Source organism: Neoarius graeffei, chromosome 7 (genome assembly GCF_027579695.1).
Source record: "Neoarius graeffei isolate fNeoGra1 chromosome 7, fNeoGra1.pri, whole genome shotgun sequence".
NCBI lineage: Eukaryota > Metazoa > Chordata > Actinopteri > Siluriformes > Ariidae > Neoarius > Neoarius graeffei.
In genome coordinates, this window is record NC_083575.1 from 74,868,576 (window position 1) to 74,940,664 (window position 72,089).

The 72,089-nt window shown below is 42.4% G+C and overlaps 1 long non-coding RNA gene across 2 annotated transcripts; it reads left to right on the plus strand.

Annotated features, from left to right (window-relative positions):
* The first annotated feature begins 17,878 nt into the window (after positions 1-17,878).
* Positions 17,879-31,896, plus strand: LOC132888766 (uncharacterized). 2 transcript variants are annotated; one of them, XR_009654967.1, is made up of 3 exons: positions 17,879-17,911; positions 30,804-30,921; positions 31,027-31,896. It is a non-coding gene; the product is annotated as an uncharacterized LOC132888766 (long non-coding RNA). The 2 variants fall into 2 exon arrangements; XR_009654966.1 differs by lacking the exon at positions 17,879-17,911 and adding an exon at positions 17,949-18,142.
* The last annotated feature ends 40,193 nt before the right edge of the window (positions 31,897-72,089 follow it).

The following is a 72,089-nucleotide window of genomic DNA, read 5'->3' on the forward strand; positions in this document are numbered from 1 at the left end:
TATAAAAGAAGGAAAAATGTTTTTATATAAAATTGTTGTAAATGTCAAATCTCTGTCTAGCAGGCTATACAAAAGTCAATTGATGTGAACAAAAATGTTTTGGGGTTTACAGTGCCTGTCTGGATGCATTTAACTTTTTTTTCTAAACATAGCCCATTTTTTTTTTACAGTGGGCTTGTTTCATGTTTACATATTAGTAGTTTGCGGTTTATAAAAGTTAAGTGATTTGAACAAAAATACGTTTAGGAGTACAAAGCTTATGCATTTAACATAATTTGAATATAAATTTCAGTCACCTTTTTGTATGCATGTTTGCATACACTCTAAAAAATAAAGGTGCTTCAGTGGTTCTTCAAATCTCTGGATGGTTCCATGGAGAGTCAAAACTCTGTGATGAACCATTACATTATGCGAAAGGTTCTTCACATTGGAAATGGTTCTTCAGAGCCTGGCATTCTCTTACCATTTGCTGGTCAATGCACATAGGCTATGTTTACATAAATCTGTCTTCACTGCTCAAACAAATGGTTTAAATGGTTCTTTAAAGAACTGTTGCATGAACGGTTCTTTGAAGCCCTGAAAAAGGTTCTTCTATGGCATCACCCTGAAGAACCGGTACTGGCCCCATTATTTTTTAGAGTGTATTATTAAACAAATTGCATATGAATGTTTATAAATCAAAACAAGTGTCATTATTATTATTATTATTATTATTATTAGTAGTAGTAGTAGTAGTAGCAGTACTAGTAGTCATAGTAGGCCTAGTAGTGGTAACAACCTAGTCCGAGTAGATCATATTAACATGGTCATTTTAAAAGTAGCTCGCGAATCAAAATATTGTGGGCACCCCTGTCTTAGAGCAATCGCCTTTGTTACATGGTAATATTATCACCCACACACATTCAAAGGTTATGACATCTTTATAACTGATTTTTGCACTGCTCTTTTTAAATTCATGTAGTTCACTTCAGTTCCTATCTCCTTACTAAGTTTTTATCAACACCCATTGTCTTTGGAAACTGAGGCATGTGTCACTTGGCTGTTAAATATCACTAGAAAAATTTATCATCAGTTTCATAAAAATATATCATTTCTCACTCACATATCTCTCCTTTAGGACCACAAAAACAAATTCGCAGCTACATTATTACATTACAACATTCAAAAGATGACATCCCATCTCACAAGACTGTGATCATATCGATGTGTCTTTCAGGCTTTTCTCTCTGTCTCTCTCTCGTACACACACACACACACAAGTTGTAGTCTGACTAACATTTTTATTTTTTCACATGTACTTAACTGGGATGGCATGGTGGTGTAGTGGTTAGCATTGTCGCCTCACAGCAAGATGGTTCTGGGTTCGAGCCCAGTGGCCGAAGAGGGCCTTTCATTATGTAGTTTGCATGTTCTCCCCATGTCTGCATGGGTTTCCTCTGGGTGCTCTGGTTTCCCTATGTGGCAGTGGGGGCGTGGCCGAGCGTCAATTTGTGAATGGAGGGCGGAGTCAGGGAAGGTGAGTGATCGTATCGCTACACGTGTTGTCAATTAATGTGTGTTTGTGCATGTCTTACAGTGATGGCGCCCTATAAAAGGAGAGACAGGAGGGGACATTGGGGCTGAGAACTGGATAATAGTCTGTGTATGAGTGTGTGTTTGAGCTGAAAAGCAAAAATAAAGAAAATAACTCAGAAGCAAACAACCGCCTGCCGTACTTCTGTGCTCCACCCACATCCAGAAATTGTCTACAGTGGTGCTGAAACCCGGGAGTGCAGAAGTGAACAGCCCCATGGAGTCCTCGCCGTTCAAAGACCTTATCCATGCCCTCGCCACAGCACAGCATAACCAGCATCAAGAGCTGATCACCCTCTGAAAGGAGCAAGAACAACGGTTCGAAGCCTTGGTGCTGGCCCAGCAAGAAGACCGCCAGGCGTTCCGGCATCTGGTCGCATTGGCAGGGTCCATGACCGCCACCGGAGTGGACCCTCCCCACCTCACCCTAACAAAGATGGGTCCACACGACGATCCGGAAGCCTTTGAGCAAGCAGCAGAGGTGTGGGGTTGGCTGGTTGAACAGCACACAGCATGCCTCCTCCCCCTGCTGACGGGTGAGGTGCAGCTTGCCGCACTGCAGCTCCCCGCCGACAGCCAGCTCGTGTATGTGGACCTCCGAAGAGCCATCCTCCAGCGTGTCGGCTGCTCCCCAGAGCAACAGCGGCAGTGCTTCCGCTCGCTGCTCTTGGAGGAGGTCAGCCGGCCGTTCGTGTTCGGGCAACATCTCCGGTACCCCTGCCGGCAGTGGCTGAGGGCAGACGACCGCAATGCCAAGGGAGTTATTGACCTGGTGACACTGGAGCAATTCATCACGCGACTTCCAAAAGGAATGGCAGAGTGGGTCCAGTGTCATTGCCTGGCATCACTGGATCAAGCGATCAAGCTGGCAGAGGACCACATGGTGGCAGTTCAGATGGCAGAAAGACATGTTTCCTCTTCTCCTCTTTCCTCTCTCTCTCCATCTGCTTCCCATCCTTGCCCCATTCCCCCACCGCCGAGGCGGGGGCCGGCTCCCCCTCAGCCAGCCCGGCACACCCGTGGTGTCCTCATGTTTTCCCTTTCCTTGTCTGTGTCTTCTCCCCCCCAGGTGAGTGATGTCAGTAACACCGGTTCAGAGGGAGAGCCTGGGCCAGTGTGCTGGCGCTGTGGGGAGCTGAGACATCTCCAAAATCAGTGCTCCACGATGGAGGTGGGCACGGTGGTCCAGGTTCCTGACGTGCCAGAAACCGCCCTTGATCAGGCCAGAGCATATCGTATACTGGTAAGTGTCCAAGGGGATATGTAACAGGCTTTGGTGGATTCTGGCTGTAACCAGACCTCAAGCCACCAAAGCCTGGTGCAAGGTGAGGCACTGGGGAGAGCATGAATGGTGAAGGTGTTGTGTGTGCATGGGGATGTTCACAACTACCCTTTAGTGTCCATCCACATTCTATTTTGGGGTGAAAAGCATAGTGTAAAGGCGGCGGTTAACCCTCATCTCACCCACTCGCTGATTTTGGGGACTGATTGGCTGGGTTTTAAGGAGTTAATGACACACATAGTGAGGAGTGGGTCCTGCAGTAATCCATCTGGGGAAGACCCCGGACTAACATTGGTGGGAGAAGCTGTCACAGAGCCATCTACATCAGCACCGTGTCAGGGCAATACGCGGAGTGAGGAACACCCCGCCCCTCCTCCCTCTCTCAGGGATTCCCTTGGGGATTTCCTGTTAGAGCAGTCGTGAGACAGGACTCTGCAGCATGCATTTGACCAAGTGAGAGTAATTGATGGTCAAATTCTCCAGCCAAATGCGACGCCGGCCTTCCCCTACTTTTCTATTATTAAGGATAGGTTATACCAGGGGTGTCCAAACTGATCCATAAAGGGCCGTGTGGCTGCAGGTTTTCATTCTAGCCATTATTGATTGAATAAGCCAAATCAGGTGTGCTGCTGCATGGCTGAAATGAAAACCTGCAGCCACAAGGCCCTTTATGGATCAGTTTGGACACCCCTGGGTTATACCAAGTGATGCAGGACACTCAAACTGGTGAAAAGATAACACAGTTGTTAATCCCAAAGAGCCATCGGGAACTCATATTCCAGGCGGCTCACTTTAATCCCATGGCCGGACACTTGGGGCAGGATAAAACACTAGCCCAAATAATAGCCTGGTTCTATTGGCCAGGGATTCGCGGGGATGTCTGTCAGTGGTGTGTGGTGTGCCGTGAATGCCAATTAGTCAATCCCACGGCCACTCCAAAAGCACCTTTGTGCCCTCTCCCTTTAATCGAGACCCCTTTTGAAAGAACTGGGATGGATCTCGTCAGGTCATTAGATTGGTCAGCATGGGGATATCGCCTTATTTTAGTTCTGGTGGACTATGCAATGTGATATCCGGAAGCAGTGCCTCTCTGCAATATCTCAGCACTCAGTATTGCGGAAGCGCTCTTCCGCTTTATCTCCCAGGTCGGGATTTCGAAAGAAATCCTGACAGACCAAGGCATTACATTTATGTCATGCACACTGCGAGAGCTGTCTGGGTTACTGGGGACTAAGCCTATCCGCACCAGTGTCTATCACCCACAAACTGATGGCTTAGTGGAATGTTTTAATCGAACTCTCACAAACATAATTCGGAAGTTCGTAAGTGAAGATGCATGTAATTGGGATAAGTGGCTCGAGCCCCTGTTATTTGCAGTACGAGAGGTCCCACGAGCCTCCACAGGTTTTTCACCATTTGAATTATTATATGGGCGTAAGCCGTGTGGCATTTTGGATGTGCTATGTGAAAATTGGGAGGAGGGACCTTCATCTAGTAAGAATGAAATTCAGTATGTTCTTGACCTGTGCGCCAAACTCAACACACTCATGCACTTAACCCAGGAGAATTTGCGGCAGGCACAAGAACGTCAAATCCAACTGTACGACAGGGGCACGCACCTTAGAGAGTTCACACCGGGAGACAAAGTACCCATATTATTGCCCACGTCGAGCTCCAAATTGATCGCCAAGTGGCAAGGGCCCTTCGAGGTCACATGGTGAGTCGGGGACGTCAACTATGAGGTGAGGCAAACGGACAGGGGTTGGGCATTACAAATTTACCACCTCAATCTATTAAAACATTGGAATGAGGAGGTCCCCGTGGCATTGGTGTCAGTAATCCCGGAGAAGGCGGAGCTGGGGTCAGAGGTTGAAAAAAGAAAATTGACATCGCCAACCCTTGTGGAGACCACTTCTCCCCGGCCCAACTCACGGAGGTAGCCCAGTTGCAGAAAGAATTTTCTGACATGTTTCCAGTCCCACAGTGACTGGAGCAGCCCAGTGGGCCTGGTCCCCAAGACCGATGGGTCAGTCCGGTTCTGTGTGGACTATAGAAAAGTCATCACGGTGTCTAAATTTGACGTGTATCCAATGCCTTGCATTGACGAGCTGCTCGATTGATTAGGCACTGCTCATTTTTATTCGACACTGGATTTAACGAAGGGATATTGGCAGATCCCCTTGACTCCTCTGTCCCAAGAGAAAACGGCCTTTTCCACACCATTTGGCTTACACCAATTCATCACACTTCCTTTTGGGTTATTTGGGGCTTCCCCGGCATTCCAGTGGCTCATGGACAGGGTTCTCCGCCTCCATACCACCTATGCAGCTGCGTATCTCGATGATCTCACCTATAGCAATGACTGGTCGTGGCACCTTGAACACGTTAGGGCCATCCTAAAGTCACTGAGGCATGTGGGTCTCACAGCTAACCCAAAGAAGTGTGCAATTGGGCGGGTGGAAGTATGGCATCTGGGCTTCCACTTAGGCCATGGGCAGGTGCATCCCCAAATTAATAAGATGGCAGCGATTGCGGCCTGCCCAAGGCCCAAGACCAAAAAGGGGGTGAGACAGTTCCTGGGGCTGGCTGGCTACTATTGTAGGTTCATACCTAATTATTCGGACGTCACCAGCCTGCTGACTGATCTCACTAAAAAGAGAGCACCAGATCCGGTCCAGTGGATGGAGCAATGCCAACAGGCTTTCTCTACGGTAAAGGCTGCACTATGTGGGGGGCCACTATTACACTCCCCTGACTTTTTTCTCCCCTTTATTTTACAGACAGATGCATGGGACAGAGGGCTGGGGGCTGTTCTGTCCCAGAAGGTGGAGGGGGAGGAGCGTCCTGTGCTGTACATTAGCCGGAAGCTGTCAATGTGGGAAGGCAGGTACAGCACGATAGAGAAAGAGTGCCTAGCCATCAAGTGGGTGGTCCTCGCCCTCCGGTACTACCTACTGGGATGCCCTTTCACACTCTGTTCAGACCACGTGCCCCTCTAGTGGCTCCACCGCATGAAGGATGCCAATGCGTGGATCACCCGTTGGTATCTTGCCCTCCAGCCATTCAAATTCGAGGTGGTCCACAGGCAGGGGGTGCAGATGGTGGTGGCAGACTTCCTGTCCTGTTGGGGGAGGGGAGTCCGCTGCAGGCCAGACAGCTCCCTGGCCCGAGTCGGGTGGTGGGGGTATGTGGCAGCGGGGGCGTGGCTGAGCATCAATCTGTGAATGGAGGGTGGAGTCAGGAAAGGTGAGTGGTCGTATCACTACACCTGTTGTCAATTAACGTGTGTTTGTGTGTCTCTTACAGGGATGGCGCCCTATAAAAGGAGAGAAAGGAGGGGCGATCGGGGCTGAGAACTGGATAATAGTCTGTGTGTATGAGTGTGTGTTTGAGCTGAAAAGCAAAAATAATGAAAATAACTCGGAAGCAAACAACTGCCTGCCATACTTCCGTGCTCCACCCACATCCGGAAATTGTCTACACCCTCACAATCCAAAGACATGCAGGTTAGGCTAACTGGAGGCTCTAAATTGACTGTAGGTGTGAATGTGAGTGTGAATGGTTGTTTGTCTCTATGTGTCAGCCATGTGATGAGCTGGCGACTTGTCCAGGGTGTACCCCGCCTCTCACCCATAGTCAGCTGGGATAGGCTCCAGCTTGCCTGTGACCCTGCACAGGATAAGTGGTTACGGATAATGGATGGAATGTACTTAACTGCAAGGTGATTGTGTGCTGTGCTGGTAAGAAAGTGATATGCCAGCTTTACATTGGATTTTAGTTTGTTTCGAAACAAATACTATATAGCCAAATGTATGTGATCACCTGAATATCACACCTAATTTAGCCATGTGGTTCTTCCCCAAACTGTTGAAGCACACAATCTTCTCGGATGTCTCTGTATGCTGTCACTTTAAGCTTTCCATCCAGTGGAACAAAGGGGCTCAAACCTGTTCAATCATGACATTGCCCCTGTGCACAAAGCAAAGTTTATCAAGGCATGGCTTGCCAAGCATGGTGTGAAAGAACTCAGGTGGCCTGCATTGAGCCCTGACCTCAACACCATTGCACAACTTTAGATAAATTGGAATGCTGACTGCCCCCTGGGCCTCCTCTCCTGACATCCATGCCTGACTTCACTAGGGTTCTTGTGGCTAAATGAGCACAAATCCCCACAGCCATGCTCCCAAATCTAGTGGAAAGCCTTCCTAGAATAGTGGAGGTTATTATAATATAACAGCAAAATGGAGATAAATCTGTAATGGTATGTTCAAAAAGCACATATGGGTGTGATGGTCAGGTGTCACTAACTTTTGGCCATATAGTGTAAATAAATTATCATATTATTAATCTCTAAGGAATGAAACAACACAGGCCATTAGGAAAGTCATAGGAAAGTAATCAACTCCAAATTGATTATTTTCTTATAACAGCATGCCTCATCATGTTTTATTCCACTTATACCACATCAATTAGCTAATTATTCCAATTATTTATTTCATTAAAAAAAGACACATCGTACATTTTATCCATTTATACAGTATTTGCACTTGCTGAATCTTTGAATAGAGCTGAATATCTACCCTCATATATCTATTTGAAATACCTGAACAGTTAAATTTGACTGTTAAACTAAATCAAAATATCAAAATGCACAAACAATATATACATAGCTATAACACCACCTGCCTAATATTGTGTAGTTCCCCTTTTGCCACTAAAACAGCTCTGTCCCATTGAGGCATGGTATCCACGAAACCTCTGATGATCTGCTATGGTATCTGGCACCAAAACATTACCAGCAGGTCCTGTAATCCCTGTAGGTTGCAAGGTGGGGTCTCCATGGATTGAACTTGTTTGTCTTGCACATCCCACAGATGCTCGATCAGACTGAGATCTGGAGGATTTGAAGGCCAAGTCAACACCTTAAAGTGCATATCACAGATAAATTCAGGAGCAAGATCAATGTAATTCTCCTATTTTATATTAAACTTTGGTCAAATATCTGTCACATTTTGCATTTTGTGCAATTTTTTTACCTTGCGCAATACCAGAAAAATTCAGTTGAAATCAAGCCATTTGAGGCGAATTCGTCCACCTCTGAAAAAACTTGGCATTTGGATTTCCCGGCAAACATTGATTTTCATGACACCACATGCGGGACGCATCCTTCTGAATCCTACATCAGCGCTTCTTTATAAGAAAATGACCTAGTGGTTTTCTGCAAATTTCTTCAACGTTATCACGTAATTATTAAAATGGTTAACAGATGGGGCGGCACGGTGGTGTAGTGGTTAGCGCTGTCGCCTCACAGCAAGAAGGTCCTGGGTTCGAGCCCCGGGGCCGGCGAGGGCCTTTCTGTGTGGAGTTTGCATGTTCTCCCCGTGTCCGCGTGGGTTTCCTCCGGGTGCTCCGGTTTCCCCCACAGTCCAAAGACATGCAGGTTAGGTTAACTGGTGACTCTAAATTGACCGTAGGTGTGAATGTGAGTGTGAATGGTTGTCTGTGTCTATGTGTCAGCCCTGTGATGACCTGGCGACTTGTCCAGGGTGTACCCCGCCTTTCGCCCGTAGTCAGTTGGGATGGGCTCCAGCTTGCCTGCGACCCTGTAGAAGGATAAAGCGGCTAGAGATAATGAGATGAGATGAGAGGTTAACAGATGTATTGTAGGAGGGTGTAGCAACACCAATCTTAATGGGATTAGTACTCATCGTTTTCCAAAAGACCGGACAATGAGAGAGAAATGGGAGCGCTTCAAGCGAGGCACCCGGAAGCCGAGGACCAAAGCAGAACCGAGAAAAAGACCAAGAAAATCGGCGATTCACAAGTTGACTGTTGCTAGGGTAAGAAATAAGAGAGACTATACTCTAAATTAGGTGTTCTTGTGTTTGTGTAGTACATGGATAATGTTATTTATTGACATGCACAAAAGTAAGCAACACGAAAGTGCTGGGCGATAATACACTTACTTCACATGTATCAAGGGATATGCGTATCAGGGCTTGAGGTCTTGGGACCTGTCAAACACATTAAATGTATATACAACCCTGCTTAGCCGATTCCATGTGTGTAGCTTATGAAATCTTTCTCCTACAGTAGCCGGTACTCTTCTAAATGAAGAAATATATAAATACATAATAGTAATTAGAAAAAATATGATTTATGTAACAATAGATAGATGAGCATTGATACATGAATCCATGGGTTTAGAAGCTCAGGTGACAATTCCATATTTCAATGCAAAATCTCTAGCTGCTAAACTTGGTCTGCATAGACTGTGCACTGAATCCATGCAAGCTCTCTCAGCCTGCTGGAGGATCCGCACGTGAAATCACAAATCTGGCTCCAGACTCCCTTGGGATTTTTCCAGACGCGTTGAGTTATTTTATTTTTTTCTGCTGTAGACAGATGGCCTTGTGCAAAATTAGCCTTCTGGATGAGTGTGTAAAGGGACATACTTTCATATAAAAAAACATGAAATTGGTCCAGGATATGCACTTTAAATTCATTGTCCTGTTCCTCAAACCATTCCTGAACAATTTTTGCAGGGCACACTATCCTTCTGAAATGGGCCACTGTCATTCTGAAATACTGTTGAATTCTGCTGGATGTTGAAATTATGTACAAACAATTGGGAACCAGATCCCTGGAATGCTGGATTGAGGAGAGACATCACTGTATCATATGCAAGTACTGTGCCTGAGAGAAATGTTTTCCCCCATATAGATAGTGAAATCCACTGTGTAGCCAAACAGTCTGAACCCCACTACTTAGTTGGCTTACCCTTCATATACTAGCTTACTAGTAGTTATTGCCTGTGAACCTGATTTCCTCTGAATGGTGCTCTTCACAAGGGCTAAATCGCTCCCTGCGTCTCCTCAGTGACATAGACTCAGCCATAGTGGAAGTCTCTGGCGAGGAGCGCTGATTGCGAGGTCCTGTACAATCGAAGCTCTCGGACAAGTAGGGGAGGGGAATTCCCACTGAGGCTGCATGCAGTGTGTTAGCACGAGCATGTACTGTAGCCTACAGGAAATTAATAGTGTGTTGGATTAACATTAATCCCATGTTTTGGAAAATTGAAAATGTTGTCTTGAGCCCCTCTGAGGTGTCACCAATCCATGTGCAATGTATGGATTATGTGCGTCCAGCTGTGTTGATTTGCATAGGTGAACAGACAGAGACAGACAGCCTTCCTTTAGTAATATAGATTTAAGTGTACCTGCATGCAGTCAGTATTAGGACTGTACAGTCACTGACATATTGCAGCCTAGCCCTAGGCAGTAATTATACCTCTTCCGTTCGAACAAATGAACATTAAACTGGTCCTTCTGGTTGTTCTCTTGCTGATATTAAGTCATATCTTTCAATATATATCATGCTGTCACTCATTTTTATATTTGTACATAGTAAATTCTTTGCTATACTGCACTAGTACTTCTACTTCCACACTCTAAATTCTAGTGAAAAACCTTCCCAGAAGAGTCAAGGCTAACTCCATATTAATGCCCATGGTTTTAGAATGGAATGTTCAAAAAGCACGTATGGGTGTGATGATCAATTGTCCACATTTGTTTGTCCATATAGTGTATGTTTGTGCAGTGATTGTTGCCAACCACAAGTAGGTTTTAAGCTTCTTGGCAAATACCACTTTAGTCCATGAAGGACTTTAAAGGAAAATGGTCCATGCCTTGAAAATCTGAACGCAATAGGTACAATTGGTAAAAGTTTATAACTCTTGATTCACTGGAAACAAAAACTTAAAATTTTGGGAAAAAAATGTTTATCAAGGCTGCAGGTAGGTAGGGTTTCATAAAAGTTTAGTGTGAGGTTCCTTAGTTGATACCTTGGCAGATGAATCACAGCCATACCATCCATCCATTATCCATAACCGTTTATCCTGTGCAGGGTTGCAGGCAAGTTGGAGGCTATCCCAGCTGACTATGGGTGAGAGGCGGTGTACACCCCAGACAAGTCACCAGACCATCACAGGGCTGACACATAGAGACAAACAACCATTCACATTCACACCTATAGATAGTTTTTCACTGACGTCACGGCATTCCGGGGAACGCCCCCCCAGCCGCCATCTTGCGGGGCAAACAAAACGGACCATCGCCACTACCGGCTACATTATCTTGGATGAATTTATGAAGTTATATAGTCAGTTTTCTAAAATAAAGATCAATGTCGACAAAATCAAGCAAATGGAAGTATATGGATACATTGGACGACATCTCACGACAATGGTATGCAGCCAAACTGGCCTTGATTGGGGGAATTGACCCCTACGAAGTGGACAAAGAAGCATTTTCAAGTTACTATGCAGGGCTGCCATCCATATCATACCCTGATATTGTGAACTATTTCGTGAATACTAAAAGCGCCTACACACTTGACGACCTCAAAGCATACTGGAGTCATACAATTGTTTTGTCTGTGGCTGGGTCCATGAAGTCCACCATATAAAAACAAGTGACAGTCGTGTCCTAATTACAGCCAAGGTATGTAAACATTGGAATTTTAGAGCTCTCAACACTGCATATAAATATATGTGTGTGTATAATATCGAGTTGATTTAAGACAAATTTTACATCCATTAGTGGTATTACAGTACCATGTCAGTATAAACTTAGAAACGTGACAAACGAGCGATATTAAGTGTACATTACAATGTAAATGTACACTCAGCGGTTCCAGTTAGGCATTCTCTAGAGATTGTTTACACGATGTTTTGGTTTCCAAAAACAAACTTAAACACAATTGATTGTTTATTTAAACAACTTACCACTTATAAAATGATCGGAGCAGACTTTGCTGTGTCTGGAAGGCTGAAAATCCTTGCGGTTGATTCTCGCAAGCCATAGGTTTCTCCTTTGTATGCTGAGCTTCTTTGTTTGCTCGCCTTTGTGCTCCCGTACAGTGGGAATTCCATAAAAGCTCCACTTGACTTCATCATTTGACCTATTACGACAGCCGTGAATACAACAGGTGTGCATCATTGCTAGCTTTAAATAGTAATAATGTAACTATAAATGTAAATAATATATAAATAAATGTAACTCGCGCGTTACAATGTGTGCTCAGTGACCCGTACGGTAAGCTTGCCCTGCAAGATGGCTGCCACCAGGGAATCCCCGACTCTGTGACGTCATGTGAAAACTATCTATAGTCAATTTAGAGCTGCCAGTTAGCCTAACCTGCATGTCTTTGGACTGTGGGGGAAACCGAAGCACCCGGAGGAAACCCACACAGACACTGGGAGAACATGAAAACTCCACACAGAAAGGCCCCTGTCAGCCACTGGGCTTGAACCCGGACCTTCTTGCTGTGAGGTGTAGTGGTTAGCACTGTCACCACCATGCCGCCCCACAGCCATACCTAACTCTTTAAAACATTAGCTTCTACAAGGATTTTTACTGGGGAATGGTATCAGTTTTTACACGTGACAAACAGTTTTGGAGAATTGTTCCTTTCTAATAGTAAATATTGCAGAGAAAATGTACTAGCCAAAGATGATGAGGCTCTTTGAACTGTAATATAACTATTATACAACCCTAAATCAGAAATTTTTTGGATGGTGTGTTGAAATTAAAACCAAAAATGATGATTTGTAAATACTTTTTGACCTGTCTTGTACTCAAAACAATACAACAGCACATTATTCGATGTTTTACCTCATTAATTTTAATGTGGCTTTTTTTTGATTGATTGATTTGATTTTGATTCTTGCAACACATTTCATAAAAAGTTGGAATGGTAAATCATTTATCACTTTATAATGTTGCCATTCCTTCTCACAACACTTAAAAGGTATTTAGGGACTGAAGACGTCAAGGGATGAAATGTTTCAGGTGTTATTTATTTTGTCCCATTCTTTCTGCAAACAGGTGTGGGTGCATTTGGGTAATTGAGTGATCAATCTCATTAAATCTGAAGGTTAATAATTAAAATTGAATCAGTCTCATTTGAATCGTTTTCAGTGAATCATTTTCATTGAATCAGTCTCATATCATTAAATCACTCATGGAATCCGTCTCATTAATCAGTCTCATTTATTGATACCATTAATTTTGGTGCTTAATAATAAATTACCAAACAGCTAAATTATGGTATATTCCAAATTATTATGATCACTTACCATATTACATAAATCATATGCACCTTTTAGAATTCTTTGGAGATTGGGGACTTCAAAGATATTGGAACACAAATAAACACACAGTTTCAATAATAAATGAATTTATTATAAAAAATATTAAAAAAATGGATAATGGCAGTTGAAATATATACAAACAGTGAGGTGTGTGTGTGAAGACAAAAGATTAGCTTTGTGTGTGTGTGTGTGTGTGTGTGTGTGTGTGTGTGTGTGTGTGTGAAAGGCCCTATGTGTGTGTGGTCTACACAAAAGAATTAGCTCTGGTAGCTAACTCCACGTGTGTTTATGGGGGAGGAGTTGACCATGTGGTAAGGCCTATGGCCTAGCAAAAGAAAGAAGCTAGCGTGGGATGCTAACTGAGGTGTGTGAGAGGCCAGGTGAGGCCTCTGACCACGTGTTCGTGTAGGCCTAGATTAACCTCGTGTGGCTAAGCTAAGACAAAGGAATGATAGATAAGGTGTGTTTGTGAGAGGCCACGTGTTCGTGTAGGCCTAGATCAGCCTTGTGTTTAGCTAAGGCAAAGGAAAGCTAGCTAAGGTATGTTTGTGAGAGGCCACGTGTTTGTGTAGGCCTAGATTAGCCTTGTGTTTAGCTAAGGCAAAGGAAAGCTAGCTAAGGTGTGTTTGTGTGTGTGTGTGAGGACCGCCACATGTTTCTAAGACAATACACTTAGCTTTGGATGCTAATGGGACAAAAGAAATTAGCCGTAGGCTAATTTCACTAGCTTATAACAGTACTGAATCCACTGAAACCTTGATAAGGTCAAAATGTGTGATAAGGAAATTAAAGTGTTAGTCAGGAATAAAGAGAAGCATGCACAGCCTATCTATTAAACAATTGCGAGATTAAAACAAAACAGAACAATCAACAATTCAACACGCTGCATGTCGAACAGTGTAAACAATTAAACCGTTCGAGTTTAAATTCACACTACTTCAATAAAACCTAATTCCTAAGACTAGGTTTATCTGCCCAAATGCCAGTCTTACTCAGTAACTTGCCTTTAGCAAAATTATGAAGAGATGTTCCGAGACTTTGGAGTTTCACCATTGTGGAGGTCATGAGTCGCTTCCGTGAGGCGCAGAGAACTTCTCGGTCCGACGCGTGGTCGCTCGTAATGAAAAGAAAGTCTCTGATCAAACAATGTGCACAGCTTTTGAGTTAAAAAGGATCCAGCCGCTTCTTAACTTTAAAATAACTGCCTGGACTGCAGTAGTACATACTTATAAGGAACAAATGAAAAACCAGTTGTAAACTCAAGCTGAGTTTAAAATTGCGCGATCTTAGAGTCTACCGTGGCCAAAGGTAAACAAAGAAAAGCGCGAAACTCTGATTCTTGCAAGAAAGAAAAGAAAAGACGTCTTTTTGGGTTTGCTCGCGGAGCGAGCGATTCCTCCCTGTGTCCGTGTTGAAATCACGGTGCCAAAAGAGGAGGAGCTAGGAGTTTCTGGGTGGTTTATGCCTTCCTGGAGGATGTGACGTAGATGATCCCGCCCACGCGTGACGTAGGTCAATGCGGAAGTTGGCTGATGGGAAATGTAGTTTCTTAAAGAGACGGACTGAATGTACCTACACAGGTCTTAAGGTGTGCAACAGTATGAGGTCGTCATTGTTATATTCTTTGTTTCAAAATTCACCACACATTCTCTATAAGGGACAGACACCCTCTTCTTCCACAGCCATGCCTTTGTAATATATACAGAATGTGCAGTCTTTTTGCATTTGTCTTGTTGAAATATCCCTGGAAAAGATATCATCTTTAAGGCAGCGTATGTTACTCCAAAATCTCAATTTAAAAAATTTTTTTTTTGCATTAATGCTGCCATCACAGAAGTGGAAGTTACCTTTGCCAAGGGCACTGACACAACCCCATACCATGACAGACCCTGGCTTTTGGACTTGTTGCTGGTAACAGTCTGTATGGTCCTTTTCATCTTTGGTCCAGAGCACATGGTGTCCATTTCTTCCAAAAATGACCTGGAATACTGATTCCTCTGACCACAATGTACATTCCCACTGTGTGATGGATCCCAGATGCCTCTGAGCCCAGAGAAGTTGACAGCACTTCTGGACACAGTTAACATAAGGTTTCATTTTTGCACAGTAAAGTTTTAACTGGTATTTGTGGATGTAACTTCGTACTGTAGTGCTTGACAAAGGTTTGCTAAAGTAATCCCAAGCCCATGTGGTTATATCAGCTATAGATGAATGACGGTTCTTGATGCACTGCTGTCTGAGGGATCAGAGATCACAGGTGTTCAGCTTAGGCTTGTGCCCTTTCCCTTTACATACTGAAATTCCTCCAGGTTGCTTGAATCACTTAATGATATTATGCATCGTAGAGGGTAAGATATCCAAATCAATCCCTTCATATCTTTCTTTGAGGAAAATTGCTTTTAAACATTTAAATAATTTTCTCATGCATTTGTTGACATCCTTGACCCATCTTTGCTCCTCAAAAGACTAGGCCTTTCCTGGATACTAATTTTGAACCAAAACATAACAGTCACCTGTTTCAAATCATATCATTATTGAATTCTTTTACTTCATTACTAGCCCTAAATTGCTTTCATCCCAATGTCTTTTTTTGGAATTTGTTTCAGGCTTGAACTACAGGAATTTGTTTATTAACAAATGAAATGAAGTTGACCAGACAAAACATGGAATATCTTGGGTTCATACTGTCTTCAAAGAAATACAAGTCAAAGTAAATTTGCATTTTCCATACCATTCCAACTTTTTCTAATTTGGGGTTGTAGTATAGTATTTGGAACAAAGCCAATCTATCATTTGTTTAAGTTGTTGTAATTAATAGTATTAACACAGTACTGATATATTATTTGTTACAAGGAAGGTGTACTGGTGGAGTTACAATAAGGATATTCTCAGCGGCATGAGCTCAATGCTTTTCTGAAATTATTTCATGACATGTTTTCATGCCTTCGGGCAACTCTGTGTATGAGGGAACCAAAGCCTAAAGAAACCTCCTGAATTTTGGAAAAATGTATTTAGAAAAGGCAGGATTATCATATTAAAAATCCTCAAATGTCACAAACTGTCACCTTGTAACAGATATTGAGTTGCTAAAGGACGCATTTAGATGCAGTTTATTGTGTCAAGTAGTTCAGCTCTCAGGATCATTGTGTTTGACCTTTCAAAAAGCATTTATTAGGTAAAACAAAATGTGTGCTTTTCAAAGAGATGACCTTTGGTGTACTTGAACAGTGAGGAACTTTTCACCTCCAATTCACTTTATAAGTCATAGCAATTTTCATTTGAGTTTAAATCGGTGGATTTCTCCCCCCCACCTCAGTCTTACAAGATCCCATAATTCTCTCACTCTCCAGGTTGTCGTTGCTCTTTTAGAAGCACAGTATGAGATTAGAAGGATTGCATACTTATGTACTCCTATCTTCTCAGTAAATCTCTCTTTCAGCAGGGATTTCCACCATTAGGATTTCCACCAGTAGGCCACCTAAAGCACTGGTTTTGGTGGCCTACTTCTGTTGTAAAAATGGGAGGTGTGAGCAAATGTAATACCATGCTACTATTGAATTCTTGATTCTGATTGTTCAGAAAGTTAAATGTCTATATGCGCATCTCTGACAGTAATTTGAGCTACAATGCAGATCACAAGTTTACATTAATGCATTCATTCAATATATTACATTACATGGCATTTAGCAGACACTCTTATCCAGAGTGATGTACAACAAGTACAAAATCAGGTACACTAAGTACTAAATGTCAAGACAAGAAAGTTCTAGTGCCAACTGAACAAGTGACATCAATACTTAGTGTAATATTCTGTCGAAATATCAATACTCAAACAGCCAAGGAAACCAACCAACCAACCACATAAAGTACAACTAAATAGAGAACTCCAATGGCTAACCCCAGGCTAGACAGTATCCTTGACTTGCAAGTGATGTCAAAGCAAAATAGAAACCCGGATGTCGGCCATGTTGGTGGATATACACATGCAGGGTCAAGTGACATTCCATACAAAACACAGTCATGTGTGCACAACTCTTTGTTTTTCCACTGCTTTAAGGATTCTTTTAGCTATGCCATATCTTTGTGCTGTATATGGTTGTGGTCACAACAGTACTCATGACCGTGGCACATTCCGATTTCTTAGAATTCCATCCGTGATTTGGAAATAGGGCGAGGAAACTCTGAGGCTTAGTACAGAGAGGAGATGAGCACAGCTGAACAACATTGGCAGGGCTGATCTAACAGAAGCCAAAACCAAAACAGCTCGTGTTTGCAGTAATCATTTTATCTCAGGTGAGATTCAAAAGCTTTCTCAATAATATCATGGAAGAATTTTATTTCGTGTTGTGAGAATTTTGCTATAAAATGAGCATTCTCTTGTCATGGCTCACTTAGTCATTGTTATAATTTTAACACGTGTATTACCATTTTGCTTCTAGGAGTGCCAGCAAAATTATATGATAGAATCAATCCAGACTGGGCACCCACTCAGAAAATGGGCTATGTTTCATCCAAGGTCGGACTTGATTCTTTGGCAGCCAAACCAGATAGAACGTGATATCTGGGTACTTGATGGTTGGTAGAAGCTTCTTATCTTCAGAAAAGTCTGACTTTTTTAAATAATATGGGTCAAAACCACACACATCTATCTTCTGTTTGTATTGAATCTTTGCTTGACCATTCAAATCGTGGTAATACTGAGAAAGTTCACCATTGTTTACAGACACACTTTTCAGTGGCTGCCATCCTAATTGTTTTGTATATCCACCATCATGGTGGATGCTCATGACGTAGCACATTTTAATCACATGGTTGCAAGTCATCTGTAGAGCCTGGGTTGGTCTAGAATGAAATGCAGTTACTTAGTGGACAGGGAAGACGGGGGAAAGGTGCATCCTGAAGAGGTGAGTCTTCAGTCTACACTTGAAGGTGGTCAGGGAGTCGTTAGTTCTGACCTCAATGGGAAGGTCATTCCACCAACGGGGAACCAGGACAGACAGCAGTCTTGAGTGGACTGGGGAGGAGCATAGAGGAGGAGCCATGTGACCAGTAGTAGTGGAGCATAGGGATCTGGCTGGCATGTAGAGGTGAATTGGACTCTGGAGGTATGCTGGACCTAACCCCTTGAGGGCTTGGTAAGCTCGTAGCACCAATGTCTTAAATTTGATACGAGCTGTGATAGGTATCCAGTGCAGGTCAGCAAGCAAAGGGGTGACATGGGAAGAACAAAGGAGGTTGTAGACTAATGTCAAATGTAAGACTAGGTTGTAGACTAACAACATGGAATTGTAAGGTGGGTGCTCCCAGAAATGGATTTTAAAAAGATTGTAAGTGTCGATATGGTGAAGCTTTCAGTGAGGAGACATTCACTTAGCATTTATGGAAACAGTCTCCAATGTCAGGGCTTTTTAACAGTCAGAGGTAAAGCTGGAACTTTAGGTTTTCTATGAAAATCTTCAGAACAGAGGACTTTGAGGTTGGCTTTCAGGTTTCTCAGTAACATGATTAATTGCTTTTATTTTGAAGAGATTAAAGAAAGGCTGGTAAAAGGAACAGTTGTTTGTAGCTGCTAGCATGCAAATGATGACAAGCATCAAATTTTTTCCTTGATGTACCACAACATTAAGATGTGATAAAGTAAACAAGATATCATAAAGTACAATAAGATTTTAAACTTTTATAATGATACAAGACATATAATGTGTGAGAAGGAAGACAAGAAAATATGACAGTAGTTGTGTCATGACAGGAGCATGGACAGAGTGATATTTAGTGCAGTTAATATCCAAAATATAGAAGTACTGATACAGTATAACGGAGAACTGAAGTCATTTTTAAACTTGCTTTATTTCTTAATGTGTTATTCAATTACGTTTTTGGTTTTAGTAACCATATATCGTGACTTGTATTGGCAACTAATTGCAATTAAATATTATACTTCTCGGCCTATTCAGTTTTTAGCCATGTTGAATTTAGTTTGTTTGGTTCACGGCAGCAGGGCTTTACATTAACTTCTTTGCTCACTGGCCACTGTGGCTAGTAGTTTTCCCGATTCACTAGCCATTCAGCCTTTTCACTAGCCACAATTTTGTTGCCAGGAAATCACAGTTTTTTCTTCACGATGATACGTTAAAGTTCGGAAGATCTAGATTTAATTATGAATGGCAGCATATAATGTATCTCTACAGTAGCACTCAAGTATTCAGTGCTGTTAAGGTAGCTCCCTATATGAAAACATGCAACCAATTCAGACAAAAATATAAACAGAGTATTTTGTTTATTGAACTCAAATTCAAGCCCCTTACAATATGAAATATTGTATAATATGAAAAATAACATTCAGTATAACTGAACTGATTCTAATATTAAAAGTCCAATTCAAAACATGTATCACTGAAAAACATTTGATGTTTGATATGCAAGTATTTATGTGTATTATCAAGTATTATGTATATTATGTATTATCTATTAATAGTATGTGTGTGTGTGTGTGTGTGTGTGTGTGTGTGTGTGTGTGTGTGTGAACATGTGTAGAGAGAGACATTAAATGTCCTCATTACATTCATCATTAGATGAGTCTGAATGGTCCATGAAAAATGGTCTTTGAGACCTGAGGCTTCCAGCAGGCCATAAGTTGATAGCTGGGGCAGGATCAACTTCTTTCCAATTGCATGAACGTTTCTAAACAGCAGCTCCATCCTCTCCAGCTCAGCCAACTTCATGACAGCCAGGGACTTGAAAGCAATGCTGTCCTGTAGTGAACCAGCCATCTTCACAGGTTTTGATGTTATAGTACCGATGTGTGCATTTGACTTTTCGTGGTCCTTTATAGTTTCGAGTTTAAAATTACTGGTACCGGTCTTTGCCAGACTTTCTACAGTCTTCACAGTACGTGGTATTTTTGGTTTTGTTATGAACTAGCCAATCTCACCTGAACTTCCATTTGTCATTGAACTGTCTTATCTTCCTATTAGCATCTTGTTCATCTCCATGGCTGTAGCCAGCTATGAGGCCACTGCGGTCCGGACCTCGGTCATTTTTAAGAGCTGAAAATACATTTGTATGCTAAATATTCAACTGGATAAAAAAATACAGAATAACATTAAAACGTCTCCATAAAAAGTGCATTGTTAGTAATTATGTTAAACGCTGATTCTTTCTTCTGTGTCTGTTTCGTGCGGCTTTGAGACCAAGAACACAAAAACGAATGAACGCGTGACTCGGGGGAGGAACGCAGTGCAGGAGACATGGGGTTTCCATGGTAACCATCAGCGCACTTTCATGAAGCTGCTAAATTGACATTTTCGAAGCAGCGCAGTTGTAGCCTACCTTGTTTGTGATTTTTAAAAATAAATCATTCAATAAGCCAAAACAATAGAGTGGAAAGTTTCAACTTATGTTTGCCTTGGATAACTTTGCCTAAAACATGGTGGTGTATACTGAATTTTTTTCTCAGAATTTTTTTTTTGTGTAGGTGTAACGGATGCCAGATTGTTAATGTATCTTAATTACATAGGCTACATGGTTAGGGTATCTTTTGTCCTCATTGCTTGGGCCAGATCAAACCATTAAACAAGCTTAAATTATTCTTACTCTTCCCACATACATGATTTTTTTTCAAAACTGATGATATTCAGTTCAAACGCCATTAAAAGTAATTTCAGGAATAGATCTCTTGTGTGGGCAGCACGGTGGTGTGGTGGTTAGCGCTGTTGCCTCACAGCAAGAAGGTCCGGGTTCGAGCCCCGTGGCCGACGAGGGCCTTTCTGTGTGGAGTTTGCATGTTGTCCGTGTGGGTTTCCTCCGGGTGCTCCGGTTTCCCCCAAAGACATGCAGGTCAGGATTATTGGTGGATCTAAATTGACCATAGGTGTGAATGGTTGTCTGTGTCTATGTGTCAGCCCTGTGATGACCTGGTGACTTGTCCAGGGTGTACCCTGCCTTTTGCCCGTAGTCAGCTGGGATAGGCTCCAGCTTGCCTGCGACCCTGTAGAACAGGATAAAGTGACTAGAGATAATGAGATGAGATCTCTTGTGTGGTGTGTAATTCACCCCTCTCATTTAAATATTCGAAAATTTTTCGGTGCGCGCTTTGTGCACCACGGACCTTGGTGATTTTAAAATGCTGCCTCCGGCCCTGTTCATCTCTGCCCTTTTTTTCCTGAGCAGCAGGGTTTGAAACTCCAGCTATATGCCACCACATGGTGCGCTTGTCAGTCATCAGCAACTTTGTTGCTTCATTCATTAACCACAGGTTACCGTATCATTGATTTTATCTGAGATGTTAATGAATGTTCTAAACAATTCTAACATGTTGTCAGAATGTTTATGCAGATGCTCATGGGAGTTGTAGGCATGTAATATTACATTGCAATGTGTTTATCTCAGATGTCTTCAGAGAAAACTACAATTAAAATATATTGTCATACCACAAAATAAACCACCCGCCAAAGTGGCTAGTGAGACTAAAGTTATTACCCGCCAAAGTTGAATTTTACCCACATTTGGTGGGTGGGCGGGTGCTAATGTAAAGCCCTGCACAGCAGGCGTCGCTTATCCGTGCGATCTTCACGAGACTTGTGCGAGACTTTGAAACGTGAAGTGTCAGCCAGGCGTCAGTGCCACCATTTTGAAAACTGTTTTCCAAACAAAATTTTGCACAAAAATGAGTTTAAATGACAATTACTAACTACTTTTTTCAAACTTTCCTGATTGCTATCAAAACAAACAAAACTTCCGGCTTGATTACATCAGCATTTGAAAGAGGGCGCATGCATCTTTTGACAACGTTGGCAGATGTTGGTCACTTTGATATCCGCTGTACATTTTACTTCCGTCCTACGATGTCTCACACAGGTCTCAACGAATCTTGTTTACGGCCATTGCTTTGACATATGGTATGGACTGATATATTACATCGCATATTTCAAACACTCATAACTTGCTATAGCAGTGACAAAATGGCTATCAAAAATGCATTCCTATATTTAATAAAATGAAAGAGTTTGATGATAAAACATTGCCTTCAGTTCCCCTTTAACTACGTGCAGTATACAAGTGGGTGACAGCAGCATGATACATATTGAAGGACAGTAATATCAGCAAGAGCACAACCAAAGGGACTAGTAATCTCATCTCATCTCATTATCTCTAGCCGCTTTATCCTTCTACAGGGTCGCAGGCAAGCTGGAGCCTATCCCAGCTGACTACGGGCGAAAGGCGGGGTACACCCTGGACAAGTCGCCAGGTCATCACAGGGCCGACACATAGACACAGACAACCATTCACACTCACATTCACACCTACGGTCAATTTAGAGTCACCAGTTAACCTAACCTGCATGTCTTTGGACTGTGGGGGAAACCGGAGCACCCGGAGGAAACCCACGCGGACACGGGGAGAACATGCAAACTCCACACAGAAAGGCCCTCGCCGGCCCCGGGGCTCGAACCCAGGACCTTCTTGCTGTGAGGCGACAGCGCTAACCACTACACCACCGTGCCGCCCGGGGACTAGTAATATACCAGGTTATTTTTCATTTGTCCAAAGTTGGAGGTAGGCCTAGAAATGACTGCCTATAACAATAGTGCCAGCGACTGCACAGTCCTGTTACAGAATGAAGGAATGAAGGAAGGTACAGTTAAATGAAAATATAAGTGGATAAAATGTATGACATGGCATTCTTTAAAGAAAATGTAATAAATGGCAAGTTGATTGGTATAAGAGCAGTCAAACATGATGAGGCATGCTGTTACAGGAAAATAATCAACTTTGAATTGATTACTTTCCTATAACAGCATTCCCTGTCATGGTTCACCCCTTTCATACTAACAATGTGATAGTTATCTATACTATATGATCAAAAGTTTGCAGATACCTGCCATCACACCCAGTGATTGGACACAGTGGTGCAGTGGTCACCTCACAGCAAGAAGGTTCTGAGTTTGAGCCCAGCAGCCGACGGGGGCCTTTCTATGTGGAGTTTGCTTGTTCTCCCTGTGTCTGCGTGGGTTTCCACCGGGTGCTCCAGTTTCCCCCACAGTCCAAAGACATGTGGTTAGGTTAACATGGGGCAGCCATGGCCTGAAGGTTGGGCTGAAGTGCCCTTGAGCAAGGTACCTAACCCCAGCTGCTCCCCGGGTGCTGTAGCATAGCTGCCCACTGCTCTGGGTATATGTATATGGTCATTGCTCACTTGTGTGTGCTTGTGTGTGTGTTCACTGCTTCAGATGGGTTAAATGCAAAGGAGGAATTTCACTGTGCTTAAGTCTGTGCTTGAGTGTATGTGTGAGTAAAGGTTTCTTGTTCTTGATCAGGCAATTGTGGCTCAATGAGTAAGGCTCTGGGTTATGGATCAGGAAGTTGGAGTTCAAGTACTGCCAAGCTGCCACTTTTGGGCCCTTGAGCAAGGCCCTTAACCCTATCTGCTCCAGGGGCACTGTCATAACTGACTCTGCAATCTGACCCCAAGTTTCTAACAAGTAGAGACATGCAAAGAAAATAATTTCATGGTGCTGTAATGTATGTGCTGATTCTTCCAGATTTATTCTCCCTTTGTTGTTATAAACCTAACTGTGGCAGCGGGGGCGTGGTCAAGCACCGGTTTGTGACAGGAGGGCGGAGCCAGGGAAGGTGAGTGGCAGAATCACTACACCTGACGGTAATTAACCTGTGTTTGTGTGTCTTCCCAGTAACCGCGCCCTATTTAAGGAGGCAGAGGGAGAGCAGAGGAGAGCTCTTCCCGGGACAAGAACACAGCGTATGTGTGTGTTTATCAGAATAAAGCTTTTTTTTTATACTGAAAAGTCTGGCAATAAAAACCTATTTCGTACCTGAAGCTTTGTCCTGCCGTCCTCTGTGCTCCCTCTGCCTCCTTAAATAGGGTGTGGTTACTGGGAAGACACACAAACACAGGTTAATTACCGTCAGGTGTAGTGATTCTGCCACTCACCTTCCCTGGCTCCGCCCTCCTGTCACAAACCGGCGCTTGACCATGCCCCCGCTGCCACACTAACCTTCCTGTGGGGCAGTGGGGATTTGCTCATTCAGTCACAAACGTATTAGTGAGGTCAAGCACTGATGTTGGATGATAAGGCCTGAGGTGCATAAAGTTTTAGATCATTCCAAAGGTGTTCAGTGGGGTTGAGGTCAGGGCTCTGTGCAGGCAAATCAAATTCTTCCATGCCAACCTTGGTAAACCATGTTTTCATGGAGCTTTGACAGCAGCATTGTTATGCTGGAACATGTTTGGGCCCTTTAGTTAAAGTGAAGGAAATTTTTTAAGCTACATCATCCAAAGACATTGTATACTTTTCACCTGTATGTGCTTTCACCTTTTTTGGCAACTCAATTGGTCTTCCCCCAATTGAGTGTGATGGTCAGGTGTCCACAAATGTTTGACTGTATCTGAACTCTAAGATGTGAATAAGCCAGTGGGATGACTTCTTTGACTACAACGAGCAAGTAGAGAGCTATCAGAGAATCGTATGCCATGCTGTTCTGAGACTGGTACTCAACAGAAGGGTTTTTTGTCTCATCTCTCAGAGTTACTGGATGTGCTTCAATAAAATTACTAATGGCCTCACAGAATGATTGTTATGCCACTTTATTGGATGGAGCTGGGTGTTTTGCATAGTTTTCCTTTTGAGATGGGTCAGAAACAATTTTTCCAGCTCTTTGTCTGACATAAGGTTGCACTCAAGTTGCTTGTGTCGGGAAGGTCCTTGTGTTTTATTGATTCTCAGCAGTAAAGAAATGGTTTAGACTAAATTGGAAAACAAACCACACAACCACACACAGACAACAAATCAGGAGCACATTCTGTCCACTCTGTTTATTGTCCACTTTCTGTGAGGAGCCATTGATATGTTGATGGAAAACACTGTTCATTCATCATTTATCTATTTGAAAAAGAACTTCTAGGACAGGCTGTAGATCTGGAGTCTATCCTGGAAATAATGGGTCTGAGGCAGGAATACACCCTGGATGGAGTGCTAATTCATCGTAGGGCCTCATACATGCACAAATCTGCAGTTATGCGCAGTTAGGTGCAATTTATCATTGCGAGTCCATCTACTAGCATGTTTTTGGGAGGAAAACAGAAACCTAGAGATAAGCCTCATGAACAGTTGGAGAAAACTCCATACAGACAATAAACTGAGGTCAGGGGGAACATATAGCACCCAATTCAGGGAATCTAGAGCAACCCAATCCAACTTTTATCAAGTTCAGCATCCTTTTGGTCACTCCACAGGCCCACAAATTGGTGCTTCCTGAACATAATGATCAAATAAAACAAATAGCTTGTCAAAGGTTCTTTGGATAGTTAGTAGTGCTAATTTTCTTGAACATTTTGTAAAATAATAATAAAAAACACCCTTATTGTATTGTTATACATTGCCTTGTTGTGTAAAAATAAAGCTTGACTGCTTCCATCATAACTTGCTGTATTTTTCCTGATTATCGATTGTATCTTTAGTTCAGATCAGGATATTTTTTATATTGATTCCATTTTTATGCAAAATAATGAAATAAATATAATAGCTGGCATGGGAGAGTTTACAAAAGTTTACTTTAGCCTGAGGTTAACACTGTGCAGTTGGGGTGAACTGCCAAGATCCTACCAAATGCCTCAGAACTCAGTGGACTGAACTACATGTTGGAATAAAACACTTACCTGTGAAAACAATAGGACTAAAACAACTTGGAGTTAAAAAGTAGAATGCTCTTGACTGGCCAAGTCATTCACTTGACCTGAACCCAAACCAGCATGACTTTCATTTAGTATAGAGAAGAGTGGAGACAAAAAAGCCATTAAAATATCATGAAATTAAATGGCTTCGTTTGAGTCCTGGCAAAGCTCTATTTGAGAAGATACTCTGTATCTGGTGATTTCTGGGTCACAGTTAAAGACAGAGATTTACAGCCAAGTAGTACACATTATTATGTTGTATTTATTTATTTGCCAGATACTTTTGGCAAAAACTACTTACAAGTGTGAATACAATTCAAGCACAGAGCTGTTAAGGGAGTTGACAGTGATACAAGTCCAACTGATACAAGATATGTAGCTCATACTATTTCATCACATGGTCAAAAAATGCCTACTTTATTAACAGGAAGAAGCCATCTGACCAATATGGCAGGCCAACCATTTACCAGTTTTTGCCAGCAAACTGGTGAGAATATCACATTTACTCGCACCAACTGCTTTAAATAAAAATCTCAAACATAAGGGACAACAGTAAGGCTTCACTATCAGCCTACAGGGAAGTCATGGCCTGAAGGTTAGAGAAGTAGCTTTGAGACCAAAAGGTCACTGGTTTGGTTCCCTGGAACAACAGGAATGGCTGAACTACCCTTGAGCAAGGCACCTAACCCCCAACTGCTCCTCAGGTGCTCATACCCCCAGATGGGTTAAATGCAGAGAAAGAATTTCACTGTGTGCATGAGACAACACAAAAATGCTTAAAATTCCCTAAAAATAAAAGCTCGAGCTTCATTTTTCACCCAACATCTTTCGGTGATGTGCAATATCTTATTAATAAGAAATCCAATCTTGTAGTAGGGATGACTGTAAATGCTGGACTCAAAGTCCCAGAATGTGATGCAGATACTGTATAACATGTCTACAGTGAGTTATGGCCAAAACTCAGCTTGGCTAATTAGCTACCTACAAAATTACAAGCATAATGGCACTGACTGTGGTATTGACATGAAGTTTGAAGCTGGTCTTTTTGAGCAGAGTGTACAGATGAGAGAGCAGGACAGAGCAAATTACATTACATTACAGGCATTTAGCAGACACTCTTATCCAGAGCAACATACAACATACCTAGAGCAGCCTAGGGAGCAGCTGGGGGTTAGGCACCTTGCTTAAGAGCACTTCAGCTATTCCTGCTGGTCCAGGGAATCAAACCAGCAACCTTTTGGTCTCAAAGCTGCTTCTCTAACTGTTAGGCCCTGGCTTCATGGCTTAAATGACTAAAGTGCTGCTGCATCAGACTCTTTAGGCAGAGATGAAGCAAGGGCTAAAACTTATTGACACTACTAACAGTGGGTAGTTTAATAGTACTGAATGGTAATGTAGGATACTTACAAAAACATGCCAACAATGAAATAAGTTTAAACTAAAAAAAGTCAACTCTGAATTTTGTTATGAAATAAATCTTGCATGCCACTGAATAATGACATGTTTCACTGTAAACCCGAACAGTACAGACTCCTTAAAAAATATGGGTTGCATTAACTCAAATTTAAAAAAGCTAATTCACTGCAAACTGTGAGTTATTTGAACAAATTTCTAATTTTAAGTGTACAGTTCTTAAACACTTTAATGACGATGGTGAAATGTACTCAAATAATTTGACAGCTGTCTCTTAATCCATGTGAAATCATCTATGTACATACGTGCTTACATGCGTCTTCACCGGTCAAACTCATTGGTGCCGTGTTTGCTGCCCGCGCTGGGAGATAAACTTTGCCTGCTTACAGCCTGCAAACTTTTGGCAAAAAGTGAAAACAGCGAAAGGAAGGGCAATATTTTTTCTTTGGAAAATATGTGTTGGGAGCACTGGTGAAGACCAAAATCGAAACTTTCGGTGGCATGCCGCAAGTTATCCCACCTGACCAGGTAACGTTTGGCACCATGCTGTCTGCATTGACTGCCATGACACTGAGGCTTTCGCTGGGTGCCTTACTTTGGTAAGTTATTTGTTGGTTTATCGCTGTATAATAATTTTCTCGAGCAGATCTATTTAATATAATTCTTTTGTGCAACTTTGTCTGTGAGACATTGGATGGTCCTACTCAAATGTAGATTAAACTACTCCAAATACAAGTGTTCATAGTCTGGTGTTTTTAATTGCCATTTGTCTGATTTTTGCTTGTCAGAAAGGACACACACACTGCACTCTAACATAGTTATTTTATTTTTTGCAGATCTGTGCAGAGTTTTACAGACTCTCGAACATCAACCTCAAGAACTGTTTCTATGCTGAGTTGGATCAACATGCCCCTCATCTTCAGAGCTTGTTCAGGAAGAAAGCTGCACGCCCAGGGAAAGCAGCTAATGTCCTCAGTCAGATCTTCAGCATTTATGACCTCCAGATTAGTTGGTTAAGCTTCTGGGTGCTTGATAATGATACTACAGTAGATTTTGATTTATCTTTGGAAGACCTGTCATCTGTAAAGATATGGGAGGGCTATTTGTGTTAATGTAGTATTGTGTGGCTATACTTTTTTATCTGTCATAGTAAGGCAAGAATATGTTACAAGTTGATGTCCACATCAGACGTGCTGCTGTCTTCCGTGCTCTCCCTGCATATCTGCATGAGGATGACTCTGGATTTCTGAAGCATTGGGATGCAAGTCATTATTTTTGGTCAAAGAGTTAAATTTTTTGTTTATCTAATCCACTAAATCCCTATTAAAAAAAATTCAGAGGTTGAATATTACTATTAAAATTGTAGTCATCGTAGGGTAGAATGGATGGAAAATATGGATGGAAATAAGCACATTTTGAATATCCTGTTCACTTATGGATGTATTTAAAATTAAAGGACATGGGACATGGATTTTTTTCTGGGTATAATTATGTATAAAGGACATAAGAAATGCCATCTAAATCACTGCAGGGCGTCAAAAATGTGAAAATCATCACATTATTCAACTTTTTTATACATCAGCGTAAAACAATGATTCGTTAATTAGCTAGGTGGTCACATGACCCGTGACGCCACAAAAACTTTCCAAGGAGCCAGCGCTTGGGTATCTAATGTAAACAGGTTACCGAAATGGACACCATCGACAGTGACATTCCCGATGTTTCACAGAGATGTGAAGTTAGACCCTATCAATTCGAACCTATAGCTGGAAATTCACATGAACATGGATCTTGTCTTTACTCTGACGGGTCAGATGATTCTGAGAGTGAGAGTTCATTCAATCCCCATGAAACTGAAAGCGGTCAGCTCGATAACACATCCTGGTAAGTTAAAAACAATTCTGCTCAAAGGCTAATGATCTGTTGAAAGAAGTATTATTTTTGTATCATACATTGAAAGTTCATCATAGATCTAGCTAAAGTCTGTTGCAAGCTAGTTTTTTTTTGCTGATATTTTTCGAGATTGATTGAGATACAATGCTTCCAGAGTCCAAGATGAAAACATTCAAAATGGCGAAACGAGTCAGAATTATGATAATCAATAATTGATACACCCAAAATTATAATACTAATCCTTACCTCGGCTTTCAGTCGCTTAGCGAATGCACCTCGGCATTTTTCCGCATGAGGCCCATGGTAAAACCACACTTCCAGGAGGGGCTGCCGTCTGCCTCCCAAGCTGGCCGAGAGCGCTCCTCGTCGGGCACGGCCAGGCGGGCGAATGCCCTGGTTCGTCCGCCCTGTCTAAAAAATAATGGTACAACTCCGGGTGAAGGTATCAATGCGCTGTCGAAGCGCGCAGAAGGTGTTAGTATGCCTGTCATTATAGTGCGGACTTTCCATAGCATAGAAAATCGCCACGTTTCAATTTGTGTAACTGAACTTTGTTTCATGTCACTGGTTATATAAACCTATGTAAACAGGAAAAACGTGGAAGAGTTTGGTCGCATCTAACTACAGCCCAAAAAAATACCATTGGCCATGCTGAGCCTAGCTACATTGCTAACAAGAGTAACAGCGTGTCTGACTGACTGGGAGGTCGCAATACACCATGATGTTCAATGTACGTTAAGCACTCTAAAAACGAAACAATTTTCTTGTCATTCAAGACACAAAAACTATTTTGTCGCATTTGTCATCATCACGATTCACACTTCTCCATATTCATCTACCCACTTGTGCTGTACCCGAAAGTTTTTGTGACATATGATCACGTGACAGCGGCTCTTCCGGTTGTAAAATATGCATATCGGAGCTCGAGCAGAAATGCCATATAATCATCACGAATATAACAATTTTGCTGAATTTAATAGATAATTTTGTATTTGTTGATGCAATTATTTCATATTTTTAATGGAAAGAAACTGATATAGTGTGCATTTATGTTTCATGTCCCATGTCCTTTAATTAACCTACTATAAAATGATTTTTTGAGGCCTTCATTTTTACTTTCTCCTGTTCCCTATTTGATATAAAATCAACATGTTCTCAATGTTGATCTTTTGTCTCAAGAAATTCATGTGATGGTTCCCACGGCCAGAAATTGAAATTGTTGTTATATGGTATACGCCTTAACCATTGGGCCACCAGGGCACCTGACTGCATTGTTTTAACTATAAAATGTGGAATCTAAAGGGATCTCAGAGTGACCACATATGATTGCATTACACATTCCAAGATGGGGCTGGGATGAGGTAAAATAAATAGCTGGACAACATGATGAACAATTGTCTATTAATTATTATTTTGTTAATCAAAAATAATGCCTCCAATTTATGAATAAATGAATGAAAACTCACACTTTGCACCAAAGAATTCATGTTGTATACAACTAAAATTTTCATCACTGAATCAAATCACATTTTTAGATTGCAATTGTTTCTGAGTGCTGTTTGTCTTGTGATAGGCCACTGTTGCTTTTTTTCAGCAGGCAGCCTTTGGAAATAGCAAAGGCAGTCTGTTTTCACGCCCTGTGATGACCTGGCAACTTGTCCAGGGTGTACCCCGCCTTTCGCCCGTAGTCAGCTGGGATAGGCTCCAGCTTGCCTGTGACCCTGTAGAACAGGATAAAGCAGCTAGAGATAATGAGATGAGTCTGTTTTCACAGGTAACCTCTCTGTTCTTGTCTACAGATGTCACAGTCTGGTGACCCAAACATTGACGACATACCGGTTGGACACCTCTTGATCAGTGCCAGTTCATCAGATGCCACATTCTTCTGCCCAGAGAAGACTGCAGTCGTGCTTGAGGGTAACATAGTTGTTGATTTCCGCACATTTGCTGATGCATTTGTCATGCTTTTTGCATTGATTTATGCACTGCACCTAATGGCCCTTTTCCACTACCCTTTTTCAGCTCACTTCAGCCCGACACGGCTCGCATTTCGACTACCAAAGAACAGCACGACTCAGCTCGCTTCAGCCCTGCTTAGCCCCTAAAACTTGCACCGTTTTGGAGTGGGGCTGAAGCGAGCCAAACCGAGCCGAGTGAGGCTGGGGGTGTGAGCAGACACTCCCCTGTGCACTGATTGGTGAGGAGGAGTGTCCTCACATGCCCACACACGCCCCTCGAGCACGCTGGGATCTGTAAACACCGTAAACCCGGAAGAATAATAATTATGAATTACGAGAATTTCTGAAGCCTTATGTGCCTCGCCTCATCTATACGCTCTTGCCAGTATCTGTTGGCGTTGTCAGTGACAACAAGCCACAGCACCAAGACCAGCAACACTAACGACTCCATGTCCTCCATGTTTATTGTTTACTCTCCGGGTCGTGAGACTACCGCTTAAAAGCTCACTGATGTCACTGTTTGCGCTGCTTAACGACATCACGTGACGTCCACCCACTTTCGCTAACTCCATCCAATGTGTCCACCCACTTCCAGCCAGCACGGTTCAGTGCGGGCTTGTAGTCGAAATGCAACTCCAACAGCCCCACTCAGCTCGACTCAGCACGGCACGGCTCAGCCCAACTCAGCCACGTTTGTAGTGGAAAAGTGGCATAAGTTACCCAAAAGACATGGTTAATACATTTGACTTTGTCCAGAAAGTGTTGATGGGCCTGGAGGATGGGAAGATGAGACCTAGGGTTTTGAGCCTTAAAAATGACCTTTTTGCTGTGTAGTAATCACAAGTGTAATGACAAGGTTGCTCCTCAACTTATGTTTCATGTACATGTAACCCAAACATACATACACTTGCACTACATTTTTTGCACAGAGAAATGAGAGGATTTTTGTTTCTTTTTTAACACATCTTATAGATGTTTTTGAAACTATTCTTGTTCAATTTTGAATGTGTTACTGTTTAAAAATAATGTTGGATGTAGCATTTGTACTGTATGGATGTGTTAACAGAAATGGTTACAGCAGTACAAACAGTATTGTGAACATCTCATACCGTTTGTACTGCTGTAACTACTTCTATGATGTCTGTTAGTGTATTCTGTCACAAGGAAAAGTGGTAAACAGAACTTTTTATGGCGGTATTGGATTTTGTGATTATAGCAGTATCTTAACCTCGTAAGATATTCAAATTGGTTAACTAGCTAAACAGACAGATATTTTATCCATAAACAGTCTTTTAAGTGATTTTTCCAGAAAACTCCTTGTGGATTGGTAAGATTACATACCATGCATTTGTCCACTCATAAATGTGGTGGTTCTGTCCTCAGGCCCTTACACTGTTTTATAAATACCAGTATTCTATATTTTTGATGTTACTGTTCCAGTGTTTGCATTGTATGGAAGTGGATAGGGTTGGGAAATATAGTATATATGGTGACAGTTGTCAACCATTACATATATTGCCATAGTGTTTTATTAACATAATTTATTTTTGATGTGTTTGTAGGCCATTACTGGCAGTCTTGAAACTTGTTGAGCAGAATGGATATGGCAGTATAAGATCATTATAATTTGGTATCAATGTGATTGAGTGCCTTTGTCGGGCATATGGCATAGTCTACACATTTTGTTCACTTTTGTCCTAAGGCCATTTCTCAAAGGGCCTTGTGCTGTTTTTGAATTTGTAATCTCAGCAGTGTTGCCTGTTCTTTTTTGGTAACTCAATAAAAGAGTAATTTGAGTTAAATCATCCGTGTTAAACTGTTTTTAATGTTTACTCAAAATGTGCTTGTATTTTTGAGTCAAAAATACACAATTTAATTTGTGTAATCAGTTTCAGCAAAAAATTTAAGTAACTAACTTCTAGAATTGAGTAGATGTTAAGTAAAATGTTTAAGTTTTAGGAGGTTTGTACAGCTTTCCTGAAATTAAACAAGTTAACATAAAGTGAATATTTCCTCACTGAGAAATTAAATGTTTTTTTGTTAAATTTAATTAAATTTTACAGTTGGGCGGCATGGTGGTGTAGTGGTTAGCGCTGTCGCCTCACAGCAAGAAGGTCCGGGTTCGAGCCCTGTGGCCAGCGAGGGCCTTTCTGTGCGGAGTTTGCATGTTCTCCCCATGTCTGCGTGGGTTTCCTCCGGGTGCTCCGGTTTCCCCCACAGTCCAAAGACATGCAGGTTAGGTTAACTGGTGACTCTAAATTGACCGTAGGTGTGAATGTGAGTGTGAATGGTTGTCTGTGTCTATGTGTCAGCCCTGTGATGACCTGGCAACTTGTCCAGGGTGTACCCCGCCTTTTGCCCGTAGTCAGCTGGGATAGGCTCCAGCTTGCCTGCGACCCTGTAGAACAGGATAAAGAGGCTAGAGATAATGAGATGAATGAGAATGAATTTTACAGTTAGCTATACTTGATTTTTATTAGTACTCTGAAAACAAAATACTGACAAAGTAAATTAATTTCGAATGTTATTGTAATTTAAAAAACTGAGTAACTATCACTTAAAATTACTGAGTAAAAAGTACTTGAACAAGTATGTTTATATTACTTAAATCATAGTTTACTAAAATACTACTACTCAATTTTCGATGTAATCAGTTTAAAAAAAAGAGTTAAAATAACTTATCGGGTTTTACAGGGTTGTTCAGGGTGGATTTTTCCTTTAAAGACAGAATACCATGAACTAATGTTTAAGCCAGGAACAGTATATTATTCAAAAATGCTTAATGAATTATGCGCTTGTAGTGATTTCTCCCAGTGCACATCATTCTGCACATTGTTACTTGATGTACTACATCAAGCCTTGACACAAAAGTTTTAAAAATATGGGTTGAAACTGACCCACTGAGTTCAGAGAAGTTTTTAATTAGTTTAATTGAGTGTCTAAATTGGGTGCAGTGAATGTCTTGCTGTATAGTTTTTCAAGGGTGTTTAGATTCTGGTCAGCGTTTTGTTCCAAATATATTGCCAATGATGTGATAAAGTTTCGATTTATTTCCTGAGCTTAATCCTCTGGGGCCTGAGGGTATTTTCTGGCACTCTAATGATTTTGGCATGCTCTGATTTTGTTGTCAATTTCAACAAATCTAAGCAGTATTTTCAAAAAGTCATGACTTTTTTGTATGCAGCACAAGTTCAGCTACAATAATATCCATGTAGTATGTATGCCATTATTGTACTTAATAAAATAACAGATAAATGAAGATGTTGTAAAAGTAGTTTTAGAACCGTGTTGGAATGTGTGAAACAACATAACCCATTGTGACCAACAGTTTTGATCACTTAAGGGGATTCTGTTCAGTCTTAGGAACATATCAAGCACAAAAACTTAAATCTGGTCCATTGATTTGGACAATTAACTGGCCATCAGAAAAATGTATGTCCTATTGTTTTGGGATAAAGGGTTGGCAGTGGGAGGGGTATTCAATGAGAGAGGTTAAAAATTTCCATTCCATGAGAAGAGTGAAAACCCCTCGCACTACCAACTCTTAATCCAATCAGGTCAAGTCACAATGGGTAAGGTGATGTTTTTTCACACATTCCAGCACAGTTCTAAAACTGCTTTTTACAACAGCTTCATTTATCTGGTATTTGACTTTATTTTGGTATTTGACTCTATTCAGTGTGTCTTGAAATTAACTCTTGTACTATTTGACTCAGTTCAGAGCAACAACTGTTAATCTGTTACACAATTACTCTGTAATTTTGCTCCCACTCCAACTCCAATTTTTTTTTAAACACTGAACTTTTATTTAGGACAGAAAAAACAACAACTCTGTATGACCAAACTGTTTGAGGTACTGACACAGCTGAGTAACAAATAAACACAAATAAAGACATTCAGCCATTTTCTCGAGTACAATGTATAATTTGATGAATATTCATTAACATTTGAGAAACATAGCCTGGGAAGGTACACTCAAGACGACAAATGACCATGTGGAGATTTTATTTTTGATATCATCATAAATGTCAGAAACCATCTGGGAAGTGCAGATGTAAGCAATGCATATTCATAGTGAATGTGCAAAATTCTGCAAAATAAAAGTTTAAGTTTTTAGGAAGACATTGAATTTGTTATTAGGTTGAGAAAAATGGATTGCAGAAAGGGAAACAAATATTGGCTTGTTGTTATTAGTGAAAAAAATAGAAATATTTATAGAACGTTTTTTGACAGATGATGCTTTGTGCAAAAAAAAGAGAGAAAAATCTGTTGCTTGTTAAGGACAAATTTATTAGTTCATATGTTTAAAAAAAATAAGAAAAAAAGAAAAAAAAAGAAAAAAGTTCATATGTGGGCGGCACGGTGGTGTAGTGGTTAGCGCTGTCGCCTCACAGCAAGAAGGTCCTGGGTTCGAGCCCCGGGGCCGGCGAGGGCCTTTCTGTGCGGAGTTTGCATGTTCTCCCTGTGTCCGCGTGGGTTTCCTCTGGGTGCTCCGGTTTCCCCCACAGTCCAAAGACATGCAGGTTAGGTTAACTGGTGACTCTAAAATTGACCGTAGGTGTGAATGTGAATGGTTGTCTGTGTCTATGTGTCAGCCCTGTGATGACCTGGCGACTTGTCCAGGGTGTACCCCGCCTTTCGCCCGTCGTCAGCTGGGATAGGCTCCAGCTTGCCTGCGACCCTGTAGAAGGATAAAGCGGCTAGAGATAATGAGATGAGATGAGAAGTTCATATGTTTAAAATCTTAATTTTTCTGTAAAACTGCTTTGCAGCAATGCATATTGTTAAAGCAATATGCAAATAAGTTGACTTGTTGCTGCTGGTTTACATCAGCTAGTTATGGAATATTAAATGTTTCCCTTTAAGTGCTGCATTTCAAGGACGTTCAAAGATTGGTCAATATTTAAAAATACATGAATACACTTGTAAATCTCGAAGTTTTTTAGTTTTTTTTTAGAATCTAATTAATAACAGTAACAAGCAATACATTTTCAACACTTATGATCAGATCCTCGAGTAATACTGATGTCTGCATTTTTTAGTTCATCCAGCCACATGCCAGGCAAGATGAGCTTATGCGATCATGCGTCGTCTGTCTGTCATCTGTTGTCGTCATCCGTCCACAGTTTACAAAAATCACTACTCCTCCTACAGGATTGATCAGATTTCAATCAAGCTCACACACAGTGTTCCCCAGGTAGGTTTGCATAAAAATTGTCAACACAATGGTGCCAAGTCATATTTACAATTTTATGGGCGGCTGAAATTTGAGTAGCTCGTCACATTAAGTGCTATTCTTTTTAAACTGCTGAGAAGTTTTCACTGAAACTCACCCAGAAGACTCTAAAGACATATACCAGCAAGAATTGTTCACCAGGTGGCACCACCTGCTATGGATGCGGCTACATGAGGATCATATGTAATTTCACAAAAATCACTACTCCTCCCACAGGATTTCAAACTTGGACACAACAACAATGGCCGGTATGAGCTACAGCCTCACTGAGGCTATTTTTTACTTCCACACTCTAACAAAAACAAAAATGACTCGCATATAATAGATAGACATTAGACAATTATTTTTTCATAAATGTAAGTAATTGTGAAATTTAATCATTTGTAATCAATGAGAAACTTAAATTTATTTTAAAATTTATACACAAAGTTTTGTGCAAAACAGAAAGCAAGAAATAGCTTGGAAGACTAATTTATAACTACCTATGAATGAATAAACACTTATCTGATTTTAAAGTGATTTAGGGCTTCAGTTATTTCTACCATTTCATAAAATGTGGATCTCAAAGCAATCAAGGTTGTACAATGTTTTGAAAGAAACAAAAATGACAAAATAATTGAAATAAAATCAATGAAAAGAAAAAATGGTCCACATGGTGTGTGTGTGTGTGTATATATATATATATATATATATATATATATATATATATATATATATATATAATTTATTTATTTATTCCTGGGATATCTCAGAGCCACATATTTCTGATTCAGTGACAAAAGTGCTATACACTGCCTTGCAAAAGTATTCATCCCCCTTGGTGTTGGTGTTTGTCCTGTTTTGTCGCATTACAAGCTGGAACTAAAATGGATTATTGGGGGGTTAGCACAATTTGATTTACACAACATGCCTACAACTTTAAAGGTGAAAATTGTTTTATTGTGACACAAACAATAATTAAGATGAAACAACAGAAATCTGGAGGGTGCAAGGGTATTCACCTCCCCAAAGTCAATACTTTGTCGAGCCACCTTTTGCTGCAATTACAGCTGCAAGTCTCTTGGGGTATGTCTCTATTAGCTTAGCACATCTAGCCACTGGGATTTTTGCCCATTCCTCAAGGCAAAACTGCTCCAACTCCTTCAAGTTAGATGGGTTGCATTGGTGTACAGCAATCTTCAAGTTATGCCACAGATTCTCAATTGGATTGAGGTCTGGGCTTTGATTAGACCATTCCAAGACCCCGTTTACACGTAGCCAGGTATCTATAAAAATGGATATTTATTTATGCGGTTGCACCCATCATTTACATGTAAACGGAGGTTTCAGTCACTGAAAACGGCCACTTTCAAAAACTCCAGGCAAAGTGGAGATTTGTGAAAACTCCGTTTTCATTCCTGCATGTAAATAGTGAAAAACTGAGTTTTCTCCATGTTATGGGAAAAACGGAGTTTTAGCATTGTGATCTGACGGTCCCTCCTTCTTGGCTTTCAGATCTCTGGTTGACTTTCTATTTGTTTGACATGTTTTTGACAGCCTTATCTGGCTGTTTTCGAGCATTGTGCAAAAGGAATTATTTTCTAGCACGGGGAGGAGAAGATACCATTTTCACAAATAACCGGCTACGTGTAAACGAAGTACAAGACATTTAAATGTTTCCCTTTAAACCACTCCAGTGTAGCTTTAGCAGTATGTTTAGGGCGATTGTCCTGCTGGAACGTGAACCTTTGTCCCAGTCTCAAACCTCTGGCCGACTCAAACAGGTTTTCCTCCAGCATTTCCCTGTATTAATGCTGTCCATCTTTCCTTCAACTCTGACCAGCTTTCCTGTCCCTGCAGATGAAAAATATCCCCACAGCATGATGCTGCCACCACCATGCTTCACTGTAGGAATGGGGTTCTCAGGGTGTTGGGTTTGTGCCACACATGGCATTTCCCATGATGGCCAAAAAGACCAATTTTAGTCTCATTTGACCAGAGAATCTTCTTCCATGTGTTTGGGGAGTCTGCCACATGCTGTAGGGAAAACTCCAAACAGGTTTTCTTAAGTAATGGCTTTTTTCTGGCCACTCTTCCATAAAGCCCCACACTGTGGAGTGAATGGCTTAAAGTGGTCCTATGGACAGATACTCCCATCTCTGCTGTGGATCTTTGCAGCTCCTTCAGTGTTATCTTTGGGGTCTTTGTTGCATCTCTGATTAATGCCATCCTTGCCCAGTCTGTGAGTTTTGGTGGGCAGCCTTCTCTTGTCAGGTTTGTAATGGTGACACATTCTTTCCATTTTGCTATAATGGATTTAAATGGTGCTCCCTGGGATATTCAAAGTTTGGGATAATTTTTATAACCCAACCCTGATCTATACTTCTCCCCAACTTTGTCTCTGACCTGTTTGGAGGCTCCTTGGTTTTCATGTTGCTTGCTTAGTAGTGTTGCAGAGTCAGGGTCCTTCCAGAACAGGTTGATTTATCCAGACATCATGTGACATTTTGATTGCACACAGGTGGATCTTAATCAACTAATTATGTGACTTATGAAGTGAACTGGTTGGACCAGCTCTTATTTAGGGGTTTCGTATGAAAGGAGGTGAATACCTATGCACACTCCAGATTTCTGTTTTTTTCCCCATCTTAATTTTTGTTTGTGTCACAATAAAAGTTTTCACCTTTAAAGTTGGAGACATGTGTAAATCAAATGGTGCTAACCCTCCAAAAATCCATTTTAATTCCAGCTTGTAATGCAACAAAAACAAGACAAATACAAAGGAGGATGAATACTTTTGCAAGACACTGTAACAATCTCTAAACCATGGCTTGTTTTCACTGTTTCTACAACCTGCCAAGGACATTCAGTGATTAAAGTCTTCAGTTTGAATATAATCCTTGTGCAGGTTCTTGAAGATGCCCTTAAAGCAAGCCACACTTGTATCTCTTCATCTTTTCCAGTATCCTCCACTACATGGAGTAGTTGAGAGCTATACTATGCTTAATGTCAAACAGATTTGCTCATCTCAATAAAGCACCCCCTGAGAAACCTAAAAGAGCTCTGGCTATAGGAGACTATCTTACAGCATATGAAATTAGCTAGGCTTTTAAGAGAACCAGCAGCTTTAGTTAGGTGTCTACTAGGAGCCAGGGTGCCAGACATAGCAAGTAAGGGTCTTCGGCAAGCATAGGTTTTCAAAGTTAGTTATTCATGTTTGAGCTCACGATATACGCTTTCATCAGTTTGAGTTTATAAAGAATTAAATTAGTGATCACAATGTCCAATGCTCTAGTATGCTCTGTCCCCATCCAATGCAGTGTAACAATGTAGCTTACAGTAGGTTATGGTCAGTGGTTGTCCAGGCGGTGCTAGGAAAACAATATGTGGGCTTTATAGATAATTGAAATAGTTTTAAAGGCAAGGCTGGCCTGTTAGGGCTGAACGGTATCCATCTCACTCAGGAAGGTGCTGCTCTTATTTCTTGCAGCAGAGCCCATAGTCTCAGAACAGGCCTAGTTAACTAGTGACAATCCAGAGCCAAGACCAAAGAGCAGACAAACAGGCTAAACCATAAACAGTCCACTATATTGAGATTGTCTCTGTTCCCCGAGCTAAATAAAAAAGTAAAAATACTCAGAGAATTTGCTCTAGTAACTCAATTAACATAAAATTAGATCATACTGAATGGAGTCACTGCCAGCACCTTTGATCTAAAAGTATGACTATTAACTATTAGCTCTCTGACATGTAAAGTGCTAATTGTTAATTTATTACTGATCAGAAGTTTAATTCACCATGTTTAACAGATATGTGGATGAAACCAAATTAGTATGTAGCATTAAATGAAGCTAGTCCTCCTGGATATAGTTATATACACCAGTCTCATCTAACTGTACTTGTACAAGGACCACATGCAGCTAGAAGTAAATTTTCTGATGATATCGTAACTCTGAATGGCCTTTTTATTTCCATCGTGCAGTAATAACAGCCCTTGGTGTGATTATTAACTCCAGGCTTTCATTTGAAACTCATGATAATATTACTAGCATAGGTTTCTTTCATCTCAGAAATGTGGCAAAGACAAGAAATGTAATTTCATTCCACAATGCAGTTACATTTCTAGTAGGTGCATAAACAAGCTCCCGTTAGTCCAGAATGCAGCAGTAAAAGTCCTTACCAGTAACAGAAGATATGACCACATCACCCCCATCTTATCCACACTGCATTGGCTCCCAATTAAATTTCACATTGATTGTAAAATACGATGCAGTATTACTCTGGCATGGGAGGAATACTGAAGCGCGGAGAGGCGGGAAATGGGGTCAACACAAACTTTATTTTGATTCTTCTCTATTGCTTTTCAGCTTTACTAAAACTTATTCACACACACACACACACACACAGACACACACACAAGTGCTCTGATCAGGAAAGCTCTCGCCTCTTTGCTCTCTCCCTCCTTTTCTTTGTTCTGTCATCACTGCAACAGACACACATACAACATTAATTGACAACAGGTGTAATGACTTTGGCACTCACCTTCCAAACTGATGCTTAACCACACCCCCACTGCCACATACTACTATTGACCTGCAAAGCACTGAATGGTCTTGTGTCACAGTACCTGACTGAACTTCTGGTCTTTTATGACCTGTCATACCTAGCTAACTGGGGGTTAGCCTGAGGGAAGTGGAAACCCTAGCCCAAAACCGCCCTGAGTGGAGAAGACTTGCTGCCCAATGTGTCACTAGACACGGGAAGATCTAAGTAAGTAAGTAAGTAATACCTAGTTAGATCAAAAGGTGTAGGCTATTTGTTGGTACCTCAATTAGTGAAGGCTATATCATGGGACAGAGCCTTCTCTAACAAAGTCCCACAGTTATGGAACAGCCTTCCAAGTAGTGTTTGGGACTCAGACACAGTCTCAGTGTTTAAGTCTAGGCTGAAAACATATTTGTTTCATCAAGCCTTTTGTTAATAGCTTTTCATTAGGTAAGGGAGAAGATCTGGGGGGTTCTCAAGCATAAAGTGTTTTGGTAGACTGGGATGTATGGATGCTGTCGCTCCCCCCACTCTAACGTGTTCACTCAGGTTTGTTGACGGTGGAGTGGCTGGCCACTTTATATCTCAGGATGCCCTCATGTTTGTGTCATCTTCTGGTTCTCCCTTTTAGTTGTGCTGTCATATTTAGTCTTGCTGGAGATCCTGCATGCACTCAGTGCACAATGTACACTGTTCTTAACTATTAGGTGATAATGGCCATAGCTAACAATCTCTTTGTCTCTATCTGTCATGTTACACATCATTCCTGAGATACCAGTCATATTGACCTCTCCTGCTCTCCAGATTTGCCTGATCCATCCCGAAGCCCTACTTCTGGCTGAAGTTCTCATCACTTCACTCCTGTGGAAGATGGCCCTATATGTACAGCCCCTGATCTATCCTGATGTCCTACTTCTGGCTGAAGTTCTCATTGCTTCACTCCTGTGGAATATGCCCCAGATGGACAGCCGATGATGATGGGTCTGGACACTTAATACAAACAGTTTTGCTATGATGGCTGAGGACCACAATTGCCAGATAGCTGTAGGACTGCAGTTGTCATGAACAGTTTTGCACTCAAATGTCCATCAATAAATAGTTGATAACTTCAACAAAATAGAATTCATGCTAAAACTATATGTAATAGATTTCCAAGTTACACAACTGCACTTTTTGATCATACAGGACACAGTAAAAGAAGTGAGTTATTTATAATTACACTATCTCTTATCATGGGGTGGCACGGTGGTGTAGTGGTTAGCACTGTCGCCTCACAGCAAGGTCCTGGGTTTGAGCCCAGTGGCTGGCGAGGGCCTTTCTGTGTGGAGTTTGCATATTCTCCCTGTGTCTGTGTGGGTTTCCTCCGGGCGCTCTGTTTTCCCCCACAGTCCAAAGACATGCAGGTTAGGCTAATTGGTGGCTCTAAATTGATTGTAGGTGTGAATGTGAGCGTGAATGGTTGTTTGTCTCTATGTGTCAGCCCTGTGATAACCTGGTGACTTGTCCAGGGTGTACCCTGCCTCTCACCCATAGTCAGCTGAGATCGGCTCCAGCTTGCCTGCGACCCTGTAGAACAGGATAAGTGGCTACAGATAATGGATGGATGGATGGATGGATGGATATCTCTTATCACCCAAATGAAGATGGATTCCCTTTGAAGTCTGGTTCCTCTCAAGGTTTCTTCCTTATGTTATTTCAGGGTGTTTTTTCCTTGTCACTTTCACCTCAGGCTTGCTCATTAGGGATAAATGTATTAATTTACTGTATATGTTTGAAATCTGTACTTTTCTGCTTTGTGACAATGTCGATTGTTTAGAAGAAGAAGAAGAAGAAGAAGAAGGCTTTTTGAAGAAGCCTTTGTCATATATACATTACAGCACAGTGAAATTCTTTCTCTGCATTCAACCCATCTGAAGCAGTAAACACACACACACAAGTGAACAATGGGCAGCTGTAGTACAGCGCCCGGGGAGCCGTTGGGGGTTAGGTCCCTTGCTCAAGGACACTTCAGCCCTGGATGTAGAGGGAGGGGAAAGCACTCTTTATTCACTCTCCCCACCCACATTCTGAGGTTTAAAAAAATAAAAATATTTCTTAACCTTGTACTGAGGAGTAATATTCATAAAAGAGACTTTTTATTCTTGAAAATAAAGAATGTGATAAATTGGTGCATTTTGTGGAAAGTAACAAGATAGCTTAAAGGAGATTTTTCATTTATAGGGATTGATTTATTTTGTTGATTTTGCAAAAGAATCAGGATGAAATTAATTTCATTAGAACTGTAACAACAAAGAAATTGTAATTACTAAGAAGAATAACAAAGAAATGATTTATTAAATGACCCAAGTTTCACTAAGCTTGGAAATTAAGTTTTACTCTCAACTTTTTTTTCCTTCAGACTATGTCTGTGTATTTTCAATAATATTAAGTTGAGAAACAAATTGTTTTCCCCTTTCTGTGACCTCAAGCCTTGACACTATAAAGCTGCCACTGTTGTATCATTAACCCTGTAACAATGCTGACTCTGCACTCTGACAAACTTCTTAACAAGCTGAACTACTCCAAGGAAACAATTTCACTGTGCTGCACATGTATACCTGACAATAAAACTGTCTTCTTAAAATGGCATAAAAAAGGTTCATTTTTATTCCTGATTTTGACAACACACCTGAAGAGTTTATGACTATTTTTTTTTGATGTTGAGTTTAAAAAGTGTAAATGAAACAAAAATTAATGCATTCAGCATCACTCATCTTTAAATGACTCAATGTCATTATTAAATCTGTTGCAGCTTGGTTACATCATCCAGTGAGGTATCATTTATTATTTAAGAGGCACATCACAAACAACTCAAGACATTAAATTCGCTTCCTTTTAACTGCTGCACTTCAAATACATTCAAAGATTGTTCACTAGTGTAAATAAATAAATAAAAAGCAGGGACTGAAATTGTAAGAAAAAGCAAACACTGGGTCACAAATCTTTTACAACACACCAAGATTTATTCTTAGGACACATTTAAAACTATGACACATTTAACTATGACACATTTAAAACACAACTAAAACACAAACACTAATCATAAACAGTGGTGAAATGAGGAAGGGTTGTGAGAATTAAATGACCAATTAAAGAAATAAACTGAATAATTAAATTATGCTGAACATCATCATCTCAGCACTGTTGCCAGGTCGGGGTCCATGTGGACCCTACTGATGCACGTCATATTAATTGGAGCATAATTTTATGCCGGATGCCCTTCCTTCTGCAACCCTCATATTTCTGGGCTTGAGAAACAACCATTCACTCACTCTCTCTCTCACACACACACACACACACACACACACACACACACACACATCCCTGTGGACAATTTAGAGTAGCCACTTAAACTAACTGCATGTTTTGGGACTGTGGGGGAAACTGGAGCACGTGGATGAAACTCACACAGACACAGGGAGAACATGCAAACTCCACACAGAAAGGCCCCTGCCAGCCCCTGGGCTCGAACCCAGGCGACAGTGCTAACCACTACACCACCGTGCTGCCCCTAAATAATGCAGAAGATAAGATTGGGAAATTGAAAGAAAGCACCTAGATCATCAAAATGCATGGAAGTTTGGGTTACTTGCAAGAGTAGAAAAAAGTTCTTGCAGCTTTGAAGATAATCTTGTGGCTGCAGTGTTCAAAGTATTCAGACAGCTAGAGCATCAAAAGTCTCTTGGAATTTAGCTGTTCTTTGCTTTGGAGCATCTTGAACCTAAAATTTCATGAACTGTGAATCTTTGTGTTGCAGATGGAAAAGGAATCAGGACACTTCGTCCAATGACCATTTTGTCCAATAGTCGAGACATAACAGAAACTAAGAAAGGGAAACAGGATCGGAAAACCAAGGAATCTGCATGGGAGAATAAGGCTCAGTAATGCGCGCTGACATGGTGTAATACTCCACCCTGAACATGCATTTTCTCAGTCCTTATATTGAAGTTTTTCACCCACGTGACCAAGTCATATGATGCATCGTTAGGCTGCCATTTTGGACGTCACGGCTCAAATCAGTTTGAATGCGAGGAAGGCGACAAACGAAAAACATAAAAGAAAAAGGAGCGAGATGCAGAAAAAACCTTCACTATCCAGCGACGTAGGGCATTTACAGGGCGAGCAGAGGGAGAGGTATTTGCAAAAATTGAGGTTAGCAGGCTTAGAGAACGACGTTTACCTGCTTCCACCAGGATTGTTCACTGACGTACGGAAGTACACGAAGCCCTCGTCTTTACCTGACTTCGGCCCACATGATCTGTATACCTATGTTGTTAAAAACCCATCGCCATACACAGGTATTGATCTGAAAGTGTATAAGAGTTTGGATGCCTACAAATATTTTGTGTCAGGCTGGGTAACATGCCTACATCAGTGGGTCGTCCCTGGAGCCGGTGGTCGCCATCTTATTACAGCTAAGGTTTGTTCACATTTTCATTTACTTTCGGTCCTCAGGATAAACAAAATGTTATTAAATGTCATTGAAATAACTTCTTAGTCTGTTGAGACATGGCCCGTTATAAATTTGCTGTTACCAGGCAATGACCAAGAACTGTATTATTAGGGTCGGTGTCTGTGTTGTAGCAGTGTACTAGCAGCTAGCTGTTAGCACTAGCTAATGTCAACAACATAGTAGCTAGTATGTTACTGTAGCAACGTTTACGTTCAGTCATTTGGATGACTGTTAAAACCTTTCAGTCTCAAGTTTTTCCTTTACTGTTGTAGAGCTCTTGAAGTGTGGGTGGAGCACAGAGGACGGCAGGACAACGCTTCAGATGCAAAAGGCTTTTTATTCCCAGACTTTTCAGTCTAATCGCCAGTTCTTAATCTGTTAACGTCACACACATACACACACACTGTGTTCTTGTCCCGGGATGAGCTCCCCCCTGCTCTCCCTCCTTAAATAGGGCGCGGTTACTGAGAAAACACACAAAACACAGGTTAATTACCGTCAGGTGTAGTGGTTCTGCCACTCACCTTCCCTGGCTCCGCCCTCCTGTCACAGACCGGCGCTTGACCACGCCCCCGCTGCCACAACTGTATTTACTAGTTTACTGTAATTATGATCCGGCAGCTATTTACACCAGATCCAGTGTAAATAGCTGCTGGAGCGCTCTCCGGAACCTCGGCCGGAGCACTCCGGGAGCAAGCCGGAGCACGCTGCTTAATTTGAGGGGGAGCAAGCCGGAGCGCGATCCGGCAGCTATTTACACTGGATCCGGTGTAAATAGCTGCCAGATCATAATTACAGTAAACTAGTAAATACAGTAAAGGAAAAACTTGAGACTGAAAGGTTTTAACAGTCATCCAAATGACTGAACATAAACATACTAGGTACTATGTTGTTGACATTAGCTAGCTTGACCTTCAAAAGGGCGTCACGTGACCCTGTGACGTCAGGTGAAATACCTCGATAGGCATGCTGATGCCTCTTGATCACGTGCAGGTGAGCCTCATTAACAGTGCACGTGCGAGAGTCCGCTCGGCGCGCCTGCAGTCCAGAGCATGCCCGAGAGTCCTTCAGGTGCATGCACCAAAGCACGCAGGACTGACACCCACATCATAGTTGGGCCCCAAAAAAGGATTTCTGGCAAGTGCAAGTCATGCGAGTAGAGATTTTCTATGTAATTTGGTCTAGTAAAAACAATCTCTCCCCAAGTTGACACTCACTGATTCCCATCATTTCCGGTTTCATTTTCATTTTGCAATGGCGGCCCACAACATGCGTGAGGAAGGATTTTTTTTTTAAATATTTCTTGGAGTTTACATGAATAATACCTGAAATATAAAATAATTGATAGTGCATATGAAAAAGGCTGTGGGCGAAATGTCTTAACTATTGGACGAAAAGGCATTGGACGAAATTGTCAGTTGACGAAATAACCTGTATTCATGGAAAGCAGTAAGCCTTGCTTGGGGATACTGGGACTTGAATCCTAGACCTTCTGATCAATAACCCAGAGCCTTTTTGTGTTAAAAAATTTTCCCAATTTTTTTTCAGTAACACTTTAATAATGGGGGCGGCACGGTGGTGTAGTGGTTAGCGCTGTCGCCTCACAGCAAGAAGGTCCTGGGTTCGAGCCCCATGGCCGGCGAGGGCCTTTCTGTGCGGCGTTTGCATGTTCTCCCCGTGTCCGTGTGGGTTTCCTCCGGGTGCTCTGGTTTCCCCCACAGTCCAAAGACATGCAGGTTAGGTTAACTGGTGGCTCTAAATTGACCGTAGGTGTGAATGTGAGTGTGAATGGTTGTCTGTGTCTATGTGTCAGCCCTGTGATGACCTGGCGACTTGTCCAGGGTGTACCCCGCCTTTCGCCCATAGTCAGCTGGGATAGGCTCCAGCTTGCCTGCGACCCTGTAGAACAGGATAAAGCGGCTAGAGATAATGAGATGAGATGAGACTTTAATAATGTATTACATGATAAAGGCTGGAGCAGTACGGTAGTGTAGTGGTTAGCACTGCCGCCTCACAGCAAGAAGGTCCTGGGTTCGAGCCCAGTGGCCAATGAGGGCCTTTCTGTGTGGAGTTTGCATGTTCTCCCCGTGTCTGCGCGGGTTTCCTCTGGGTGCTCCGGTTTCCCCCACAGTCCAAAGACAGGCAGGTTAGGTTAATTGGTGGCTCTAAATTGACCATAGGTCTGAATGTGAGTGTGAATGGTTGTTTGTCTCCATCACTACGTTCAGACTGCAACCTGAAACGACCCATATCCGATTTGTTGTGAAATCCGATTTTTTTGTTAGGCCGTTCACATTACCAATTATATGAGACTTGTATGCGATCTCCAATATGAACGGAAAATGACCCAAAAGTGTCCCGCATGCGCAAATTGACACGTAATAAGCACATCTACGTAATACGTAAACAAAAAAAAAGCGCACTCTTCATGTTTAATGATTTTTTGTTTGTTTGTTTAATTATCTGGTTAGTGTTAAAGTGTGAGGTCTCGTGTGTGTTTTTGTTTCTGAACTGAAATGAAAACGTGTAGCCTGGTAACAAGGGCTTTGAACCAGAATTTTTTTCCTATTGGTTCGTTCCGAACAGAAACGGAATTTTAACGTTTCCGGTTTTGGGTTCCACCATTAAATAGACGTTCCCGAACCGGTTAGAACAAAAAAATTTCGTTCCCGGAACGGTTAATTACGTTCCCTGTCAGCTGTTTAACAAATGGCTATAAAATTATGTCTCTGTCTCATCCAGCTTAAGCCAAATGTAGGCTAATTCTATTACAACCTTCATTAAATAAGACAAGAAATAATTCAAAACAATTATTATTTCAAATGTTGGCGATTTGGATTCTCAGTATGTCTTCCCATCTACACAAACAGAAAAAGTGCCAAAAATGAAAGATAATTCGTTTAGTGTGTTACCAAAGGCTAGTCAGGCCCTATAGAGGGCTACCGCATGACGTCACCGCGCCGCGAGATTTCGGTAGTCGCCATATTGGAAGACCAAGTACACATCTATGCAAGTACATACATACATAAAACAAACTACACCTGAAATGTAGCCAGGGCCGGTTCTGCCCTAATCTGGACCTGGGTGCAACATCGCGCAACACCCCCCCCAAAAAAAAAAAAACAGTCTAAATCAGGACAACCATCACATAACTATAACTATAAACATTTTATATCAACTATTTTAACTAAATGGGCTATAATAAATAAGCCTGCAGGCAGCCACGGCGGGCTGCCTCAGAAAAGTAACCATTTGTCCTACCTTAAAACTCGTTTTGCATTTTCTGCCTCCTTTTTTGTATTTTCGACCCTCCGTTTATTTTCTTTCCTTTTCTGAAAACCCGATTTGTGTCCAGACATTTTGTTCTGCTACCAACGAACTAACTCGTCAGGTCTCGTCTCTCGAGCCTGCGATGATTCCCGTGGGAAGGGCAACAATTGATACATTTTTACAAACAGCCAATAGGGAGGTTGCATCGTTCAGGCTCTTCTTTGCTCAGACACTCAGTAATGGAGACGTGATAGTAGTCCACCTTCCCGCTCTCTCCATTCAGTCAGCGAACGTCACACAGGAAGTGAACCCCAGCAGGTCATAGAAACTTGCGCAGGAGAAGAATGGCTTTTTTATTTGTAGGCTACGGAAACTTTGAGGAACGAAATAAAAACCGGTATTAACCGGTTACCATTATTTTTAATAAGCGTTTCTGTTCCGGAACATAAAAAATAATAAAGTTTCTGGTTTCGTTTCTGTTCCATGTGAAATAGGAAAAGTTCCCGGTTTTCGTTTTCGTTCCTTGAACCGGTTCAAAGCCCTGCTGGTAACGAGGGTTGACTCCTAAATGTCTCTCTAATTTCTAGTGTACTACATGTTACTAGGAAGTAATGGATTTTTAAACTCTATATAGTGCACTCGAGCTTCAGTAGGCAGTCATTTGGGATACGGCCGCTGTATTACCAAATTCTTAATTCAGGCTTAATAATTTGCACATATTTATTTCGTCATATTAATAAACTTTTTCTACATTTTTATAAATATTTATTTAGATTGTTTATAGCCAACTGAATTCTGCAACTTCTCTCAGCGCTGGCTCAAGGTGCATAAACACCAGTGCAGTTTGCTATGGAGATGAGGCGAGACCTGGTGATGTGGTTTTTGTGGCGGCCGCGGAACTCACACAATAATCTGATTAATGTGGGCAGCAGACTAATGAGACCGAAGGTGTCAAATTACTGGAAATTTCCAGAACAATCTTATAATCTTGTAATACAGGATGGTTTAAGTTATAAATCAGTTATAGAAACTGTTTTATTTAATCAGGCTAACAGATAAACATCCAGGTCCCTACCAAATCCACCATTAGCTTGATCAATTCTATAAAAGTCTATTTAAATTCTGAAAACTGTACAAATGTTGTTGTTTTCCACCAAAGAGGTGGGATTAGCCAATGCAGAATAGTGACGTTTGTCTCTTGTTGATGATGTGTAGGTCGCATGAATGCGACCTGTCCGGTCAGACTGCAGTCGCATGTGAAAATATCGGATATGCATCAGATTTAGGACCACATATCCAAGTGGCCTGGGTCGCATGTGAAAAAATCGGATCTGTGTCATTCAGATTGTCAATAACAAATCGGATACAGGTCACATATGGGCAAAAAAATCGGATATGGGTCGTTTCAGGGTGCATCTGAACGTAGTGTTAGTGTCAGCCCTGTGATGACCTGGAGACTTGTCCAGGGTGTACCCTGCCTCTCACCCATAGTCAGCTGGGATAGGCTCCAACTTGCCTGCAACCCTGTAGAACAGGATAAGTGGCTACAGATAATGGATGGATGGATAATAAAAGCTCTTTATCAAATCAGTAACAATCAATGAATAATCAAAAGGCAAATACATTTTTCAGTCAGAATTCTTGATCACATTTCAGCATTTTCAACAAGGCTGGTTTACACATTTAATCCTTTTGTTATTAATCTTAAATAATCACTCTTAGAAATAACATATCCAATAGTAAATAAATTAGACATAAATTTATATCAATTTATTTCAGAGATCAGTCCTGATCGCTCTCTCTCTCTCTCACTCACTGACTCACTCAGGTGAATTCTCATTTTCTCTCCCACACTCATTTCTATACACTGGGCTCCCGATACCTCTTTTCCCAGAGGAAGCACACTCATCAGAATATAAAGCACTCTGTAGGTAGTATGTATATTGAGTCTGGGGAAACGGCCACAAGCTAGATGAAAGCAATCTGAAGACACAAACTTCACAGAGATTTTACTGAGAAAGAGATGCGCACGCACACACACGCACGCACACACACTGACTCAACAGAAATGTCAGAGGAAAACCAAATATATAACCCCAAATCAGAAAAAGTTGGGACTGTATGTTGAAATTGAAATTAAAACTCAAAATAATACAACAGCATAAGATTTGATGTTTTAGCTCATTGATTTATTGTTGTTGATGGATGGATGTTGTAAACATCCATCTATTATCTGTAATTGCTTATCCTGTGCAGGGTCACAGGCAAACTGGAGCCTATCACAGCTGACTATGGGTGAAAGGCGGGGTACACCCTGGACAAGTCACCAGGTTATCGCAGGGCTGACACAGAGACAAACAACCATTCACACTCACATTCACACTTACGGTCAATTTAAAGCCACCAACTAACTTAACCTGCATATCTTTGGACAGCGAGTTTCCTGACCTTTCTCATGTGCTTCCGGAATATCTGGACCTCAAGCATGTCTTCAGTAAGACCCGAGCAGTGTCCCTTCCCCCTCATAGGCCCTATGACTGTGGTATCGACCTCCTGCCAGGGATGGCACCACCCAAGGGACGTCTCTACTCTCTTTCCCCCGCCGAGAGACAAGCCATGGAGAGATACATCACGGAGTCTCTGGCAGCTGGGATCATCCACCCTTCCTCCTCCCCAGAAGGGGCGGGATTCTTCTTCATGGAGAAGAAAGACAAGTCACTCAGCCCCTGCATTGACTATCGAGGTCTCAACGCCATCACAGTCAAGAACCGCTACCCACTACCGCTCATGACTACAGCCTTCAAACTACTTCAGGGAGCTAAGGTGTTCACTAAACTGGACTTGCGCAATGCCTATCACCTAGTTAGGATCAGGGAAGGGGATGAGTGGAAGACGGCCTTCAACACCACCACAGGCCACTACAAGTACCTTGTAGTCTCTTTTGGCCTGACTAACGCGCCCGCGGTATTCCAGGCATTGGTTAATGATGTCTTGAGGGACTTTCTTAACACCTTTGGTCTTTGTTTACCTGGACAATATATTGATTTTCTCTTGTTCCCTGGAGGAACCTCGGGGTCATGTCTGGCAGGTTTTTCAACACCTGCTGGAGAATAAGCTGTTCGTTAAGGCAGAGAAGAGCGAATTCCACCAAGGCTCTGTCTCGTTCCTGGGGTTCATCATTTCACCAGTCAAGATCCAGATGGACCCCCTCAAGCTGGAGGCAGTTGCTGACTGGCCCACCCCATCTTTGAGATGAGAGCTCCAGCGCTTCCTGGGGTTCGCCAACTTTTAGAGGTGTTTCATCCGCAACTTCAGCACGGTGGCCAGACCTCTCTCAGCCCTGACCTTGACCTTGACGATTCTACCAAGCAGTTTATCGTCAAGGTCGACGCCTCCGAGTCAGGGGTCAGAGCCATCCTATCCCAGAGGGTCAACGACAACAAGGTCCACCCATGCTCCTTCTCCCGCCAGCTATCCTCAGCTGAACGAAACTACGACATCGGCGACTGAGAACTACTGGCTGTGAAACTAGCCTTGGAGGAGTGGAGGCACTGGCTCGAGGGGTCTGACCTCCCATTCCTAGTCTGGACCAACCATAAAAACCTGGAGTACCTCAAGTCTGCCAAACGTCTCAACTCTCGTCAAGCCCGTTGGTCTCTCTTCTCCCAATTCAACTTCACGCTCTCCTACCGCCCAGGCTCCAAGAACGGCAAACCCGACGCCCTGTCCAGGATGTTCTCTTCCCACCAAGAGGAGTCCAAGCTACCCTAGACTATCCTTCCTCCATGCTGCCTGATGGGAGCTGCTATTCTAGAAGTTGAGACACTCATGCAGAAGGCCCTGGAGCAGGACCCTGGTGAAGATAACTCCAACAATATTTCTCTTAACCATCTGTTTGTTCCCTGTCATGTGCGAACTCAGGTGCTGCAGTGGGGTCATGGTTCCAAGCTGGCCTGCCACCTGGGAGCCGCCCAAACCATGACTCTCATCCAGCAGTGCTTTTGGTGGCCATCCATCAAGGAGGACATCCAGGAGTTCGTGGCAGCCTGCGACACATGCTCCCAGAACAAGACAGCTAATCGACCCCCTGCCGGCTTGCTAAGACCCCTCCCAACTCCGCATCAACCTTGGTCTCACATCGCCTTGGACTTCATCACAGGACTCCCCAATTCAGGTGGCAATACATGCATCCTCCCTGTCATTGACCGTTTTTCTAAGATCATCCGTTTCATTCCTCTGCCCAAGCTCCCCTCAGCCAAAGAGACTGCAGAACTACTCATCCACCATGTTTTCCGCTACATGGTCTGCCTACCGACATAGTTTCTGACCGGGGTTTTCAGTTCACTGCACAGTTCTGGAGAGCCTTCTGCAAACTCAGTGGGGCCACCTGTAGTCTCTCCTCAGGCTTCCACTCACAGACCAACGGCCAGGCAGAATGGGCTAAGCAGGCTTTGGAGGTTGCACTCAGGTGCATGGCATCCAGGGATGCCAGTTCTTGGGGCAAGTACCTATCTTGAATCGAATACACACATAACACTCTCTGTTCCAGTGCTCACTAGGGTACCAACCACCACTGTTCCCCAGCCAGGAGGAGGAGGAGGTCGCCGTACCATCAGCCAAGGCAAGAGAATGTGGGCATTGGCTCGGAGAAGACTCATTCGCTCCGCATTTGCATCCAAGAAGCAGGCCAATAAATGTCGCTCCAAGGCACCCACCTACAGAGTGGGTCAACAAGTTATGCTCTCCACATCCCACCTGCCACTTAGGGCCATCTCTCACAAGCTGGCACCCAGGTTCCTTGGACCCTTCCTCATCAAAAAGGTAATCAACCCATGTTCCATTAGACTGGCATTACCACTCACCATGCGATGTGTTCACCCCACCTTTCATGTATCACAGCTTAAACCTCTGGAGCCTATCCCAGCTGACTATGGGTGAGAGGTGGGGTACACCTTGGACAAGTCACCAGATCATCGCAAGGTTGACACATAGAGACAACAACCATTCACACTCACATTCACACATAGTCAATTTAGAGCCACCAGTTAACCTAACCTGCATGACTTTGGACTGTGGGGGAAACCAGAGCACCCAGAGGAAACCCACACAGACACGGGGAGAACATGCAAACTCCACACAGAAAGACTCTCGTCGGCCGCTGGGCTCAAACCCAGAACCTTCTTGCTGTGAGGTAACAGTGCTAACCACTACACTGCTGTGCTGCCCCATTTGGAGTCATTTGCCCAAAATATTTGGGAACCACTGCATTAGCTCCTGTGGTTGTTTTGGTGTTTAGGGTCTCATTTTGTTTATTAGTGGTGGAAAAAAAGTGTGTGTGTGATTGTATAATATATATATGTGTATATATATATATATATATATATATATATATATATATATATATATATATTATGTATGTGTGTGTGTGTGTGTGTGTGTATATCTATCTATCTATCTATCTATCTATCTATCTATCTATCTATATGTGTGTGTGTGTGTGTGTGTGTGTGTGTGTGTGTAGATATATATTAGATTAGATTAGATAAAACTTTATTGATCCCTTTGGGTGGGTTCCCTCAGGGAAATTAAGATTCCAGCAGCATCATTACAGATAAACAGAGAAAAGAAATAGAGAACTTTTAGATAAATTAAAGTAAATTAAGTATTTACATAATACAAATATAAAAAGAATAAGATATGGGAAAGAGAGGAAGAAGGAGGGGGAAAAAAGGTGGGGAGATAGGGAGGGGGCGGCGGTAGCAGGAGAGATATTGCACTTTATATTGCACATTATGTGGCGCATTGTCCGGTATAGAGATCTTGCAGTCATGTGACCGGAAAGTTAACAGCTGCCATCTTGTCGGTAAAAAACACAGCTGAATACTGCTGCACTCGTATACAGAATGGATCAATTTCAACCGACGGACTACACAGCTCATTTTTCTAATGAACAAATAACTAGATATATGTCTAAAATAAACGACCTACAGATTAGTGACCCTTATGGCTTACCGGACGTAGTTTTCACGACCGTGTCAGTGGATTTTGAACTGCCAGAGGTGGAATACCCAGACGTGTATAATTACCTCATTAACTTTCCCTCGCTGTTCAGTGGTGAAGCACTGCATGCTTATAAAGCTCTGGACAGTTATCTTTACAGAAATTCAGGATTTGTCAGCGACTCAGATGTGGCATCTTGTAAACAAGAAAATAACAATCCTCATTGGACGGGTAAGTCACTTAAGTATTGAGTATAGCACTGACCAGCCGATTATAGAATAGAATAAGGTAATTCCAGCTGTAATTCCAAATCGTCCGTCTTGTTTACCATGGATCTGGCGTTGGAGAGGTAGAGGCTTAGCAGTGGAGGTTTGAGTGGCTGTTTTCTGAGCTTAGTCAACAGGCCAGCTCTGCCTGCAGCCTTGCTTTTGCTTCAGCTCCCGACGTCGCCTCCTTCGCTTTGCTTCCGATAACAATCCACGGAGACCCCGCTGGTCTCGCTATCTCGTCCGGAATGTTGTGCATGCGATGGAAATCGCTACAAACCGTCATTTTCTGCTGGAAACCAATGTCCAGTAAGTCCATACGGTTGTAGTGGATATTGAAGTCCGATACAGATGAACAAACACGCAAAAATACACACAAAAAAACATAAAAAACGTGCACAGGTAGGGAGAGCTTGTAGCCGCAGCCGTTGTAGTAGAATTGTATATAGTAGGGTTTTCCAGAAGAAAAGGTAGAAGTAGAAGCAGAAGTAGAACCAGAAGTAGAAGGCGGAAATATGGCGTTTGACCGACAAAATGGCGTCTGTCACAATCTGGATCGGCTGTGACGTCACATGCAAGTGCTCCATTGCTTCTTGTTAGGCTAGGCTACTGCTCCTTCCCATCCTCTGTCCTCCTGTTACCCCTCCTCCCCCCCAGAGAGGAGTTGTACCATAGAGTTACATAGAAGACTAGATTCCTCACCGCGTATTCCAGAACGTCCGCACAGGGCGGCCATCTTACCACAGACAAGCTTTTCCACAGAATTTGTGGTACACTGAGGTAAGACCATTGAGGTGCTTAAATGTTTATACTCTTATCTCACTGAAATTTTGACGTATATACAAATGGTTTGATTTCTTAAAACATTATTAATGTGGTTGTAATTCTGGGTGCTTGAACATGCTAAAATCGTACCTTTTCTCTTCAAAAATGACTTACTGCAGCTTTGTCAAAGTTGTGTTTCATGCTAGGCTAGCTCATAGCACCAAGTAATTTTACAGTGGGGCAAAAAAGTATTTAGTCAGTCACCAATTGTGCAAGTTCTCCCACTTAAAAAGATGAGAGAGGCCTGTAATTTTCATCATAGGTATACCTCAACTATGAGAGACAAAATGAGAAAAAAAAATCCAGAAAATCACATTGTCTGATTTTTAAAGAATTTATTTGCAAATTATGATGGAAAATAAGTATTTGGTCAAAAACAAAAGTTCATCTCAATACTTTGTTATATACCCTTTGTTGGCAATGACAGAGGTCAAACGTTTTCTGTAAATCTTCACAAGGTTTTCACACACCGTTGCTGGTATTTTGGCCCATTCCTCCATGCAGATCTCCTCTAGAGCAGTGATGTTTTGGGGCTGTCGCTGGGCAACACGGACTTTCAACTCCCTCCAAAGATTTTCTATGGGGTTGAGATCTGGAGACTGGCTAGGCCACTCCAGGACCTTGAAATGCTTCTTACGAAGCCACTCCTTCATTGCCCGGGTGGTGTGTTTGGGATCATTGTCATGCTGAAAGACCCAGCCACGTTTCATCTTCAATGCCCTTGCTGATGGAAGGAGGTTTTCACTCAAAATCTCACGATACATGGCCCCATTCATTCTTTCCTGTACATGGATCAGTCGTCCTGGTCCCTTTGCAGAAAAACAGCCACAAAGCATGATGTTTCCACCCCCATGCTTCACAGTAGGTATGGTGTTATTTGGATGCAACTCAGCATTCTTTCTCCTCCAAACACGACAAGTTGAGTTTTTACCAAAAAGCTCTATTTTGGTTTCATCTGATCATATGACATTCTCCCAATCCTCTTCTGGATCATCCAAATGCTCTCTAGCAAACTTCAGATGGGCCTGGATATGTACTGGCTTAAGCAGGGGGACACATCTGACACTGCAAGATTTGAGTCCCTGGCGGCGTAGTGTGTTACTGATGGCAGCCTTTGTTACTTTGGTCCCAGCTCTCTGCAGGTCATTCACTAGGTCCCCCCATGTGGCTCTGGGATTTTTGCTCACCGTTCTTGTGATCATTTTGACCCCACGGGGTGAGATCTTGCGTGGAGCCCCAGATCGAAGGAGATTATCAGTGGTCTTGTATGTCTTCCATTTTCTAATAATTGCTCCCACAGTTGATTTCTTCACACCAAGCTGCTTACCTATTGCAGATTCAGTCTTCCCAGCCTGGTGCAGGTCTACAATTTTGTTTCTGGTGTCCTTTGACAGCTCTTTGGTCTTGGCCATAGTGGAGTTTGGAGTGTGACTGACTGAGGTTGTGGACAGGTGTCTTTTATACTGATGAGTTCAAACAGGTGCCATTAATACAGGTAGGTAATGACTGGAGGACAGAGGAGCCTCTTAAAGAAGAAGTTACAGGTCTGTGAGAGCCAGAAATCTTGCTTGTTTGTAGGTGACCAAATACTTATTTTACCGAGGAATTTACCAATTAATTCATTAAAAATCCTACAATGTGATTTCCTGGATTCTTTCCCCCCATTCTGTCTCTCCTAGTTAAAGTGTACCTATGATGAAAATTACAGGCCTCTCTCATCTTTTTAAGTGGGAGAACTTGCACAATTGGTGGCTGACTAAATACTTTTTTGCCCCACTGTAGATGGGGTCATGAGATAATATTTTCAATAACTGTATTTGACAGCCACCACCACACTCTGCTAACACTGGTTGTGTCCCTATTTTTTAAGCTTAGACTCCACCACATTGCCAAGATGACAACCCTTTCCTTACGGAACAACAGCATGAGACAGAAGCACAACAAAGCAGTACTGTTTAAAGGGCATTAGCCAAATATACAGTGTAGAAATTTTCAAGGGGTATGAAGACTTACGCAAGCACAGCACAGCCCAGCACTCACATTATGATTTACAGGAAATCAAAGTACTGACTTTGATGACAAGATGATGTGTGTGTCTGTGTGTGTTTTAATTGTAGATGTTTATATCAGGATGTTTAGTTTTATTTTAACTGCACATTGGAGCCTAGTCAAATGAAATTTCAATCTTTTGTGCTAACATATATTGACTTTGACATGATAATCAGCTTTGAATGTTCTTTTTGTAAATGTAAAGATATCTTTTTATCCTTGGAAGTATAACCACATGTGATTAATTAAATGCTTTTTTTGTCACAAACTACCGTGAGTCGCTGTCACTGTTTTATACTATTACTTACTCGGGCAGTGCATTTGTTATTATGCTATGATGTGAGTTTACATTTGTTATTATGCTATGATGTGAGTGCATTAGGTTTTTGAGGTGGATGAAGTATTTCTGAAGTTTCAGAAGTGAGTAAGCTGTTTATTTAACTTTAGCTTCCCCTATGGCCCTATCACATGTAAAAATATTTTCACTAAAAACTGGAAATAAATTGTATGGTTATTTGTCCTAAGGCCGCAGCTATCCATAAGTATGCAGTGTTAGGCTTCTCACAGCATAGGAATTTCAGCATGCATCCTGTCTTACAGTCTGTAGTATACTGAAATATTTTCTCTAAGCTATGTGTATTTTTTTAAAACATAAAATGATTATTCATCATTAATATCATAAATACATACTTCCGTTTGTTTTTTTTATATAACAAACCAAACCGTTTGAATATCGATTGAAATTTGAGGAAGTTACGGTCATCTGAAAAGTACATATCGCTACCAACACAATGTAATGGGTAAGCCAGCTGTCTGAAGTAAGATGGCCGCCATGTGCGGACGTTCGACTTCGTTGACGGGCAACGGGGATGAGGCATCTAGTCTTCTATGTAAATCTATGAGTTGTACAGTCTGATGGCGTGAGGGACAAAGGAGTTTTTAAGTCTGTTTGTCCTGCACTTGGAAAAGAGCATTCTGTCACTGAACAGGCTCCTCTGGTTGCTGATGACGGTGTGCAGAGGGTGACTGGCATCATCCATGATGTTCAATAGTTTGTCCATAGACCTCTTCTCTGCCACCGTCACCAGAGAGTCCAGCTTCACGCCGACCACAGAGCCGACCCGCCTGATCAGTTTGTCCAGCCTGGATGTGTCCTTCTTGGATGTGATGCCCCCCCAGCACACCACGGTGTAAAAAAGGACACTGGCAACCACAGACTGATAGAACATCCACAGGAGTTTACTGCAGATTTTAAAGGACCGCAGCCTCCTAAGGAAGTATAGCCTGCTCTGTCTCTTCCTGTATAAGTGTTTGGTGTTGCAAGTCCAGTCCAGCTTGCTGTCCAGCCACAGCCCGAGGTACTTGTAGGAATCCATAGCCTCCACCTCAACTCCCTCGATCAGAACTGGTCGTGACCTTGGTCTGGATCTCCCAAAGTCAATGACCAGCTCCTTGGTCTTCGAGGTGTTGAGCTGCAGATGGTTCCTGTTGCACCACATAGCAAAGTCCCTCACCAGGCTCCTATACTCCTCTTCTCTGTCGTCACTGATACACCCAACGATGGTTGTCATATCAGCAAACTTCTGAATGTGACACAGCTCCGAGTTGTAGCAGAAATCCATGGTGTACAGGGTGAAGAGAAGAGGGGCCAGCACTGTGCCCTGGGGTGCTCTGGTGTTGCTAATCACAGTGTTAGATGTGATGTCCTTCAGCCTGATGTACTGCGGCCTGTCAGTGAGGTAGCTGGAGATCCAGGTGACCAGGCAGGGGTCCTGTTCAGTTTGTCCTGAAGCAGTAGGGGCTGGTTGGTGTTGAAGGCACTCAAGAAGTCCAAGAAGAGGATCCTCACTGTGCCATTTCCCTTATCCAGATGTGAGTGGGGTCGGTGTAGCAGGTAGAGGATGGCGTCCTCCACACCGACACCTGCCCGGTACACAAACTGCAGACAGTCCTGGGCATGTTGTACCTGGGGTCTGAGGAGGCTGAGGAAGAGCCGCTCCAATGTCTTCATCAGATGTGAAGTGAGTGCCACTGGTCGGAAGTCGTTCAGCTTGCTGGGCCGATTCTTTTTGGGAACTGGAACGATACTGTACATGATGTCTTCCAGAGGCTGGGCACTCTCCCCAGCTGCAGGCTAAGGTTGAACATGCGTTGGAGTGGTTTGCCCAGTTCAGCAGCACAGGTCTTCAGTAGTCGGGCACACACCTTGTCCGGGCCTGCTGCTTTCCTGGGGTGAAGCTTCCTCAGTTGACCTCTGACCTGGTCTGCAGTAATGCATAGAGGAGTCTGTGTTGAGGTGGGGGAGGAGGGGGCTGCTGTGACGACTGGGGGGAGGTATGTTGAGGGAAGAAGGAGAGATGGCTGCAGTGAGGGAGAGGGTGGGGGGGACGTGGGCTGGTTGAACTGATTGAAAGTCATTCAACTCATTTGCCCTCTCCACTGTCCCCTCAATGACTCTGGTCTTTGTATTGTGGCCTGTGATGGTTTTCACACCTTCCCAGACCTCCCTCATGCTGTTCTCCTTCAGCTTCTGCTCCATCTTTCTCCTGTAGCTGTCCTTAGCTTCCCTCACGCAGCGTTTTACCTCCTGCTGTGCTGCTTTCCTTGCCTCCCTATAGAGATCTTGCATGTGATGTCACAGCCGATCCAGATTGTAACAGACGCCATCGGCCTGTTGACTAAGCTCAGAAAACAGCCACTCAAATCTCCACTCCCAAGCCTCTATCTCTCCAATGCCAGATCCATGGTAAACAAGATGGACGATTTGGAATTACAGCTGGAATTACCTTATTCTATTCTATTCTATTCTATTCTATTCTATTCTATTCTATTCTATTCTATTCTATTCTATTCTATTCTATAATCGGCTGGTCAATGCTATACTAGATACTACTGATGTATCTAGTATCAGTACTAGTAATACTTAAGTGACTTACCCGTCCAATGAGGATTGTTATTTTCTTGTTTACAAGATGCCACATCTGAGGGCGGCTGACAAATCCTGAATTTCTCTAAAGATAACTGTCCAGAGATTTATAAGCATGCAGTGCTTCACCACTGAACAGCGAGGGAAAGTTAATGAGGTAATTATACACGTCTGGGTATTCCACTGGCAGTTCCATATCCAATGACATGGTCGTGAAAACTACGTCCGGTAAGCCATAAGGGTCACTAATCTGTAGGTCGTTTATTTTAGACATATATCTACAGGTAGTTATCTGTTCATTAGAAAAGTGAGCCGTGTAGTCCGTCGGTTGAAATTTATCCATTTTGTACACGAATGCAGTATTCAGCGGTGTTTTTTACCGACAAGATGGCGGCTGTGTACTTTCCGGTCACGTGACTGCAAGATCTCTATCCCTGCTCCTGAAGGCAGCCTTCTTCCTGTTGAGGACCGCTTTGACTTCCTGTGTTACCCATGGCTTGTTATTAGGACATGTGTGTGTGTGTGTGTGTGTGTGTGTGTGTGTGTGTGTGTGTATATATATATGTGTGTGTCTTGTCTGGCTGTCCATTTTGGGAGGTCTTACACTGGCACATTGTTTTATATTTGTTCTGTTTACCATCCAGCAGATGCCAGGCAGGTTTTGGTCCCCCTGCCAGTGTTCCTGGGGCTGAACACAGAACAGGTGCCCACATTTGGGGAACAAACCAATGACAGGACAGCACAGAGAAAGGACTGGAATAAAAAAAAAAGACATAGTCATAATATAAACAAAAACCACTTGCAATGCTGGGAATCATGCCATACACAGAAAGAGGGAATTGATGACACCAAGCATATTGTTTTGTGCTGCAAGTGTGTTTGCCAACAAAAGATCAAGCGCACTGCTGTTATGATGCTTCCTGGTTGAGTTTCTTCCTTCAGTGATTCCACAATATAGTAAATGGTATCTGCAAAGGGAAAACTGTGGCCAAGTTAAAGCCTCACTCACAACCCGCCGTAAGTGTTTTGGACACACATGGGTCGCACAGTTTGGTAGCTCGCAGCCATGCCGCAGGGTCGCGGTGAACCCGGGGGAAAGTTTGGGGGAGTATGGGCAAAGTACTTGTCAAGTACAGGTTGCCCGCTTGACTTCCTCGAAGCATGGGAAAAATTGTGCCATTAGCCCATGGAAAGCATATGTCTGATGCACGTGATCAGTGCGTGTTCAGTGAATGTGGAGTGAGTGAGACTTGCATTTTACCAGTTTCCTGAACAGAGTTCCTACGAGTTCAGGCCGCACTTTTGAAGCATGTATGACACATGTGATTAGCACATTACAATCACTTAACTTGTGTGTAATGCAAGCCAGGAGTGGGTATAAAACCAGCATGTCTGCAGCATTCTGCATCTGTCTTTTGACTGAAGAACATTGGATATTTTGTGGGAAAAGTTTAAAAATTTTCAGTTTAAAGTTTAGAAAATGGGACCCAAGAAGAAGCGAGCAAAAGTGAAGTAACCCAGCCTGAAACAGCAGAGGGGGAGGAAGATTTTGATGATAGTACTGTAGCAGCACCGGCAAGCCCTAGACAGACAGGGAGAAGTATGCCTTCAGGCCGGCAGAAGGCACAGCACCCTGCCAGAGGTATTTTCACAGGTAAATACACATGCTTTAAACATTAATTTCAGTATCTATATGTTTATGTAATTAACATTATATATGCTGATTTTCATGTATGTTTCAGCTAACGACGCCCAGAAGTGAGGACACTGCAATCCCATCATCGCTGTCAGGCCATTGTGCCCTGCTCAGTGATAAGGACAAGGACATCCTGACACCCCGTCAGCAGGGGCAGGAGCAGGACAGCAGCTCAGAGTCAAAGTGTGTTTCAGTGCTCAAACTGTTAGACTATTTAGTTGGGATTTTTTACAATGTAATAAAATACATTATTCCCTTATACTCATGTTTTATTAATTGATGTTTGCATGGTAAATTAACATATACTCAAATAAAAACAGCAAATGAGGTGGTCTTCTTCCTTTCTACAATGCTACACGCTACATGATCAGTTCCTTGGTTCCTCCCCAATATATATACCCAGAGTCTTGCCCCTTGTGTCCCGTGTGGGTCGCGTGCCCTGCGTGCAGGTCATGTGCGCTGCATGCATGCCACACATAGGGGTAGAAAGTGAGATGTACTTCTGTCTTGCAGGCTGCACAAATAGCAAGTGTGGAATACTTGTGTAGTACTTCTGAGGCACGTCACTCATATAATGACCGTGTCACTCGTGCATCTTACTGTCATCGCAAAAAGCCCCTACTAGCCGCGCTGCTGACTTGGTTCAGGTGTACAAAAGGAGTACGAGTCCCATACGTAGTGTATGCATTCTTGCTTTGTCGCAAAACCTGTAGAATTTGCATGTGCAAGACCAAAAGTCTCCATGGGCAGTCTGCGACCTTCTATAATGGTGAACACATGCAAGTGTCACGCAAGTCTCAACCATGGTTTTGCCAAATTTTTTACTGTAGACCACCCATAGCAGCACGTATGGCAGGTTGTGAGTGAGGCTTAAGATATTGCAGTAAAAATTACGAGGCGATTTTGTCTGTCTCTTTCTCTCCCTCCTTGCTCTTGTCTCATGCAAGCACGTCCATATCTATGCTCTCAACCTCTCTTTGTTCCCTTCATTACCCTCACTGCAGCCCTGTGCAACCTTTCGGCCTGAAACATCTCACATGATTTCACATTGGTTCTGTTGAAGGGAAGAGTGCAATGAACAATTTAATGGTCTTATTATACATTTCTGTTGTATAGGGATTATGTGGGTATTACATTAAATATTAACAATATCACAGTGCTGCGTGTGTAAGACAGGGCTGAGTGCTGCATGCAAGAGACACTACTCTGTTTGCTAGTTTATTACACAACACGCAAACCTTCCTGAAAAAATCCAATTGGTCATGTCTCATTGTCAGCTAAATGCTATACATGTCTCCACTTGACCATAAGATATTTTTACTCATTACTCTGTGTTATTTGTTATTGAGGCTGTAGAAGAGATAAGAACAAGGCTAGTATCTCCTTCAGCTTGGAGGCTGCATTCATTTCCAGGCATTTACTTTCATTATGAGAGACTTGTGAGAACACAGTTTAAATGTAGATGAAGGTTACTGGCTTTGCTAAATGCTTTGGCTGTTATGGGATTTGAGCTCACAAAAATCTGGACACCAGCACAGAATCTTAGCCAGTGAGCTTTTAACAATTAGGCTGCTTTCAGATGATAAGCATTTTACACTTTGCTCAATCCAAGACTGAGTACACACTGCCACTTTGCTCACCACAGGTTTAAGCCGTGCTACTTCAGCACATTTGCATTGCAGATTAGTAAGAAAGTTGAAAACCATTCACTGGACACAGTTTATTTTCTTGATGACAAGTTGCCATGTGGTTTATTTTTTTCTCTCAACATCACAGAACAGATTTAAAGTTGTATTTAATAATTCAGGAAACTGTGAAACAGTGAAAATCTGTTTCTCCTCCATGTATGTAAAGTAAGCCTTTTCTTACCACATCAAAAGTAACAATTTGTCTTATTGGCTGCACTATAAAAGGGCAGGGGTAGGGATGTGAATTGGGAATGAGACAGCGCTTGTATGGTGGCAGATTTATCGCATTTATTTATACTTGGGCAGCACTGTGGTGTAGTGGCTAGTACTGTCGCCTTATGGCAAGAAGGTTCTGGGTTTGAGCCCAGCGGCCAACAGGGGCCTTTCTGTGTAGAGTTTGCATGTTCTCCCCATGTCTGTGTGGGTTTCCCCCACAGTTCAAAGACATGTTGTTAGGTTAATATGGGGCAGCCATGGCCTGAGGTTGGTCTGAAGTGTCCTTGAACAAGGGCACCTAACCCACAACTGCTCCCCAGGTGCTGTAGCATAGCTGCCCACTGCTCTTGGTATGTATGTGTGCTCATTGCTCACTTGTGTGCATGTGTGTGTTCACTGCTTCAGATGGGTTAAATGCAGAGGTTAAATTTCACTGTGTGCTTAAGTCTGGGCTTGAGTGTACCTGTGATGAATAAAAGCTTCTTAGCTTCAGTATCTACTTTTTCTGGTTAGGGTTGCTGTGGTTTAATCTTATTTATGAACACAACATAGGAGCTTAAAAATAACTGTAGGAGTGATGGGATTTGTCAGAATATCTTTGGAAACAAGTAGGAGTGGGATTAAAAATAGTCCTGCTCACAACTCTAGTCAAGGGCAAAGTGGGTTAAAGTTCAGTTTGACTGAACTTTAGGCACCAATGCACCCAAACAAGTTCAATGATGTGTGACACACAAGGTAGTGTGGTGCCAACATAAAGCAGCACCATGGCATCACCAGAAGACAAAGTTTTGTTGCAGCCTTAGAAGCTTCATTTAACCCTTGATTAGTAGGTCTGTAATTTAGGCCACACCAATTCAATTAGTTGGTTCTCGCAATCGCCGCTTGAAGAAAATGCAAAATGCAAAAAAAAATCGAAATCAAACTCCCGCCAACAGAAAAAGTCACGTGACGTGAGGTCATGTGATGTCGAAAACCAATCAAATCGCCCCTTTCACTTTCGATAAAGACTTGTGGAAGAAACATGCCTGTGGAGGGAAGTCCTGTAAAGCCTGTTTGTGATTGTTAGGATATTCAGCGAACAGAAGAGTAAAATCTTTGAAAGGTGTGTTGAAATTCTGTTTACTGGTTTGCCTGTATTGTTTGGTCTATTTCCACCACTAATTTTACCATCAGAGCATTTTTTTTTTATTTTTTTTAATTTTGCCCGCTCACTTCATATTTTTCCTGAAAAAATCCGAGAACCAACTAATTAAACTGGTGTGGCCTTAGGTATAAATAGTAGACATACTGACCTGAAATAGTATCATTTTCTAGAGTAGCAACATTTGTGGATGACACTAAACTGTTGAAACCAATTTCCAGCCCAACAGATTCTGCTCTTCTGCAGAAAGATCTAGATGAGCTGTGTGAGTGGTCATCATCTGACCTCACATTCAATGAAAAGAAATGCAAAGTGCAAACAATAAGCAGGAAAAAGAATAAGATCTTCCACCCATGCTCTATCTTGAATGAACCAATGAAGAATGCAACCTTGGAGTTTGGATTGCTACTGACCTCTCATGGGAGAAACAAATCCTTACACAGAGTGCGAAAGCAAACCACCTCTTGGGCTATGTTAGACAGTGAATAAAATATCTAAATTCTCAATGTACAAGACATTCCATTTACCTTGCCATCATACACCTGCACTTAGGGTATGTAACACAGGTATGGCAGGGCCGGATTATGGGGGGTCTGGGCCCCGGGGCCAGGAGTTCGTAAAGCCCCCCCCACACACACACACAAAGGCTACTGAGGTCGCAAACTAGCAGAGGGCAACATGTGAATGAAGTAAATAAAGTGACATGTGAACATACTGTATGTTTAGAACATTAAGGCATACAATGTTAGTGATTAAAGATATATGTATTGTGTCAAGAAGTTAACAAGGAAACTGATTAGGATATGTCAATAATTAAGCCGTACCTAAGGAATAATTCATTCTAGGCTATATAAGTTTTTTCCTACTCTTCCTTCTTGCAAAGTCATCCACTAATTCATCAAAGCTAAGCTGTCGGACCAACTCTGATTCAACTGCCAGAAGAGAAAGTGAATTCAAGCGGTTTTGGCACATTGTCATTCTGAGTTCATTCTTAATACGAGCCAGTCTGGAGAATGAATGTTCCCCTTCACAATTTGTAATAGGCAGGGTCAAAAAAAAGTCTGAGTGCTATGTAGACATTTGGAAAAGTGGACTGTAGATCCAAATCCACCATGGTCTTCAGCATTGTACTTGGGCATTTTTGATTTTCTGACATGAATGATTTGTATTGTACAAGTTCATCTGCCAGGCTCATGTCCAAATCTGTGGGATATGCTGCAGCAAGTGATTTGGCCCTTGAAGTGAGCTCACTGTTGGACATATTGTCAGGCATGAAAAGAACATGAAAAAGATTGGTCAAGTGTGTGTATGCAGTTAACCGATGGTTAAGTCAGGACACAAGTTTGTCAATTAGAACATTGAATGTTTCAATCCGAAACTTTTCTTTTCCACTAAATTCAACACCTGGCTCTTCACTTTCATCAGCCATACGTTTGCGCTTCTTTGTGCACTGGAGGTCATGCCTGTAGCCTTGGGAGACTGAATGGGTAACATTTAAAGCTGACCCTTCAAAAAAGGCGAAATTGTCTCTCTGTTCTGCCACAAAGTCACGAAGTGAAAGGAGAAGCTGTGTAGCCATGTGTATGTCAATGTTATGTTTCTGCAACTGCAGACTTGTGGCTTGGAACCGCTGCAGTATTGTATCCCAAAAGTGTGCCATGAAGGCTATCTCTAGGGTGTCCAGCTTGCCACAGAGTGCAGAGGCCTCGCTTCTAGTTTCACGTTTCTCCTGTGAATCTTTGGAAATATTGTTCAGTGCCTCTCTCAATTGTGGATAATATTTCCAAAGAGCCTTTGTGGATTCAGCTCTTGAACTCCAGCGAGTACCTGACAACGATTTCAATGTGAGTTTCACATCTGTATCACGAAACACCTTTCCCCACCTGTGTGTTGACGAAGTACAAAATGTGTATAGTGATTGCACAAAGTCAAAGAAACAGCCAGCTTCTGGGCAACTGTCAACAGCATTGACACCAACTAAATTCAATGAATGTGCTGCACAAGGGACATAACAAATTAATGGGTTTATTCGTTTCAGATGAGCTTGGACTCCATTGTTCTTTCCTGACATATTACTTGCATTGTCATAAGACTGGCCTCTACAGTTAGTTAAGTCTAGGCCCAGGTTCTCCACCATAGCAACAACACACTCAGCCAAACTGCTCCCACTATGATTTCCAATAGGCTCAAAAGCCAGAAAACGCTCAACTACTTCTCCACCATTATTTACAAACCTGAAAATAAAAGTGAGTTGGTCCACATGAGCAAGGTCTGGAGTGTTGTCAACTATAACAGAAAAGTATTTGGACTCTTTAATTTTGCTGATAATTGCTTCCTTTGTTCTTTCTCCCATTAAGTGGATAAATTCCTCACAGATTGTTGATGAGAGGTAGGACACAGAGCCTTTGCCCTTGCCTCCAAACCTTTGGAGATGGTCGGCTAGAAAAGGGTCAAATTTGGCCAACAGTTCGACAATGCCCAAGAAATTACCATTGTGAGGTGATCCCAGCTGCTCATCGTCTCCCCTGAAAGCAAGGCCCCTCTCCCCCAAAAACTGGATAACAGCAACAACTCTTTTCAAAACTTCCCATCAGTATTGCCTCTCTGCATCCATTTGTTTGACAAGATCAGAATCAACTCTCCCTGTGTTTTTGGAGCGATTGTGTAATGCTAGCATGCAAGCCCTATGCTCCTCACTCCTCTCATGCTCACCGATATGCTCAGAATGTTTCCAATCAGAAAACCTGTGGACAAATACATTTTGCTTACTTGAAAATAGCTTGCAAGCAAAACAAAAGATGCAACCAGTTGAAGGGGAGTAAAGTAGCCACTGCCTAGTCACAGATTGGCCATTAGGTAGAGAACATTTGAGTAAGGAATTTGTGAAACTCCTAGTCATGCCCCCCATTGTCCTATCCCTACTTGAGGTAGGGTACTTTTCACTTCGATTTTGAAAAGCAGCTGCTCCTCTACTAACCAGAATCGACTTGGCTTGTTCAGTAATGGAACTTGGCCATAAAGCAGGGTCATTATCTGTTTCACACCAGGAGTTTGAGCCCCCAGCTTCTGGTGTGATACTGGTCTCAGTGTACCCCTTCTGACTTGACAAGACTTTCTCAGGCGATGCCTGGTCTGACAGTGAGTCTCCTGTACTAATAAGAGTGCAGTCTTGGTCGGTTGTGGTATTTGGCCGTAAAGCAGGGTCATTAAGTGTTTCACAACTGGAGTTGGAGTCTCAAGCTTCTGGTGTGAAACTGGTCTCGGTGTACCCCTTCTGACTTGACAAGACTTTCTCAGGCGATGCCTGGTCTGACAGTGAGTCTCCTGTACTAACAAGAGTGCAGTCTTGGTCGGTTGTGGTATTTGGCCATAAAGCAGGGTCATTAAGTGTTTCACAACTGGAGTTGGAGTCTCAAGCTTCTGGTGTGAAACTGGGCTCCGTGCACTCTTCCTCACTTGGAAACACTTTCTCAGGCGATGCCTGGTCTGATTGTGGGCCTGAGGCCTGAGCCTGACAGGTCAGGTCTACACTTGATTGGGTCTGTGAGGGCTCCTGTATGATCAAGCTGTATGATCAAGCCAGTAGTGATCTCTTTGATCGAATCAAATCGATTAAAACATTTATGTTGTTGATTTGATTGGCCGCCGCAGGTGAAATTCGCTCCTCATTTGCATAATATTAAACTTGGCCAAATATTTTCACTTCGCTTCACCCTGTTCGCTTGCCTTCGCCCCACTTCACTTCCCTCATAGGAATGAATGGCGAATTTCACTTCGCTTTGCCAAATTCGCATGTATGTGTCCCCGGCGTGAGGCACACAAGGCATGTTGTTATCTGCCTATGACATGACATGAAGTAAGGAACAAAAATGAACCCCAACACCAAAACCCTTGGTAAATCAGAGGCCCTTTGTAAGGACATTTGTAATCAGAGAGCTCTCTTCAGGGGCGTTGAAGTAGGGGGGAAAGTGGGACTCAGTCACCAGGGCCCTACGTATCGGGGGGCCCCATAGGGAGTCAGTTTTTTTTTGTAGGGGGGGGTCCATTTGAGCTAGGTCCATAGGGCCCAGAATTTGGTGCTACTCTTAACAGTACGCTTTCCCATTAGGGCTCTCTCTAGGGCCCCCAGATAGCCAGAAGTCACGACCCTTAGCAGGGGCTTTCATAATCATAGGATCCTCTGAAAGCATTCCCCCTATTTCCTTGAACCCCTAGCTGGCAGACGTTACAGCCTCAGGAGTTTTCACGAGAGGCACTACAGCAGGGCCAGGGGCCCTCTGATTGCCGTCCCCCGCCGCCGCCCACCAACCCACCCCTTCCCTCTGTTTTCTTCAGATATGCCCTATAACAGTATAAGTAGCCATAAGATCCTAGAGAATAGAGGCCCTCTGATGTCACAATTGGCATCGACATCGCTATGGGCCCCCCTGGGCCCCTGGATCCCTTGGGCCCCTGGGCGCCGGCCCCACTGGCCCGGTCCGTAATCTGGGATAGAGGTATGGGCTCCTCAGTCTGTAGAACTCATTAGATGGACTGGACTAGTACAAAGACAGGCTACAAAATATATTCTTGGTCTGCCATATAGCTGTAATACTAGTTACCAGGAAAGATTAATAAGAATAAATCTACTTCCCCTTTGTTATTGACACAAGTATCTTGACATGGTGCTATACTTTAAGATTGTCACTGGGTTGGCCAAAATTGATCCCCAAGTCCTGCCATCTGCTATTAGTCCCACTAAAGCGACAAGAAAATGTAAAAACAGTATAGCTGGAATCATGTACAAACAACCATTCTCCAGGACCTCCACATATCATTCCTGATAAGAACAAAGAGAATTTGGAACACACTACCACAAGAAACTCATCAAATCAAATTAACACTGTCCTCCTACAAGTCCCTCCTTCTACAGTATTACACCTTATCCTTGGCTACTTACAAACCTGACAATCCATGAACATGAAGAACAATGTGTTAAGTGCAATTCTTCACATAGCCTTCTTAGGCCTTTAACTTGTTTTTAAGTATTTATATTTTGTTATTAAGCTAGTCGTCATTGTCATGAAATCAGTAACTGGCTTTAGTTGTTGCGGTTTCCATGCTTTAGTTTTATTATTGTAAATGTATTTAAAATTTGTTTACCCTAAGGCAAAGTTAAAATAACAACAAAAAACAACAACATAGGGTTCAATTTGAAGCCAAGAAGCCCTTATTTGTCACACGTATACTCAAGCACAGACTTCAGCACACAGTGAAATTTGTCCTCTTCATTTAACCCATCTGAAGCAGTGAACACACACATGCACACACAAGTGAGCAACGAGCACACACACATACCAAGAGCAGTGGGCAGCTATGCTACAGTGCCTGGGGAACAGTTGTGGTTTAAGTGCCCTTGCTCAAGGGCACTTCAGCCCAACCTCAGGCCATGGCTGCCCCATATTAACCTAACCGCATGTCTTTGAAGGAAGTGCAAGGAGTAGACAATCTCCCTGGTTAAAAAAAAGACAAATTATTCCCTGGTAAAATTGCTATCCCCTTTTTTCATCTCTTTGGATTCAATTTATGATGTGTTATTATTAAAAACCTACAGCAATTGTCACATCAACACTTCTCTCTCTAAGTTAAGCTCAATTACAGGTTATGTGAAAGTTTCTCTCTCTATGCAGTACACTTAATATTACTACGGACCTAGTCATTCACTTTAAGCCTCAGTGTTGTTTTTGGCAAATCTGAACCATTAGGTCAAAAGAAAATGTTCTAACCTTCTCTAAATTGTCCAAATGTGCTTGTGTTGTCAGAATTGGGCTTAGTTATGAATCTGTTAGTGGAACATTCACATTTAAAACCCTTAAACGGCTTCTAAATCTGCTTAGGTGAACCCTGAAAATTAGGAAATAGATTAAGCTGCAGTGGAGGAATGACTTAGTGCCAAATGCCTCACTGCATTGGAGAACTTTAACTGTTTACCTTTGTTCAAAGAAAATGGCCTGGAAGAGTAGCATACCACATGTCTTAAATATCCACTGAAAGCTCTCTGGTGTACTGAGGAGCACCATGTTTTTGCCTGGAGCCTGTATGGCTGTACCAAGCCTTATTTGTGAAATAAAAAAAAGTCATGAGACATTAACAAGTAGAACTTGATGGCAACAGTATTGAAAAGGATGCCTCCTCTACCAACTGTCAGGAACAGAGGAGGCATACAAGGATGCAGATGCAGTTTTAGCACTTTACTGAGCACTGTAGGCATATTAAAGACAGAGAAAAACAAAACATAAAACAAGAGAACAGAAAACTCTAGTCAAACAGTTTCATGCTTAATGCCATGGAGGTCATGCTTAATGGCATGGAGCCTAATGCGTCAATGTGATTAGGAATGAGCTGCAGGTGTGTGTGATAATAGGTATAATCAAGAATGAATAACGGTTCACACTGGGCTCCAGGAACTGGAGTCTGGCCTCCACTACACCATGAGAACTCTGGGAAAATGAACTGCTACAGAACCCAGACGTTTTGCAGAGGCATTGTAGAACCCAGAAATGGCCATGCCATGAGGAACTCGGAAACTGAGGCACTGTGGAACTCAGAAGTGTCACCCTGCTGCACTCTATTTGCAAGGGGCACTAATGAGGGTTCATGACAGAACCCTTCCCTGAAGGCACTACTCCTGGAGCAGCCTTCATGGCATCTAAATGGCAGACCTGGGTCCCTGAACATGATGTCGGAAACACCCTGTTGGTCTCTGGAACAGGCATGGACTCAGGTGCAGGCATGAGCATGGATGTGGGCATAAGCATA